The 60,948-nt window shown below is 44.1% G+C and overlaps 1 long non-coding RNA gene across 1 annotated transcript; it reads right to left on the reverse strand.

Moving 5' to 3' along the window:
* Positions 1 to 21,159: 21,159 nt before the first annotated feature.
* LOC140487747 (uncharacterized) lies at positions 21,160 to 60,690 on the reverse strand. Its single transcript, XR_011962924.1, has 5 exons — positions 60,347 to 60,690; positions 46,721 to 46,855; positions 32,210 to 32,391; positions 25,161 to 25,269; positions 21,160 to 22,907 (listed from the first exon to the last, which is right to left on the reverse strand). It is a non-coding gene; the product is annotated as an uncharacterized lncRNA (long non-coding RNA).
* Between the last annotated feature and the right edge of the window lie 258 nt (positions 60,691 to 60,948).

Below are 60,948 nucleotides of genomic sequence, written 5' to 3' on the forward strand. Positions count from 1 at the left end.
ATTGGTTGATGACTGGTAACTGAATTGCTGAGGACCACTGGAGGGGGCTGAAATGGATCACCCACTCAGCATTTCTGACTGAAGATTGTTGCGAATGCATCAGCCTTATCTTATACACTTAAGTGCTGGGCTCTTCCATCATGGAGGAAGGGGTTATTTGTGGAATCTCTTCCTCCAGTGAATTGTTTAATTGTCCCCAACGTTTCTCGACTAGATGTGGGAGGACTGCAGAACTTAGATCTGATCCTTTGCTTGTGGGATCACTTAGCTCTGTCTATCACTTACTGCTTCTGCTGTTTGGCGCACAACTAGTCCTATTTGGTGGCTTCAACAGGCTGACACCTCATTTGCAGTTTTGCCTGGTGTTACTCCACCCTCCTGCACACTCCATTGAACCAATGATGATCCTCTGGATTGATGGTAATTGTTGTGAGGGGGATATGCCAGGCCATGAGCTTGTGTGGGTGTACAAGTCTGCTCCTATAGATGAACCACAGCACCTTAAGGACACACAGACTTGAGCTGCTAGATCTGTTCGAAGTCTGTCCTATTTAGCACCATGATACTACCACCCAAATTGGTGGAGGATATTCTCAATGTGAAGGTGTGACTTTGTCTCCACAATGACTATGTAGTGGCCACTCTTACCGATACTGTCATGAACAGATACTTCTGCAACTGGCAGATTAGTAAGTCTGTGGTCAATATGTATTTTCCTCTTGTTGGTTCCTTCACCATCTGCCGCAGTACCAGTCTAGCAGTTATATCCTTTAGGACCGGGCCAGCTCGATCAGTATTGCTATAGCTGAGATACTCTTGAAGGTGGACATTGAAATCCTCTACCCAGAGTAAATCTTGCGTCCGTGCTACCCTCAGTGCTTCCTCCAAGTGTTGATCAGCATGGAGGATTTTCCATATTCGGTATCTATACCCTCGAGTTCGACACTTTGCACAAGAATGGAAACATCAACCTTCTCCAACCTCTTCTGTGTCTTGTATGTTTGAGCAGTATCACTCCTCATTCATTTAAACCCCAATGAATAATCGCCTCACCATTTTAGAGATTCTCAATAACACAACCCTTCCTTCTCAGGAAACTGCCAAATGTACCATCTAAGTTACTTGCTGCATCATCATGCTGACTTTATGTTTCATACACAGGAAGACTCCAATGCCTTTACTGTTCCTTTTCTCGAAGTCCTCTCCATTAAATAACAGCCTGCCTTTTGATTCTCAGTGTCATCCATAAACTTGGATGTATATTGCACTCAGTTCCCTCCTTCAGGCTGTCAGCATAAATTGCAAATAACTGATGCCATCCGACTGATATTTGTGGTACTCCAGCAGATAAATCTTGACCATAAAGATCCATTAATCCTGACTCTCCGATTTCTGTGTTAAACAATCATCATCCCATGTTTATACTGTATCCAACATCATTCGCTTCTGTTCTGTGCAAGAACTTTTAATGTGTAATACCTTGTGGAAAATCTCTGGAAAGCCTGGTATCCACCAGATCCCCTTTATCAAGTCCGTTTGTAACATTTTCAGACATCTCCAGAAATACTTTGTATGATTTTACAGGCAAAATATCATTTCCCTTTCATAGACCCACATTGACTCTGCGTGAAGCTTTTCTAAATGTCCATGCTGAGCAAGATTTCCAAATTAAGCTCGTCCCATTTGATTTCATTTGGCCCAAAGGCCTCTAAATGTTTCCTATTCATATGTTTGTACAAATGAGTTTTAAATGTTGTAGCTCTCCTTGCATCTCCCACTCTTCCTCTGGAAGCCCATTCCATACCCACGCCACCCTCTGTGTAAGAACGCTGACCCTTCATCCCTTTTAAATCTACCCTCTTTCATCTTAAACCTATTCCCTCTCTGTTTGGATTCCCCTATCCTGTGGAAAAGACCTTGGCTATTCACCCTATCCATACCTCTCAAGATTTTATAAGTTTCTATAATGTCACTCCTCAGCATCCTACACTCCATCTAATACTAACTTAAAGAACAAGTGTTTAAAGATAAGCACTGCAAAATTGAAACAATTTTAAAAATGACAGGTAACCAACACTCAGTCCAAACGTCATACTGTGATTTGTTTTTCTCCATGTTACAATACTAAGGCAGCATGAAACGCTTACTAGTGTCAATAAGAAGGCAAGCACCTGAATTCCTTTATCTAAAGGGTGTGATGATTACGGCAGTGAAAATGTATCTGTGGCCAGATTTATATCATAAATCTTGTGCTACTGAGACTTTATAAAGCTCTGGTTAGGCCCCATTTAGAGTACTGTGCCCAGTTTTGAGCCCCCCACCTCAGGAGGGACATACTGGCAGTCCAGCGGAGCGTGTCCAGCGGAGATTCACACGGATTATCCCTGGAATGGTAGGTCTAACATATGAGGAATGGCTGAGGATCCTGGGATTATATTCATTAGAGTTTAGAAGGTTACTGGGAGATCTAATATAAACTTACAAGGTAATACATGGCTTGGAAAGGGTGAACGCTAGGAAATTGTTTCCGTTAGGTGAGGAGACTAGGACCCTTGGGCACAAACTTAGAATTAGAGGGGGTCAATTCATAACAGAAATGCAGAAACATTTCTTCAGCCAGAGAGTGGTGGGCCTGTGGAATTCATTGCCACAGAGTGCAGTGGAGGCCGGGAGGCTAAATATCTTCAAGGCAGGGATTGATAAATGCTTGATGTCACAAGGAATTAAGGGCTACGGGGAGAATGCGGGTAAGTGGAGTTGAAATGCCCATCAGCCATGATTAAATGGCGGATTGGACTCGATGGGGCGAATGGCCTTACTTCCACTCCTATGTCTTATGGTCTTTATGGTCTTATACCATATGGTCAAGATTCTCCCTCCTGGCCTCCGTATGACTTTGTATGGTTGTGTCTTCTTTATCTTGCATTCAATAGAGACAACCCCTTTCCTCCATTCACACCTTAAATTCGACCCGTTTTACAGAATCTTCTCATTCACCACTGCTAAAAAGCCGTTTTTCTTTTGCCACACCCTCTTTTCCCTGCCACCCATCCTTCACTTCTGGCAAGGGATTAAAAGAGCATTTTGCAATTGTATTCAGTTTCGATGAATTGTCACACTGGACTGGAACCGCTAACTCTGTTTCTCTGTCTCTGCAGATGTTGACAGAACTGCTGAGTTTCTCCAGAAATGAATAGGCACAGAAAAAATCTTCAATTAAACAAATAACTATGGATACTGGAAATAAAAATGCAAAAACCTTTGTGGAAGGTTCACTGGACCTGAAAATTTAACTCTGAATTCACTCCAGAAAATTCTGCAACACATTTCGCAATTTCTTCAGCAATTTCTATTTGTTGAACAATTTCCAACGACATATTGTCAAAGATGACCAAACAGCCTGTCGAACATGGAGTGCCATACACTGGGAACTGAACGATAACACATGGTGACGAGTTCCTTGACTCTGAAACTGCATAAGGCTGACATCACTGACACTGCAGAGCTCTGATTCATGGTCAGGGAGAAAAACAGAAGGAAACATATTCACTTCAAATACAGAAGATGGCATTACTGCAAGGAAAAGATTGAGATTAGTACCTTAAATGGATATAGTTTATGTAACAAATTGGAGGCGTGACACCAAGTAAAGACTTTCAGCAGAATGAGAACATGAAAGTGGAAGTATTTCCGCATCAGAAACCAGAGTAGGTCACTGAGTACAGGGCTGATGGGTGAATGGGTCTCGGTATGAACTGGGGCCAGTCAGTAGAATTGAATTGTAGATATTGCAGCTAAAACTGGGTTATCATCTGATGCTGTAGATTTCAATGACAATCTGTAACTTTTCCCCCAGTATAGTCCATCCATCTACCATTACCATCAAGCCGATCCATGGGTCAGTGACAAGTGTGGGTGAACATGGTCGGGTCGGAATCACGTGCACCTAAACCTGATTACAATCCATTAAAGCTACCGCACTTGACTGGTTACACTACAAACAGCAGGACTAACATCTGATACAGAAAGAGATGATCCCAAGACTAACAAATCAGATCTGAGCTCTGTCGTCCTGTCAATTCCATACATAAAAGTCAATGGACCATTAAACTACTTACTGGAAGAGAGGACTCCACAAATATCCTCACCGTAAATAATGGAACAGCCCTGTACGACAGTGTAAAAGATGCAGTATCTGCACCATCTTTAGCCAGAAGTGTTGAGTCGATTGTCCACCTCACCCTCAATATGATGCCCACAGAATCACAGATGGCAGACTTCAACCAATTCAATTCACTGCATGTGACATGAAAAAAAAACAGCCGGACACTGTTGATATGACTAATGCAGTGGGCCCTGACACCACGTGCTACACAACAAGCCGTGCCCCTGGGGAAGCTGTTTCATTCCAGCTCCAACTCTGACATCTCCCTGTCCGTGTGGAAAGTTGCTCAACTATATCCCATCCGCTAAGAGGAGGATTACTGCAAGCTGACTCTTTACTAGTCCTTCAGTCCCATCACGACAGTTAAATTGGTGGGAGCTCAAATTTGACAGAGCTGTCAAGCAGCACAGAAATAATCTGCTCAGTGTGGTTTCCGATAGGTCCACATGTGGAGATGGTGGCGTTGTCGAAATGCCACTGGATTACTAACCCAGAACAGGCTAATGCTCTGGCAGCTGGTGCAAATTAAAAACCATTAATAAGAAATTAATAAGATCTAAAATCTGGTGTCGGTAATAGTGATTTTGTGTTCAATATCAGTTGTAAACTTCGATTTCTTTCCCCAATGTATTTCAGGAAGGGAATCTCCCGTGCTTTCCTGGTCTGGCCTAAAAGTGACTCCAGACACACAGACATGTGATAAACTCTTCAATGATCTCTGAATGGGCCAAGCAAGACACTCAATTATATCAAACTGCACTGAAATCTTAAATGATAAACCCGTACCGAACACCAGGCCCCAGCCTCGTTCGTAGAAAAGGGAATGGGAAACACAATCCTGTCGACCCTGCAGAGACCTCTTTCCTAACAGTCGAGAGCTTGTGACAATATTTGCAGAGCTTTCCCAAACACTGCACAGAAACATTGTGAGAGGAGTAGGTCATACAACATATTGAGCTTTCCCTGTGTAGTTAATGGCCAAACATCTCCTCAGTGCAGTTTTCCCCATACAATAATCATATCCCTAAATATATTGAAACATTGTGAAATATAAAATGAGAACTGCTGTAGTCCCTTCAGCCCATCGGTTTTGCTCCTCCATTCAATATACAGGCAGGTCTCCGATAACACGTGTTGATTAAATACAATTTGGCTACAATGTGATTCGTGAATCTTTTTTCTATAAAGTGAATTCCCGTTCACTGTGACGCGATTCCTTGCCGGGAACCAGCTGGACAGCAAAACCCTGCCTCTGTATCCTCTCTCTGCAAAATGTACAAACAATGTGGTCAGCTAAAACAGGAATGCAATGCGCTCAGGAAGCCTTGAAACTGAGGCTGAAACTGGAAATTGTAGACTACATTTAGAAAGAACTTTATTTCAAATTGTGGAGAGAATCTTGAGGAGACCCGGAATTCCCCATCGGCATCGCGTGGTTATTCAGCCCCCACGTGCTTTCTGGTGAAAGGTACAATGCTCCAGTGAGTGACTGTAGTGTGAAAGTGTTACAGTTATGGCACTGTTCCATCACAACATGTGATTTAAAGATTTATTTAGACTGAACTAGTGTGTGTGTTAGACTAAACTTAATTTTTGGGTTTACTGATATTTTTTGGGGATTCGCCCCTTACCCTCTTTTTTTCCATAGACCCCATAATTAATATTGCACGATTTTCGACAACGCAGTGTTGCTCAGAAACACAGTTACCGTGTTATTGGAGAACAACCTGGACTGATAGCTGATCTTCGATCTTCACACCGTACTCCTGCAATCTCCCCATCCCTTTAATTTCCAGAAATCCTTATTTATATTCAGCGCCATGATTTCCACAGCCTGATCTGGGAGAGAGTACCCCTGGTTCGCCAGTCTCAGAGTGCAGACATTTATTCTCACCTCAATGCAAAGCGGCCTGTCTGTACCTGATATTGTGGCCCCTTGCTTTAGACATCCGAGCTTGGGGAATTACCAACCCTGCTTCCAATCTGTCTCACTCAATCAGAGTGTTATATATTTCACTGAAATCTCCACTCATTTTCCTAAACCGCATGGAACATAAGTCCAGTCCCTCCAAACTCAGATCCCATAACAAGTCTGTCATCCCAGAGACCGGTCTGGTCATCCTTTACTGCTATCTCTCAATGTCAGGTATGTCCTCTATTAGGAACAGAGACAAAACTGCACACAATGCTGCACAATGTTCGAGATGGTGTCTCACCAAGGCCCTGTACAGCTGAAGTAAGATACTCTTACTCCTGTACTCAAATCCCCCTGAATTGAAGTTGAATACAGCATTTATGTTCCTCCCTACTTGCTGCTCCTGAAATATTGCTCTCAGTGACTGGTGTACAGGGATTCCAGTTTCCTTTCAATGTTACAGCTCCCCACTCGCTGGGTCTATATACACTGGTCAGCGTGCCAATGCCATTACCAATATTGACTCATGGATACAGAACTCACTGCCTGACATGGACTCTGAGGGCTGCACAGAAATAAATAAAAATGCTGCTAAAGTTCCTTTATACAGCAACATTTTTCAACCACTCCCTTTTCAAATGATAGGCAGCCATTCTATTGTTCCCACCAAAGTACACAACATCTCATCTCTCCCATTGCTCTCCATCCGCCACGTATTTGCCCAGTCATTTCACTTGTTTCAGTCACTTTGGAGCTTTTTTACATCCTCCTCACCCACTCACAAGCTGACATTGTTTAGTGCTGTCAGCAAACTTGGGAATATTGCATTTGAGACACTCAACCAAATATATGATGTGTATTGGCAATAGCTGGCGCCCAAGCCACGATCCTTGCTGTATGCTCCTAGCCTTCCATAAAAAAAAGGTTGTTTTATTCCTACTCACTGTTTCCTGCCAGCTCTGTCCTTCGAGAACCATGTCCATGTATTAGCCCCAGTCCTACAGGATTCAAATTTGCACAGTAGGCTTGGGGCTTTATCAAAAATCTTTCTGAAATTCCACTCGTATTGCATTGATAGCTTCTACATAATTTTGCTAAAAGCCACTTTCTCAAATATGATTCCTATTTCTGTTGAGTTTGTCTATGCCCATTAATTTCAGTCTGATACTTTCTCGAAACCGTTTAGTTGATAATTTAATTCTATTCCCTTTTTCTCACCAGACTAAAGTTCCCTCGTATTGCTAGGAAGTTTTCTTTTGTGTTTTGCTTTCTTCTGTGAAGGCATAACTGAAGTATTTGCTCCATAGTTCTGCTATTTTCCTGTCCTCAATTATCTGGTATTAAACTGTAGGAAAGCTGCACATTTTTTCCCCTAATTTTGCCATTGACATATTTTCAGAAAATATTACAAGTTTTGCGTAAAAGTTTGTTAAGATATTCTGCAGAATCCTCCCAATTCCTATTTTAAGGTACTCAGTGATTGGCCTTCCACAGCCATACAATCATAGAAGCAAAGACTCTGTACTATCAGAAATACAGCACGGTCTGCATTAGTCCCACATTCCGACACAATACCCGTTGCCGTGAATCTTAAGGCATTTCAAGTGCACTACCATGTATTTTCTAATGGTTTTGAGGTTACCATGACAACTCGCCTCTCAAGAAAAGCATTTCAGACCCCAACACACTCTGGGTGAAAAGCAATCCTCAAATCCTCACTAAACCCCAAACCCTTCACTTTAAAAGTGTGGCCCTTTGACTAAAAGGAACAGCAGCTGTCCATCCACACTGTCCATGCTCCTCAGAACCTATCCTTCAGAATCACGTTCCCCTCAGCCTGCTCTCCTCCAAACTAAACAACCCAAGCTTATCCAGCCTCACTCCAAAGCTGATGTGCTCCATCCCAGGGAATATCCTGGGGAATCTCCTTTGCACCCCCTCCAGTGCAGTCACATCCTTCCTGTATTGTGATTCCCAGAACTACACACAGTATTCCACCTTGGCATCACCAAAGTTCTGCATAGCTCTTATAATTTGTGCCTCAATGAATCAAGGTTATGTTTACAGTCCCTTATGCTTTCCCAAACTGTGTACTAACCTGTACATCACATTCAGGGATGTGTGGACAAGCACCCTCTGACCCTCCTAGTGTGCTACCATTCATTGAGTCCTCCCCCGTCTGGTTCCTTCTTCCAAAGTCTATCACCTCATATTTATCAGGTTTACATTTCATCTGCCATTGATCTTCCCAGCTGACCATACCATCAATATCTTCCCGTATCTTAAGGCCTTCCTCCTCACTGCCAACCAACCGGGAAAACTGCGTATCAAACACAAACTTACTTATCACACTCCCCACCCCTCGTCCATATTCACAGCAACATCTTTTATGATTACCACAAATATTCAAGTTGAACATCACACAACATCAGGTTACAGTCCAACAGGTTTATTCGGAGGCACTGGTTTTCGAAGCGCTCCTTCTTCATCAGGTGATTGTGCGCTTTGATGAAGAAGCAGAACTTTGAAAGGTAGTGCCGCCGAATAAACCTGGTGGACTATAATCTGGTGTTATGCGATTTTTAGCATTGTCCACCCAGTCCAACACCAGCACCTCCGAATCACAAATAATAAGGGGCACAGCACTGATCCCTGTAGTATACCATTGGACACTGGCCTCCAGTCACACAAGGAGTCAACCACCACCTTGTGTCTCCTACCACTAAACTTCATTTGGATGCAATTTGGAAAGTTACTAATGAGTCCTACCTGTTCCCTGGTCATTCTGTTCCGCTGGACACATTTGTAGAATATCTGGGAATTCTCCCTAATCTTGCCCTGGCAGCAGGTTTCCATGAGGTAAAAACAATGGCTGTAGATGCTGGAAACCAGATTCTGGATTAGTGGTGCTGGAAGAGCACAGCAGTTCAGGCAGCATCCAAGTAGCTTCGAAATCGACGTTTCGGGCAAACGCCCTTCATCAGGAATAAAGGCAGTGAGCCTGAAGCGTGGAGAGATAAGCTAGAGGAGGGTGGGCTGGGGAGAAAGTAGCATAGAGTACAATGGGTGACTGGGGGAGGGGATGATGGTGATGAGGAGGTAAGTGTGGATTGGATAGGTGGTCTATCTTCTTTTCCACCTATCCACTCCACCCTCTCCTCAGTATATTCTTTCTCAGATTTGGTGACCAAAACTGAACTCAATATTACAGGTACAGTACTCACCAACACGCTGTTAAACTGCTTCAACATGTCTTTCCATCTATAATCTGACTCCCTTAAAGGAAGGCAATCCAAACTTTAACTTACCATTTGCATATATTCCTCCAAATACCCTTCACATTCATTGCATTTACGAACTCATTGTGTGCGTTCTTATAGAAAGCCTTCTGATAATCTAAAATATGCCAATTATAATGGTTCCCCATTATCTATGCTGTAAGAATCAACTTCAAACTATTCCGAAGCTTGTCAAGTATGATTGCCCTTTCAGAAATGCATACTGATTCTCTCCAATGTTGCTGTTAATTTCTAAATAACGAATATCACATCCTATATGATAGACTGCAACAGTTTGCCCACAAATGTCAAGTTAATTGGTCTGCAGTTCTCCACACTATCTCTTCTTCCCTTTGTAGATGCTTTGATCACTACTGTTTATCTCTAGTGCTTGGATCCAGACTATGCAGAATGCACTTCGTAATAAACACAGTCATCGACAGTGCAATGAATACTTCTATTAGTGGTTTATTTCTGAAGATTGTGGTATGAGGTACATCTGGTTTGTCAATGTTAGCAATGCTCAATCCAGCTGTATGTTAAGTAGAGCCTTGTTACTGATATAAATTGAGTTTATGCCTTTCGATCCACAAGTCCTATATGATGACGTCGTATTTCTGGGTGATTTTCTGGATCTTCCTCCATGAAGACAAATGCAAAGTAACTGTTTATTTACTTGGCCATTTCCCTGTTATCCATAATAAGCTCGTCTCTCCTGATTGCAGATTTCCACATTTGACTATGCTTTTCTCTTTTTTTCGAAATATAGAACATAGATTTATGCAGTCTTTGAGAAGGATACAGGGAAATGGCAGGGAAATGAGGTTAGTGTGAATGGACATTTTGTTCGAAATGGACTAGTTTGGGCCGAATGGCCTGTCTCCGTGCTGTAAGAGTATATGGTTCTAATAACCATTGTTCTCCAACAGAATGTTTCATTGTATTTTCCCAATTCACTGGAGCGAACTTGACATTCTAACCTCTGGGCTTTCATGGTGTTTGACCAGAATGTTCAAACATTCCACATTGAATGCAGATGCCGTGTAAAATACAACATATTAATGTCACTATTCCTCCAAAGCTGCTTCAGAGCAAGGTTAGTAATTAGTGCTTCCGACCACACAATAGAAAATAGACAATAGACAATAGACAGTAGACAATAGTGCAGGAGTAGGCCATCCTGCCCTTCGAGCCTGCACCACCATTCAATATGATCATGGCTGATCATCCTCAATCAGTATCACACAACACCAAATCCGAAATGATCTGCTCTCTAGTTTGATTCACAACATACTCTCCAACCTACCTGATATACACTTATGGAATTTATTTTTCACAACATTAGCAGTCACTTAGTTAACTCAGTCTCGATGCAACTTGACACCATCCATTATTACTGCAGAACCCACGAGTATTTGTTACTCATTCACAGGATGGGGACTTAGCTGGATAACCAGCATTTCCTGGCCATGCCAGACGGCATTTAAGAGTCAACAGCGTTGCCTTGGATCTGGAGTGACATGCAGGCCAGACCAGATAAGAACAGCCGTTTCCTTCCCTAAAGGACATCAGTGAACCAGATGAGTTTTTCCAACAATCAGGAATGGATTCCTGATCATTATAAACCCTTGATTCTAGATAATTATTGAATTCAAATTCCACAATCTGCCATGGAAGGATTTGAAACCATGTCCCCAGAACATTACCTGGGTCTCTTTGTTAAGAGCCCAGCGATAATATCACTATGTCATAGCTTCCCTTTATATATAGTTGCATAGATAATTTCCAGAGCATATGTTGCAAAATATTTGCGCGACAGTTTTAGTTCAGATATATACACAAGTTTGTTTCTGCTTGCTATTTGTAAGACCCACCCAAACTCATTCTGTGGAATCTGAGGGACAGAGCCTGTGTCGTTATTAGTGATAGACTTGGATAAGACATTCAGGGAGGTTCACCTCGATGCTGAGATGATCTGAAGACATGTCCAGCAACACAGGACAAGCATCAATATCCATTCCACTCTGTCAGGATAAGTGTCACTGTATATTCTCACAGCTCCCTCACACTCACTGTATGTCTCTTTTTGCACCGACCCTCGTCCAAGACTCACACTCTATCTCCAAATAAGGCTCAAGCACGACCACACTCACTGTTGAATTCAGCACCTTCCCTCCCCCACATTTTCTGCCCCTGATGCAATAGCCCCGCACACTAATAGCACGACATGGATACAATACTATGGACAGACTCCCTCCGGCCACCTCTCCATATCACACCTCACCGAGTCCAGCACGAACAGCAGGACCATCCACTCCCACCCACACTCATTCCCTCCCTTTCTCCCATTCCAGGGGAAACAGCCTGGAATAGGACAGAAAGGGCCACGCCGGGTGGTGGAGTGCCGGATATCCGTTCCCTCATCCCCCTACCCTGATATGTGGGGAGGAACCTGGAGAGAGCCGGAGAGGACCAGGAGGCCTTGTGTTGAATATCTGAAACATCCACGTCCCACCAACTAAATAAGGAGTAGTGTTCAATAAAGAGCAATTCTCAATTCAAACCTACTGTCAGTTCCAACCGCATCTATCTCACTCGTAGAAGAACAGATACCCCATTGCACAGAGATGCAGGCATTGAAATACACAGATGTATTGGTAAATACCCCAATATACTAACATACACAATGGATACAATGAGATAAGCATGCACACACGGAGAAGCACACAAAGACATAAACAATCACACACAAATAGACACAAACACAGATAGAAACACACAGGCTGATACAAAGACAGACACACATAGTCACAGAAATAAAAAAGTAACAAGCACATGGACACACACACTTAAATACACATTAAGACACAGACACGAGTGCCATTAAGACACAAATAAATACGTTTTTGATTAATAAGGAGATCAAGGATTCTAGGGAGAAGGTAGGAGAATGATGTAGAGGAACATATGCGAAATGACTGAATGGTATATCAGACTCGATAGGCCAAATGGTCTAATTCTGCTCCTTTATTAAATGCTCATGTGGTGTTATGCTATCAGGTATTCTCTTCCTGAGACAGCAGCAACATATTTGATTGGAAACAGTCAGTGGTAATATGGGAAAAGATTGGAGTGCAGAATGTTTAATGTCTATTCCTTGTTATTATACCACTATATCCGAAAAGGGGCAGTGATTTGATATGAGGTTAACACAGTTTTTTAAAAAATGCGTCCCACAATGAAAGAAGGAGTCCCTTTCCCTTTACTGTTGTGCTATCTGTGGTGTCCTCATCCTCAGGGAGCAGTGAAGACTCTGTTAATTTAGGTATTTTAGTTTGAGCTTGACTGATCTTTGCCGGACAGGAGAGTCAATGTTTATTGGGAACAGACAGGAGACGGATGGTCAGACACACTCGGATCAGCCATGAGCATTCTGAATGGTGCCACCAAATGGCCAACTGCTGCCCCTTTCCAATGTGTTGTTCCCTCAATCCACCCTCCCGGCCGTTACAGAGATATACTGCTCTCCCTACCCCGTGCGTTGTTCCCTCAATCCACCCCTCGATGCGATTAAAGTGTAGACGACCATCCCATTCAACCAGACTGGATCGTTACAATGAGACAGAAGGAGACCATTCTGCCCCTCCAAAGAATTACACAGGAATATAGGATGAAGTATTTCAGCTCGTTGAGTACATTACACGCCCAGGACGAGGCCATTCAACCCGCCTGAACTGCTTCACAGGAACAGGGATGTTGTCACGAACAGGAAATAGTAGAAATATATGATTTTTTAAACAAAACACTTACCAGTTTTGACTCAGAGATCACTGTAGGGTCATCAATGATCAATAATCTATGTAAAATATCTGAATGAAGGGACTGAATGGATCAAAGCTGAACTACCTTTTACACCAAAATGATCATTCAATAGATCTTCAAATGGAGGCAGCGAATCTGCATTATGATGTAGACAGGGAAGGTTAGTGAGCATATCCTCAGCAGAAATAATATAATGTGAGTTGTCTATTGCAGTCGGGAACAATTTAAATGGAGAGAGATTGCAGATGTTTTTCATGTTCTTGGTACATGAATCATATGAATTCTGTCTGCAGATGCAGCAAGTGATTCGGAATGTAAGTGGAATGATGCTGTTTGTGGCAGCGGGTATTGGGTTTAATTAGGAATATTTCACTGTATCTGTACAGGGCATTGCTGAGACCACATCAGATACACTGGGTGCAGTTTTGATCCTCTAAACTAAAAATACAACCGGATACAATTCCTTTCAAAGATGTTCAAAGATGCTTCCCTTGACTCACTCTTGAAATGAAGGCCTTTTGCAATCGGGATTATCTGTTTAGATCTAAGATGAGAAATCTTATTAAACCACGATTTTCAGAGAAGTCTTTTAGCTAGATACATATTTTCTCTTGTTAAGAAGACTAAAGCTAGATAATAACTTTTTGAATGAGATGCATTGGTATTAACACAAATATTATGAAGATATCAACCCATTTTTAAAAATTACGCAGATGTATATAAACATCTCATCAAATCATAAAACGGGCACATTATTTTCATTTGCTAATGAAAGGCACTGTGCACAACAACAGCAATGATGCTGTATACAGCATACAGTCTAATATCATCCATTCCAGAGAATGTACATGGAGAGTGCACATGGTCCAGTTTGGTTTTCAGTTGACATTCTTGATTTTTTTTCCGCACAGAGACGGAGAAAAATATTCCTTGCTTCAGAAGCAGCTGCCAATTGGTCTCTCTCTCTTACTTTATTCTGCCTGAAAACAAGACGTGAGAGCACAAAAATCCTGAGTCATCTTTACAACTCGTGGAGGATTCCTGATGAGGATTCATAGGAATCTCTGTACAGCTCGAAGCAAAGGGAATTCAGCCAAATTCAACTGCTCCGGGAAGAAATCCGCATTCCCAGACATTTGCGTGAGCAGAATAAGTTCAAAGTCAGAAAAACATTTGGGACACTCTATCATTTTACCATTTGTTCACAGTTCAAATTTCTGTGTCTCAGATTTTTCTGGAAAATTACCCAGTCCGATACCTATATCATTGGACACAGCACTCAACTGGTTACATTTAAAATTTGCTTTCACGAATAGAGGAGTGGGAAAAGACATGAGTGACCCTCCAACATTGGTCAGAACATGAACAAGAGATTCTCATAGGTTTGTGAAGGTGTGAATTCCCTTCCCCAGAAGATTGCGATGCCTGGATATTTCCATTTGTTCAAAATTGTCTATGTCAGACATTTGATAGACAAATGAATGTAGTAAAATGGTACACTGACAGAAAAGTGCTGCTGAGACCTTAATTAGATCATAGTGCATGGTAGAGCCTCACTCAGACATGACTCAAAAATGCTTTGCTCTCTCTGATTACAACGTTCAATAACAGAACATTCAGGAAAATTATAGCTGTTTACTTTGAAATTACAGAAAATGAAAACATAAGGAACAGGAATATGTAGTTCGGATGGTCAAGCCATTGTATGCGATCATGGCTGATCTACTGTTAGCATTAACTCCTCCTTAATGCCCAGTTATTCACACTCCTCAGCTCACTGACAGGTCAAAGATTCATGTGCCACCTCTTTAAATACTTTCAGTGATGTAGCTCCCCTAACTCTCTAGTCCAGATAATTCCTGACATTGATTACCCTCTGTGAGAGGAAAACACTCCCTACACATACACCGTCACCTATTGATATGAACAAGAGGTGAACACAGGGGCTCAGGAAAGAGTGAATGGCCTTGAGATCAAGGCAGTAGTTGACTGAGGATGTCATCGGGACCACCTAGTTTTTTCAGCTTACTGAGAATCAGGTCTAACCTCCTCACTGGTTGGTGTCTTTCAGAGCACAAAGGAAGATGTTTGTGGTCGGTGGCCAACAATCCTCTCAGTCCCGGGACATCTCTTCAGGAGATCCTCAGATTAACTTCCGCAGCACAAACATCTTCAGCTCCTTCGTCAACGTCTATGTGCCCCCATTCCCGTCGCCCTTCATCTATCCCAAGATCAGAAGTGGAGTGATCACTGAAGATCACACAATATTCAGAACATTTTGTCCCCACTCAGCTCCTGAACCGGTCTGTGTCTATATTCAAGAAGACCCAAACAACATTCACGTTTGTGCTGTTAAAGTGTCGGTAACATTCATGTAACACAACAGCCAGGCACTGCACATTTCCACAATTAAAAGAGAAGCTCATTCAGCACCTCAAGCTGGTTACACCCGGATAGTGGAAACTGTTCAGCCCATCGAAATGACTGATCAAGAAGAGGGACAGCCCATTCAATCCTCCTGCCTGTTCGACAGGAAGAGGAGGCGTCTGGTCAGTACATTGAACTGTTAAACAGGAACAGGCAGAGTCCAGTAAGACCCCTAAACCTGTTCTATGGAACAAAAAGGAGACCATTCACACCTCGAGACACTTACACAGGAATAGGAGGGTGTCATTGATGCTCCAACCTGGAAAACGAATGGAGCAGAGACTGCACTCATAGACTGCTCACAATGTTCCTCGAGGCTCCATTGCCTGTGGAACAAATGATTCTTTAACGTGTTTTGCCGGCAGTGAGGAAGGAAGCCAAATGTTTTGTGCCAAGCCTCAAGGAGGCATCTTCCATCTCCAGGAAGACAGACCCATGTTCTCTGTGGGGATCAGAAGCTGGTGGGAATGGCTATCTGTTTTAGAATGAAGGTATTGTGGCTCCTGTCGCGATGGTGGATAACGTGAAGTATGATCACACACCAAATGCACTGGATAAATGTTGGAAGAGTTTAGTTAAAGACTGGTTCTCTCTCTCTCAATCGAAATGGGGAGTGGCGTGGAGTGAGAGGAACGTTCTCAGAGTCTATTAAGTCTTCCACCATGTGGACCCACCAGTGCTTCAGGGTGGAAGAAATGCTGAAGGCCTTCCTGCACTTGGGACAGCTGAAAGGCCTCTCCCCCAAGTGTGGGAAGGCCTTCAGCAATTCCTCCCTTCTGAAGCACTGGCGGGTCCACACTGGGAAGAGGCCCTTCAGCTACCCGAGTGCTGGAAGGCCTTCAACAATTCCTCCAACCTGCTGACCCACTGATGGGTCAATCATGTAAACCAAGTTAAAAAAAACATGGACTTTATCACCATATTAGTTCTGTTTATTGAACACAAATTACGGGGACAAAATGATTTTCCGTCCATTCTAAACTATGGGAAGTACGAAGAAATAAGATACACTCGTGATATTGAGCTACATAAATTGAAATGTGCATGAGAAAACCACGGAAGTGGTGTGCAATCTTTCTCAATCATTATTTGATCCACAGCTGAGATGCTGATTTCCCCTCTGTCAGTGATCCACCTCATTGAGATTCTCTGGCGCATTATCTCAGTAGTGAGGGGGTTCTCAGTTCCTACTGCTGTTCACCCAGTCTATTTAAATTAAACCACCTTCTCACTGTAGAGAAATAAAAAATCACTTGGCCTTTTGGACTCTGTTTAACTGTCAGCAACTGAGCTCTGTGATATTATTGGCGATAAATGCTCTGGGACCACAGCCAGTATCCTCACAGTGCTCAAACGGTATGGCAATAGATAAAGGCCTTGCAGTCCTTGAGAATTTCTAAATAAAACTTCCATTTTCTGTCCGTTCCTTTCTATCTCCCCTCATGCTGTCTTCTGATCTATCCAACTCACCCTCGTTTAACATCCCTGTTTCCAAATTGTGCTGTTGTACAGCTTGATGTTTTGGCCATTTTGGAGAAATGGATAGAGCAGGGACAGGACTGATCGTTGTAGGGTTTAGATGCTTCATTGAAAAAAAAGAAAGTACTAACAGTGGTGGTTGGGGTGGTGGAGGTTAGCGTGGCATTGAAAATCAAAGACAGCATTACGTTGATACAAAGGAAGCTTGATGAGGACTCGTCTAATGAGGTAGCATGGTAAGAGGTTAGAAACAAAAACGGAGAGGTCACCCTGTTGAAAGTTCTCTATTGCCGTCTGAAATGTTCCAGAGAGGTAGTGGAAAGGATTACAAAGATGATACTGAATTGGAGCGAAAATAACAGAGCAGTTGTTATGTAAGAATTTAACTTTCCAAATATTGATTCGAAATGGTACAGTAGAAATATTTTATATGGGTCAGTTTTTGTCCAATATGTGCAGAATGGTTTCCTGACACATTACGTAGATAGGCCAAAGAGGGCCGAGGCCAAATTGGATTTGGTACTGAGTAATGCACCAGACCAGGTGTTAGATTTGGAGGTAGGTGAACACTTTGCTGATAGTGACTACAATTCAGTTATGTTTACCTTAGCGATGGAAAGGGACAGGTGTATACTGCAGGACAAGTGTTATAGCTGGGGGAAAGGCAATTATGATGCGATTAGGAAAGGTTTTAGGATGCATAGGATGGGGAAGGAAACTGCAGAGGATGGGTACAATTTAAGTGTGGAGTTTTTTTCAAATAACAGCTACTGTGTGTCCTTGATAATTTTATACCTGCCAGGAAAGGAGGAAATGGTCGAGTGAGGCTGCTGTGGTTTACTGAAGCAGTTGAATCTCTTGTCAAGAGGAAGAAGGAGGCTTATGTAAAGATGAAACATGAAGGCTCAGTTCGGATGCTTGATAGTTACAAGTTAGCCTGGAAGGACTTTTTAAAAAAGCTAAGAATAGCCAGGATAGAGCATGACAAGTCTTTGGCAAGTAGGATCGCGGAAAACCCTCAAGCATTCTATCAGCATGTCACGAATAAAAGAATCACCAAATGAAGATTAATGGCAATCAAACACAGTAGTGTTAAGTTGTGTGTGGAGTCTAAGGAGATAGGACAGGCTGTAAATTAATATTTGAATCAGGATTCACAATGGAAAAAGAAAATGCTGTCAAGGTCAATACTGAGAAACAGGCTATTAGTCTAGACGGGATTGAAGTTCGTAACGTCGAGATGTTAGCAGTTCTGGAGAGTGTGAAAATAGATAAGTCCCCTGGGCCAGATGGGATTTATCCTAGGATTCTCTGAGAAGTTAGGGAGGAGTTTACGCAACCAACTGTTCGGATTTTTACATCGCCATTGTCGACAGGAATAGTGCCAGAAGATTGGAGGACAGCAAATGTTGTCCCTTTGTTCAAGAAATGGAGAAGAGATAACCCTGGTAATTATATACCTGTCTTATTTTAGTTGTGGGTAAAGTGTTGGGAAGGATTGTAAGAGATAGGATTTACTATCATCTGGAAAGGAAACATTTGATTCGGAATAGTCAACAAGGTTTTGTGAAGGGTATGTCATGCCTCACAAATCTTACCGAGTTCATTGAGAAGGTGACCAAACAGGTGGATAAGAGTAAAGTGAGGTATGTGGATTTCAGTGAAGCGTTTGATAAGGTCCCCCATGGTAGGCTATTGAAGAAAATATGGAGAGTGTGGTGTTGGAAAAGCAGAACAGATGAGGCAGCGTCCAAGATGCATGCAAGTTGATGTTTCTCTTGTAAGACCTTTATCAGTAATCAGTTTTAAGGTCTGCAGCATCTGCAGTCTTCATTTTCTCCTCGCTCCTCAGATGCTGTCTGACCTGCTGTGCGTTTCCAGCGCCACACTCTCGACTCTGATCTCAAACATCTGCAGTCCTTACTTTCTCCCAGAAAATATGGAGACGTGGAATTGTGGGTGATTTAGCGTTTGGATCACAAATCGGCTGGTTGAAAGCAGACAGAAGGTGATAGTTGATGGGGAATGTTCATCCTGGAGTTTGGTTGCTAGTGGTATACTGCAAGGATCTGCTTTGGAGTGACTGTTGTTTGTCCTTTTGAAAATGACCTTAATGAGGGTATAGAAGGATGAGTTAGTAAATTTACGGTTGTCAGTAATGTCGGTGGATCCGTCGGCAGTGCTGAAGGATGTTGTAGGTACTGAGCTGTAATGTTCTATGTGCATGGACCGACAATGGGCTCAATAGCTTCCTTCTGTTATGTAACGATTCTGAGGCACTCTGGTCCACAATAAAAGCTTTACGTACCTGGAGAGTCAAGCTTGTCCAGTAAAGGACACACACTGCCATCCAACATCTCATCCTGTTCTCTGATATACAGCGGCATCAAAATATCAGTCCAAACAAAATAGATTGATTCAAATTCAAGCAGTCAGGAGAACATTCACCGGAGGGGATTGCCGTCAGGGGATTCAATGAATAATAAGATTTCAGAATAACAATAAAAAGCAATATCACAGCAGATAATAATTGGCAGCAGAGTAAAACTTACAGTTCCAAATATGTCCACGTTCAGCATTGTGTTCAGTTTTGGTCACCTTGCTGTAGGAAGGATGGTATAAAACTGGAACTTTACAAGGATGTTGCCAGGACTCAAGGGTCTGAGTCATAGGGAGAGGTTGGATAAGCTGGGACATTCCTCTTTAGAGCGCTGGAGACTGAGGGGAGTGAAATGCGTCGAGAGTCTAGTCATGGCCCACCTCAGTTCCAGTCTCCCAGCCTGCCTCGATCCCCTACAATTTTCCTACCAGTAGAATGGGTACATAGTGGGTGCCATATCCCTGGAACACCTGGACAACAAGGACACCCACGTCAGATGCCTGCTCATTGACTATAGGTTCACCTTCAACACCATTATTCCCTTCAGACTGATCACAAAACTCCCTGACCTTAGTCTTGGCTCTGCCCTCTGAAATTGGATCCTCAGCTTTCTGACCCACAGTACACAATCAGTGAAAATAGGTAAGTGTGTCTCTTCCATGATAACATTCAACACTGAAATTCCAAAGGATGTGTCCTCAGCCCCCTACTATACTCCCTGTGCACCCACGACTGTGTTGCCAAATTTTGAACGAATGCCATCTACATGTTCACTGATGACACCATCATAGTAAGACAGGTATTTAATGATAACAAGTCAAAATACAGAACGGAAATAGTTTACTTAGTGATATGCTGCACTGAGACCATCCTCTCTTTCAACGTCGGCAGAACTAACCAACTGATCAATGACTTCAGAAAGAAATGAGGAGAACGTGCCCGCATCTGCATCAATGGAACTGAAGTTGAAAGAGTGGAAAGCATTAAGTTGCTTGGAGTGATGATAACCGACCTCCCATGTAAACGTGATAGCCAAGATGGTGAAACAACGCCTCTTTTTTCCTCTGGCAGCTCAGGACATTTGACATGTCCACAAGGACCCTCACCAATGTCTACAAATGCACCACTGACAGCAAACTATCTGTGTGCATAAAGACCTGGTGTGGCCACAGCCCTGCCCAGGACAGTAAGAGAAATGACAGAAGGTTGTGTGCACAGCCCATGCCATCACGGAAATCAACGTCCTATCCATTGTCTCCATTTACACAGCTCACTGCCACGGAAAGGCTGACAACATTATCAAAGACCCATCGCACCCTGGATCTCCTACAATCTCTTCCATCATGCAGACAATACAGAATCGTGAACACACAAACCAGCGGATCATCAACAGCATCTCCCCAGCCATTATTAAACTGAGGAATGGACTCACTAACTTCAAATAATGCTGATCTTGCTCACATTGATGTTGCCTATAGCATACACTTTCTGGTGTAGCCTGTATGCCTCAGTCTAAGTTTTTCCTTTACCCTATGACCTGTATGTCCTTGCTTATTGTAGGAGCGAGATTCCCCAGCTCGGGACAAAGATTCTGGAGGCAGACAGGACACAGGCACGGAATGGACTTTAATTCAAGCAAAACCTGGCTAATGCTGGGAGAATCCCAAAGGATCTTCCTCGAATCTGGCTTTGACATGAGAAGACAATCCTTTCCTTAAGCTTTAGCTCAGATCAGAAGGCAAATCAATGACACACTTCGATTTTGCAGTAAAAAGACAGTATTTTTATACGTTCTGTGTTGCAGTGATCATACACAACTTTGTCAGTGTACCCTCCACTCCCCTTCTGCAGAACCAATCTTGTAAAACAACTGATCAATGATGGACACTCCCAGGGACAGCCCGAGGTTCTGATTTGTTTCGGAAGTTTAACGATTGTTGTTATCTCTAGTCCTTGGGATCTTTCTATAATGCATTCCAAAGTTCGGGGCTCTGCTCTTTTCAGTCATATCCCTCATTTTTTATCTTGAAGGATTGCATAAATTCTATTCTCCAATGGGCAGGCTATCTCTTATCAAATTCCGTGATCACATTTTACAGGAAAAAGCTGATTCTGATACAAAATACGTAATATTATTATTTCTACGGTTAACCTTTCTCTTCGCGAATTCGACAAGACAAGCCAGGCATCTCGTTAAGGTTTTATTATTATGTTGAAATCTGTGTCCATGATTATTTACCAAATATTTAACTAGAACTTATTACTATTGTAAACAGTTTCAAAGGCACAGCTAGCTTCTGAAAGATAACTTGAGATGCTATTTTTGTGGATGAAAATAATCCTTACTGAGATCAGAATAAGTTACTTTGTGTAGTGATTCTTCAAAGTTTTTGTGCTACAAATTCATTTTTTCATCTGTGTTCTGTAACAAATCATCTTTTTTTTTAAAAAAAACCTTCTTTACCACTATATAGGCATGTTTCAGAATCTTGCGAATCAGATTATACTTTCTTTTGCTTTGGAATACTTCCCTGTTCAAAGGCCTTTTTTTCACTGATGCTGAAGCAATCTATTTTAATTTCTGTCTATTTTGTGGCTCTTCAGAAACAGACAGCTGAAGTAGACTTTTAATTTTCGGCCACTCCATGTCTCTAAAAAAAGGCAGCTCCAACTCTCACTATGATCTGCCAGAACTGTGTATAAACAAAGAGTTTCACTCTACTTAGATACATGCGACAACGAATCCTATCAAATCAAATAAAACCAAATCATATGATCGAGAGAGAGAAATTGTCACAAGGTCAATACACCCAGATGAAACCTCTGCAGACTGCCACATCCGGCAAAAAATCGTGATAGTCGATTAAACAACTAACTGTTAGAGAGGGCTTCACAATTATCCCCATTCTATCAATGGATCAGCTCTGCACATCAGTGTAAAAAACAAGGAAATAGTATCTGTACCATCCTCAGCCAGGGGTGTTGAGTCGATAATTCAATTCACCGTCATCATGATGCCCACAGGATCACAGATCAGTCTTCAACCAATTCAATTCGCTGCACGTGCCATGAAGAAAAAGCTGAACACAGTAGAGAGGCAAATGCAATGAGTCCTGACCCCATTCCTGCAATAGGACTGAAGACTTGTGCTGTACAACAAGCCGTGCCCCTGGGGAAGCGGTTTCCTTCCAGCTACAACTCTGACATCTCCCTGGCAATGTGGAAAATTACTCAGTGTCGGGGAATAATTACAATCTGGACAATTACAACCCTCTCAGTCTCATCATGATAGTCAAATTGGGAGTTCGTTTTGATAGAGCTGTCAAGCAGCACAGACATAAACTTGCTCAGTGTGGTTTCCGATCGGTCCCCATGTGGAGATGGTGCTGTTTTGGAAAAGTCACTGGATGAATAATCCAGACCAGGCTAATGCTCTGGCAGCTGGTGGAAGTTAAAAACAATTAATAAAATTTCGAGATCTCAAATCTGGTGTCAGTAACAATGGCCTTGAAGTCAATGTCGATTGTAAACACCAATTTCCTTCCCCAATGTACTTTCAGGAAGTGAATCTCCCGTGCTCTCCTGGTCTGGCCTAAAAGTGACTCCAAACACACAGACATGTGATGCACTCTTCAATGGTCTCTGAAAAGGCCAAGCAAGACACTCTATCGTATCAAACTGCTCTGAAGTCTAAAAGGATAAAACCTGATAGAACACCCAGCCCCCAACCTCGGTATGGAAAAGGGAACGGGAAACACAGTCCTGTTGAGCCAGCAGAGACGTCCTTCCTAACATCTGTGAACTTGTGACAACATTTACAGAGCTTTCCCACAAACCGCACAGAAACATCGGGAATGTAATAGGCCATACAGCACACTGAGCCTGCCCCATTCTAGTTAATGTCTGAACATCTCCTCAATCCACATTCCCCACACACTTTACACACCCCTTAATGTGATTAACCTTGTGAAGCTATAAAATAGGAACTGTGGTCGTCCCCTTGGTCTGTCGAGTTTGCTATCCAATTCAATATAATGATTGCTGACCCTTTATTTCTACACCATACTCCTGCCCTCTCCCCCATCCTTTGGTGTCTAGACATCCTTATTAGTCTTTAGTGCCTTGTCTTCCACAGCCTTATGTGAGAGAGAATTCCCAGGTTCACCAGTCTGTGAGTGCAGACATTTATTCGTATCTAAATGCAATGTGACCCATCTGTATTTAATACTGTGGCCTCTTGTTTTAGACTTCCCAGCCAGGGGAATTATCATCACTGCTTCCAATCTAACTCACCCTGTCAGTGTTTTATATATCTCACTGAGATCTCCACTCATCTTCCTAAACCCCATGCGATACAGGCTCAGTTGCCCCAAACTCTGCTCCACAAAAAGTCTGTCATCCCAGAGATCAGTCTGGTCATCCTTCGCTGCACTCCCTCAATGTCAGGTTTGTTCTTTATTAGGTACGGAGACCAAAACTGCACACAACACTGCACAATGTTCGAGTTGAGGTCGCACCAAGGGCCTGTACAGCTGCACTGAGACACCCTTACCCCTGGACTCCAGTCCTTCTGAAATGATGGTCAACAATAATTTATCTTCCTGACTGCTTTCTGCTCCTGCAATATTGCTTTCAGTGACTGGTGTACAGGGAGATCCCAGATCCTTTTCAATGTTACAGCTCCCCACTTGGTGGGTCTGTGTAAACTGGTCAGTGTGCCAATGTATTCCCTGTATTGGCTTCTTTCTGCAGAACTCACTGCCCTGCATGGAACACAGATGTCTGTCTAAACAATAACAGAAGAAAAGTGCAGTTCCCTTCATAGATCGACATTTCTCAACCACTTCCTTTTCCAATGGTTGGCTGGAACTTTAGTGTTTCACAACAAAGTAGACAACATCATATCTATCCACACTGCTCTTCATCTGCCACATGTTTACTCATTCACTCCATTTGTTTCATTCTCCTTTAAGTTTTTTTCACATTCTCCTCACTTTCAAAATCCTAGTTCCGTCAGCAGACTTGGAAACTTTGCATTGGAATCCCTCAACGAGATGTTTGAGATGTATTGTGAATATCTGGCGCCCCAGCATCAATCATTGTGATGACTCATGAGCCTTCCAAACTGAAACCCATCCATTTATTCCTCCTCATTGTTTCCTGTCAACACTCCCATTTTAACACCATGTTCATATATTACCCCCTTTCCCATGTGCTTTTACTTTGCTTACAAGGGTTGGGACTCTATTAAAATCCTTGCTGAAAATCCTAGTTCAGTGCCTCTATTGTATTTTCTTTAATTAATCTACCAGTGAGTTTCTCAAATGTTTCCCAGTTCATCAATCTGTGTTGTTTTTTTTTCTATGCCCATTATTTTCAGTTCCAATAATTTCTCCAAATTAGTTTATTTACTAGTTTCATTCCACATCATTTTCTCATCAGACTCAGGTTTTTTCCTATTGCTGGGAAGGCTTTGTTTATGCATTTTTCTGTGAAGGCAGAAGTGAAGTAGCTGTGTCATGTTTCTCTGTTCTCCATTCTCCATTCCCTGGTTTCACTCTGTAAAGAATCTGAAACTTTGACTAAAAAGAACAGCTGTTGTCTATTCACCCTGTCCATGCCCCTTGTAATCTTAAATCTGAATTACATTCCAACTCAACTTCCTCTGCTTCAAAATAAATAACTCGAGCTTACCCAGCCTCTCTCCACAGCTCGTATGGTCCATCCCAGGAAGCATTCTGGTGAATCTCTTCTGCACCTCATCCAGTACAATCACATCCTTCCTGTAACGCGGCTCCTAGAACTGCACACAATATTTCATTTGGCCTTACCGAAGTGCTATATAAAACTCGGATAATCTTTGTGTCAATGAATAAAGGCTTTATCTACAGTCATGCTGAACTCATCAATTATCATATCCAGTCACATTCAGGGATGTGTGGAGAAGCACGCTCTGAGCTTCCTAGTGTGATGCCGTTCTTTGAGTCCTCCCCTGTCTGTTTCCTTCTTCCAAAGTGCATCACCTCATATTTATCAGAGTTACATTCCATTTGCCATTGATCTGACCATCTGACCATTCTATCTGTATCTTCCTGTAATATAAGACCTCCCTCCTCACTGCCAACCACACAGCCAATCTTTGTGTCAAACACAAACTTACTTATCACACTCCCCCTACCCACTTCACATTCACATCACTTATGAATACCACAAATAATACGGAACACAGCACTGATCTCTACCGGGTACACCGGGGAAATTGGGCTCCAGTCACACAAACAGCCTTCTCCCATGAAGTTGAGTTTGGATACAACTTGCCAAGTCACTAATAGACCCTACATGTTCCCTGGTTGTTCTGTTCCACTTGATATACGTGAAGAATATCTGGGGATTCTCCTTAATCTTGCCCTGCTAACAGGCTTCCATGCCCCTGTGTTAGTCAGTCCCCTCCGAGGGAAGAATTTCCTCCTTATTACGGTCTTAAATGGCATATCCCTTATCCTGTCATTATTTGCCTTAAATATAGAGTAGACAGCTAGAGAAACATCCTGTTTATTTCCACCTCATCACATGAATCATAGATTTTTGAAATTTCACTGCGATCACCTCTCATGCTTTGAAACTGGAGAGGTCGCAGGACAAATCTCCCCATCAGAAAATCTTGTCATCTCAGGAATTAATCTGGAGAATGTCCATTGCACGTCCTCTGTGATCAGTGTCATCTTTCTTAGATTAGGTCACCGACACTACACTCAATACCTCAGGTACACTCTCACCAACACTCTATGCAACTGATTCATGATGCCTTTACCTCTATATTTCAATCCCTTTAAACAAACTCCAACCTAACTTTAACTTTCCAATTACATGTATTGCTCCAAATACCATTCACACTAACTGCATTTACAAACTCACTCTGTGAGTTATCGAGGCATAGAGATGTACAGCATGGAAACAGACCTTTCAGTCCAACCCGTCCATGTCGAGCAGATATCCAACCCAATCTATTCCCACCTGCCCGCATCCGACCCATATCCCTCCAAACCCTTCCTATTCATATAACCATTCAAATGTCTTTTAAATGCTGCAATTGTACCAGCCTCCACCACATCCTCTGGCAGCTCATTCCATACACGTACCACCGTATGTGTGAAAAAGTTGCCCCTTAGGTCTCTTTCACGTTTTCATTTTTTTAAGTGTGGAAACAAGTCCACAGCGACCCACCAAAGCACAAACCACTCCGATCCATCCCCCTAACCTAACAGTACAGGCAATTTAGCATAGCCAATTCACCTAGCCTGCACAAGTTTGGATTGTGGGAGGAAACCCACGCAGACATAGGGAGAATGTGCAAAGTCCACACAGCCTGAGGCGGGAATTGAACCTGAGTCTCATGGCATTGGGAGGGAGCATTGCTAACCACTGTGCCACCCAACATCCTTCACTTCTCAGCCTAAACCTATGCCCTTTAGTTCTGGACTCCCCGACGCCAGGGAAAAGACTTTCTCTATTTATCCTCTCCATGCCCTTCACAATTTTGTACATCTCTAGAAGGTCACCCCTCAGCCTCCAACGCTCAAGGGAAAACAGCCCCAGCCTGTACAGCCTCTCCTTATACCTCAAATTCTCCAACTCTGTCAACATCCTTGTAAATCTTTCCTGAACCCTTTCAATTTTCACAACATATTTCCGATAGGAACGAGACGAGAATTCCACACAATATTCCAACAGTGGCCTAACCAGTGTCCCGTACAACCGCAACATGACCTCCCAACTCCAAAACTCAATACTCTGACCAATAAAGGAAAGCAAACCAAACACCACCTTAACAATCCTACCTCCCGGCGACTCCACTTTCAAGGACCAATGAACGTGTACTCCAAGGTCTCTTTGTTCAGCAACACACCCATTGCCATTAAATGTCGAAGTCCTGCTAAACTTTGCTTTCCCAAAATGCAGCACCTCGCATTTATTTCAAATAAACTCCACCTGCCACTTCTCAGCCCATTGGCCCATCTGATCAAGATCCTGTTGTACTCTGAGGTAAACCTCTTCGCTGTCCACTACACCTCCAATTTTGTTGTCATCTGCAAACTTACTAACAATACCTCTTACGCTCGCATCCAAATCATTTACGTAAATGATAAAAAATTGAGGAACCAGCACTGATCCTTGTGGTACTCCACTGGTCACAGGCCTCCAGTCTAAAAAATAACCCTCCACCTCCACCCTCTGTCTTCAACCTTTGAGCCAGTTCTGTATGCAAGTGGCTAGTTGTCCCTGTGTTCCGTGAGATGTAAACTTGCTAACCAGTCTTCCATGGAGAATCTTGTCGAACGCGTTACTGAAGTCCATATAGAACACATCTACTGTTCTGCCCTCTTCGTAACTTCTTCAAAAAACTCAATCAAGATCGTGAGATATGATTTCCCACGGTTAAAGCCATGTTGACTATCCCTAATCAGTCCTTGTCTTTCCAACTCCATGTACATCCTGTCCTTCAGGATTCCCTTCGACAACTTGCTCACTACCGACGACAGGCTCACTGACCTATAGTTCCATGGTTTGTCCGTACCACCCTTCTTAAACAGTGGCACCACGTTTGCCAAACTCCAGTTTTCTGGCACCTCTCCTGTGACTATCAACGGTACAAATGTCTCAGCAAGAAGCCCAGCAATCACTCCTCTGGCTTCCCACAGAGTTCTATGGTACACCTGTTCGGTCCTGGGGATTTATCCACTTTGAAACGTTTCAAGACATCCAGCACTTCCTACTCTGTAATATGGACATTTTTCAACGTATAACCATCTATTTCCTGACATTCTATATCTTCCATATCAGTTTCCACAGTAAATACTGATGCAAAATACTCGTTTAGTATCTCCCCCATTTCCTGCATCTCCACACAAGGGCTGCCTTGCTGATCTTTGAGGGGTTCTATTCTCTCCCTAGTTATGATTTTGTCCTTAATGTATTTGTAAAAACCCTTTGCAGTCTCCATAATTCTACTTGCTAAAGCTATCTCATGTCCCCTTTTTGCCCTCCTGATTTCCCTCTTAAGTATACTTCTACTGCCTTTATACTCTTCGAAGGATTCACTCGATCTATCCTGTCTATCCCTGACATATGCTTCCTTCTTTTTATGAATCAAACCTTTTAGTTAGTCAGCAATCCCTATACTACCAGCCTTTCTTTTCATCCCAACAGGAATATACTTGCTTTGGATTCTTGTTATCTCATTTCTGAAGGCTTCCCATTTTCCAGCCGTCCATTTACCTGTGAACATCTGCCCCCAATCAGGTTTTGAAAGTTCTTGCCAAATACTGTCAAAATTGGCCTTTCTCGAATTTATAACTTCAACTTTAAGATCTGGTCTATCCATTTCCATAATTATTTAAGATCTAATGGTATTATGGTAGCTGGCCCCAAAGTGCACCTCCACTGACATCTCAGTCACCTGCCCTGCCTTATTTCCCCAGAGTAGGTCAAGTTTTGCACCTTCTCTAGTAGGTTAATCCACATACTGAATCAGAACATTTTCTTGTACACACTGAATAACTTCCTCTCCATCTAGACTCTTAACGCTACGGCAGTCCCAGTCTATGTTTGGAAAGTTAAAATCTCCTACCATAATCACCCTACTTTCTTACAGATAGTTGAGATCTTCTCACAAGTTTGTTTCTCAATTTCCCTCTGACTATTAGGGAGTCTATAATACAATCCCAATAAGGCGATCATCCCGTTCTTATTTCTCGGTTCTACCCAAATAACTTCCCTTGATGTATTTCCACGAATATCCTCCCTCAGTACCCCTGTAATGCTATCCCTAATCAAAAACTCCATTCCCCCTCCTGTCCTCCCTTCCTTTCTATCTTTCCTGTAGAATTTGTAACCTGGAACATTATCTGCCAGTCCTGCCGATCCCTGAGCCATGTTTCTGTAACTGCTATGATATCCCAGTCCCATATTCCTAACCATGCCCTGAGTTCATCTGCCTTCCCTATTTGGCCCCTTTGCATTGAAATAAATGCAGTTTACTTTATTAGTCCTACCTTGTCCCTGCCCGTCCTGACTGTTTGACTCGTTTCTGTTCTCAGTTTACCAATCTCAGATTGATCTATTTCCTCACTATCTCCCTGCCCCCAGCTCCCCCCCCCCCCCACACCCCCCACCACCCAAACTAGTTTAAAACCTCTCGAGCAGCTGTGGCAAATCTTCCTGCCAGTATATTCGCCCCCTTCCAATTTAGGTGCAATCCGTCCTTCTGGTACAGGTTCCTTCTACCTCAAAAGAGATTCCAGTGATCCAAAAATGTGAATACTTCTCCCATACACCAGCTCCAAAGCCATGTATTCATCTGCTCTATCCCTCTATTCCTGTCCTCACTAGCTCATAGCGCCGGGAGTAACACAGATATTATTACTGTCAAGATCCTCTTTTTTAAATTTCTGCCTATCACCCTGCAATCTCCGTCCATAATCTCAAACGTTTTCCCTTTTTATGTCGTTGGTTCCAATTTGGTCAATGACCTCTTGCTGGACCCTCTCCCCTGTCAGAACATTCTGCATCCTTTCTGAGATATCCTTGATCCTGGCACCAGGGAAGCAACACACTAATCTGCTTATTTCTCTGCTGTCCACAGAACCATCTGTCTGTACCTCAGACTAGCGAGTCCCCTAACACAATTGACTTCGTGGAATCCGACGTATCCCTTGTTGCATTAGTGCCAGTCTCCATACCACAAACTTGTCTGTTTGTGCAACGTTCCCCTGTGAATCCATCACCCGCTACATTTTCCAAAACAGCATATTTGTTTAAAATAGGGAGAGCCACAGAAGACTCCTGCACTAGCTACTAAACTCTCTTGCCTTTTTTGGAGTTAACCCATCTATGTAACTCTATCTGAGACTGTCCCTCTTCCTATAACTGCCATCCATCACATACTGTTGTGTTACCAATTCTGTATTGTCTTAAACTGTCTCTCCAACCAATCTATTCGATCTGATAGGACTCACAAGCAGAAGCATTTATTGCAGATATAATCTGCAGTAACCTTTAAATCTGATAAATGCACTCCGGTATCCAGCGATACATGAATTCAAACAGCAAAGGCAGTAACTCTGCAGGTACGCTGTCCTGTCAGTTTCTTCCCCTCACCATGTGCTTCCTTTGTCCGTTCTTTTCCCTGTTAAAACTTGCATAAAGGCTTCTGATAATTCAAATACACCATATCTCCTATACCACTACACCCCTCCTACACCCTTACAATTCTGCCATTTATATTCACACCAACAAATTCAATCCAACAGGCTCGTTGCTGGATCAGTCGGCATGGAGACCATTGTCACACACCGTTACTGTACTGCCCTTGCCATAAGTACATTCAGTGTCCTGCCTGTAACCATACTGACATTCCCATCACTGTTTGGTGCCTACAAAAGAATTCCTGCTAACGGTTGCTGCTGCTTGCTTATTCTCAACTCTACTTTTCAAATTCAGATCCACATGATTGTCTCATTAATGCATTAACCTCATCCTTCCTTCATACCTTGTTAGCTTTTTGCCTAGTCTGCATATTGGGACTAGATTGGGTTGGGATATCTGCACAGCGTGGGTGGGTTGGACCGAAGGGTCGGTTTCCATGCTGTACATCTCTATGACTCTATGACTCTATGCAAACAACCCTTCAGTATTCACTTCCCAGCGATGGTCATTCTGCAGCTACACCTCCGTAATGACAGTTCCATCAGATCTGTTCACTGTCATTCCATCTCCCTTATGGCGAATACAGGGAGTCGCACCTCAGTAGTGGGGGGTTGGACAGATGGGTAGAGGTTACAGAGATAGGGAGGCTAAGAATTAAACACAGTTACATCTGGTCAAGAATGTCAGAGGGACAAAGGTGTTTGGGGATTGGAGGAATTTACAGAGAGAGAGGGAGCTGGATTAGATTCTGGAGAGAGGGATAGGGATGGAGTTAGGAAGAGGCAGGCAGACTGAGAGACACAGACAGGGGGCTGTTTCATCTAGGAGATTATTGTGTATACTAACAGAGATATGGAAGGTTGTTGTGATTGAAGACATTTACAGATATAAGAAGGCTTCTAGGCTCTGGAGGCTACATAGATAGGAAGGCAATGGAGAATTCCAGGTTACTGGGTTGAAGACAGTTACACAAATGGGGAGGGTTGCACAAACTGAAAGAGGTTCCTGTGGTCGGGAGGGGTATGGTGTCGGGAATGAAGGTGAAATTTAACAAGATAAAGATCAAAGAATTGGAGAAGGATAAGGAGATTACAAATTTTTCACAGCTAAGGAAGGGTTGTAGGAGCTGGAGAAGATTACATAGATAGGGGCGGATGGAGAGGTTAAAGACAAATACATTGACATGGAGGGTGGTATTGGTGGGAGGAGCTTACAGGGATAGACAGGGCTGTCAGGGTTTACAGGGATGAAGGAATTTAGTACCTACTGGAGAAGGTTAGGGATTAGGGTGTTAGGGACTGGAGAACCTGACAGAGACAGAGACAGAGACACAGAGAATGATGTGGACTAGAGGAGATTTCAAACAGAGGAAGGATTATCGGGACTGGAGGATATTACAGAGATCACGAACACAGCATGGGCCAGGATTGATGCCTGCGATCCCCTGTGCTGTCGCATTGAGGACTAGTACAGAAGAGGTGAAAGCAGGACCCTCACAAGATGGTGAGAATGAAGTCTAGAATGTTGCTGTTCCTTACCCAGCTCTATATCTCTGTCCTGTCTTCCTGGTCTACCTCCACCCTGTGCTGTTTACTGTGAGTGATCTTACCAGCTGCAGGAATTACTGAAGGCTCCAGATCTCCCTCTCCATTTCTCTTGGCTGACCAACCAGTTTCAATGAGGTGATGGATGAGACAGGAGTTAGGAACATCCTGATGACCTGCATGAGACAGAAATAGACAGAATGGGAAATTAGACTGATGCAATGAGGATAACACATGCAGAGTGGCACTGAGTCCAGCAGAGATCTCGATAATCCCAGTCTCCATCCCTTGCCTGTGCTGCTGCATCTCTCTGGAATGGACAATTCTGTTGACTCAGGATCTCAGACCATCTGTAAGAGAGAGAAATGCTGACAGAGGCAGTAAATAGACTGACACAGTGAGGGATACCACATGGAGAGATACTGAGTGATATGACATTATTAAACACTGCATCAACAGGGAATTGTTTCAATTTGTAACAAAGACACTGGGATAATTGTGAGGGGATTCAACGTTCCTATCTCATCATCTCTTTGGCAGTGGCTCACAGATGAGGCTGACTCTCTCCCACTCTCAGTGGGGGTGGGGGAGTCTGGAGTTGGCTGTACAGACCGATGTGGCCTTCCACAGACTCTGTTACACTTGAGGCAGAAGGTGAACGTGGAAAGGGGGTGGGTGGGGTGTTGACATGACAGCGCGCTCCTTGTGCTGTTTTCTCCTGGATTCCCGTTTTCCCCACAGAAAGTCTCGAGGTGCTTGACACCTTCCCAATGCTCCTTCCCACTTCAGACGGTCTTGGCCGATTTGATTAAGAGATGAAAAAGAACCGATCAATTCTGAAGTAACCAACATTTAGAAATGTGGAGGAGTGCAGTAGGAAGAGGAAATATTGTCAGTGTTTAATCAGAGTAGCGGTACAGGGGGAATTGAAGGTGCTGGAGGTGGTGAGAGTGTTACAGAGAGGGGCAAAGGCCTGAACAACGTTACAAAGCCAGTACGGATTGCTGCAGCAGAGCTGTTTGCCAAGGTAGGGATAGACATATGTGTATTTCATTGATTCATTCAAGGCCTAAGGATATCACCGGATGGACCAGCATCCATTGCCCTCCTGCTAATTGCCCAGAGGCAACTCAGAGCCAGCCATATTGCTGTGGGACTGGAGTCACATGTGAGCCAGACCAGGTAAAAATATCATATATCCCTCCCTAAAGGACATACGTGAACAAGTTAATTTTTTCCAGATAATCAACAATGCTTATACAGTGGCCTCACTAATGTCCTCTACAGATAAACCATGACATCCCAACTCCTACTCTCAATGCTCTGCCCAATGAAGGGTGACCATCCCAAACGCCTGCTTCACCAGCCTGTCTACCCGTGACGCTACTTTCAAAAAATTGTGTACCTGCATCCCTGGGTCAATGAAATGATTCACAACAATATCCAAGGCCCAAACATTAATTGTACAAGTCCAGCCTGGTCTGCTTTACCACAATACAACATCTTGCATTTCTCCACCTGTTATTCCTAACCTCAGTGGTCCAGCAGTACTGTTGATTCCATTGTACTCTTCGATATCCCTCTTCACTGTCCACATTATCACCAATTTCAGTCTCACTCACAAACTTGCTAATCATGGATCCTGTATTATCATCCAATCTGTTTATATAAATGATGCACAACAGTGACCCAGCACCGAACCCCATGGCACACCGTTGGTCACAGGCCTGCAGTTTGGGCAGAAACCCTCTATGAATATGTTCTGTCTCCTATAGTCAATCCTGTTTTGTATCCAGTTGGTGAGCGCTCCCTGGTTATGTCTGATCTAAACTTACTAACCAGTCTGCCATGTAGAACCTTGTCAAAGGCCTTGCTAAAGTTCATGTGGACATCGTGTACTGCTCTGCTTTGACCTCTCACTTGTCTACCTCCACACTCACATTTGAGGCATGATTTCCCATGCACAAAGCCATGCTGACGATCGTTAATCTGTCCTTACCTTTCCAAATGCACGATGATCGTTTCTCTCAGAATCTCATCCAACAACTTACCACCCCTGCCATCAGTCTCACTGGTCCGTAGTAGCTGTCAATGATACAAATATCTCTGAGAGGGGCCCTGCAATTTCCTCCCTCGCTTCTCACAAGGCGCTGGGGTATATCTGATCATGTCCAAAGGTTTTATCTAACTTTTGCATTTTAAGACATCCAGCACCTCCTGTTCTCCAATGTGAACTCTTTTCAAGACATCCCTATGTATTTTCCCAAGTTCCCGAGCTTCCATGTCTTTCACCACAGTAAAGCCTAACACACAATACTTGTTCAGTATCTCCCCCATCAGCAGTGATTCCACACAGACAGCCTCATTCACCTTTCAGGGGCCCTATTCTCTCACGAGCTAATTTTTAGCCCTTGTTGAAACTTGTCAAAATGCTTCTGAAATTTCAAATATCCCTCTACTGCAACTAGCCTTCCCCACCCTTATCTATTCTGCCATTTATGGTCACACCAAAATATAGGATGCAACAGATTTAAAAATATTCCCCTTTTATAAAATCATACATCTCACATTGTTTCTAAGTATCTAGTTCTCATTTATTGTCATATTCTTTATAGCACATTCCAGCACGTTCCCGACTTACTGTCAGGCTAACACCGTTTGGTTTCAGACTGACTGCACAAAGGATTTTGGGAATCCTTGTGATTCAATCTGAAACAGGTAGCTTACAGGACCAGCAAGTAATCGAGAAGGCAAAGGGAATGGAGTCTAAATATAGGGAGGTCTTGCTAAAACGATGCAAGGTACAAGTCAGACCACACCTAGATTATAATGAATAGTATGTGTGCCCTAAGGAAAGACATTCTTGTGTTGGAGGCAGGCCAGGGAAGGTTCGCTCGGCTGATCCTGGAGATGGCGGGATTTTCCAATGAGAAGAGGTGGAGGAGATTGCCCTTGAACCTATTGGAGTTTTGAAGAATGGGAGAGAAATTGAATGAAACATCCAGGATTCGGAGGGGCTTTGACAGGTTAGATGTCGTTAAGTTAGAAAATCGAGCAGTACAGCAGAGTAATAGGCCCTTCGGCCCACCATGGCTGTGCTGACCATGATGCTATTCTCAACTAATCCCATCTGTCTGCACATGGGCGATATCCCTCTATTCTCTGTTTGTTCATGTTTCTGTCTAAATGCCCTTCAAATGTTTGCTCTTGTTGCCACCTCTCCCACCTCCTGTTTGTTTTTTTGCTGATCCTGCCTAAATCCCTACAACCCCTCAATAATCACATTGCTCGGTAAAGACAATTGGCCTCATTCATCTCACTTAAAACTTCTCACTCTCACCTTAAACCGATGCGCCCTAGTATTTGATATTTCGACATTGGAAGGAGGATTCCAACTATCCACACTATTCACGCCTCTCCTCATGCTCTTTACCTGTACCAGGTCACCCCTCAGACTCGGATATTCTCGCAAAACAATCCAACTGCGTCCAACCTCCTTAAACACAGTCATCCAGGCAATATTCTGCCAACCCTCTGTTGGAACCTCCCCAAAACCTCCACATCCTTCCTGTGGTGTGTCGATGAGAATGACACGCAACTTTCCAAACATGGTCGAATGAAGTTTCATTCAGTCACAACATGACATGCAAAAGTCTGTACTCAATACTGTGCCCAATAAAGGTTAGCATGCCATACTCCCCCTCGACCACCACATCCTGTTGTGTTGTTATTTTTAGGGAGCTATGGATTTGCTTCCAATGTCTATCTGTTTATCAATGTTTCCAACTAGTCAATTAGTGTACTTCTCTCTTCCATATGACTTCATAAATATATCACTTCACACCTGTCCCGATGAAATTCAATTTGCCACATCTCTGCCCAACATTACAGCTGATGTATGTACTGCTGCAACCATGAACACTCTTCCTCACTATCCACAATTCCCCTATCTATCCCTAATCATTACATGCCTTTCCAAATGTCGACTGCAAAATTACCACTCAAACTGCTGACCTTTTCATCTGAATCCCAGATATAAATTACACACAGACATCACAGCACTGATCCTTGTGAAACAGACGTCCAATCAGAAATTGACCACTGCACATGCCTCTGTCTACTATCACCAAGAAAATATTGCATCCGTCTTAACAACATGCATGGATTGTGATTTGATCTCCCAGATCTCCCTTGCTATTTGGAAGCTGTCGATTCAAAATGACTCTATATTTTGATTCCCAGGTTAAATTGGCTGTCTCATTAATGCACTGACTGCGTCCTTTCTTCACAACAAAACGGGACCTTGATTGGTTTTTTGCTGATCCTGCCTAAATCCCTACAACCCCTCAATAAACACATCCCAGCGATGGTCATGCTGCAGCCACACCTCCACAATAACAGTTCGATCATATCTGTTCCCTTCAGTTAATGCTGTCATTCCATCTGCCTTGTTGCAAATGCATGGCGCGTGTCACCGAGAGAGGGCCTTTGAGGGATGGTTAGAGGTCACAGAGTGGGAGAGATGTTTGGGGGTGTGACAATGTTGCAGGGTTAAACATAGTTACAGTTGCTACAGATTGTTCGCAGGAGAAAACATTTTATTGTTTGGAGGAAGATAGAGAGATAAAGCGTATTTGATTAGATTCCAGAGATAGGGATGTGTGTAGGGTTGTGGATCGTTACATGGACAACGTTGATCAGGGCATAGAAACATTCACAGGATTCCAGGATGTCGTACATTTAACAACAGTTGTGGGATCTGGAGAATATCACAGTGATAGGGTGGATGGTATGGACTGGGGAATATTACAGGTAAAGGGAGGGTAGTATGGACTGTAGAATATTACAGGAAAAGGGAGGGTCGTATGGACTGGAGAATATTACAGGGAAAGGGAGGGTCGTATGGACTGCAGAATGTTGCAAACACATGGAAGATGATATAAGCTGGAGAATGCTGCAGCAATAGAGAGGAGTATATGGACTGGAGGATGTTGCACGGACAGGGATGAAGTTGTAGACTGGATACAGTTAGAAGGAGAGATGAATTTATGCACTGGAAGGTATGTCAGAGAGAGTGCGTGGTGTGCATGCTGCAAGATACGACAGGGATAGGGAAGCTTGTAGAGACTGGAGGAGAGAGTGATAGAGAGTCTTATGAGAGACCAGATTCACTTATGGGCATAGGATATGCTACAGTGAGCAGAGCCTTTTGCAGATATAAATGAGGATACAATGGCCACAAAGCAGTCACACCTCTTCATAGGTATATAGGAACTGAAGGAATTGAACAGATTACACAAGCTTGGAGTGTTGTATGCAGTGGAGGAGATTAACCTGAAAGGGATGGTTTTAGAGACTCAACAATGTTAGGAAATAACGGGAGTTGCAATTGTGAGAGCAGGTTTCAACAATTCGGAGGATATAGACCTGAAAGAGCTTTGACAGATAGCGATGGTACGGTAAAGGGAATTGTAGTGGCTTCCCTTTCATAAGCAATCCATAAGCACTTAAAATAGCCTGTTTGACTTGTGCATTATCACTCGACCATTCGAGAGACAGCGCTGCAAATATTTCACTGGCTCTGCTTACCAGCTTAGACTGAACTAGCATTACCCAGAAGACCTCGGGCCACTCTACCTGTCTATGAAATCTTTCAAATGAAATACAGAGTTCCTTGACAGTAGAGTCACAGGTAGTTAGGATAACAAAGAAGGTGATTGGTATGCATTCCTTTATTGGTCAGAGTATTGAGTACAGGAGTTGGGAGGTCATGTTGTGGCTGTACAAGGCAGTGGTTAGGCCACTTTTGGAATGCTGCATGCAACTCTGTTCTACTTCCGATCGGAAGGATGTTGTGAAACCTGAAAGGGTCCAGAAAAGATTTACAACAAGGTTGCCAGGGATGAGCTATAGGGAGAGTTTGAACAGGTGGTGGTTGTTTTTCCTGGAGAGTTGGAGGCTGAGGGTGACCTCATCGAGGTTTATAAAATCAAGAGGGACATGGATAGGGTAAATCGACAAAGGCTTTCTCCTGGGGTGTGCGAATCCAGAATTATAGGGCGAGGTTTAGGGTGAGAGTAGAAAGATATAAAAGATAAAAAGGGGCAACATTTTCACGCAGAGGATAGTAAGTATATGGAATGAGCTGCCAGAGGAAGTGGTGGAGGCTAGTACAACTGCAACAGTTAAAAGGCATCTGGATGGGTATATGAATAGGAAGGGTTTAGATGGAGATGAGCTGGGTGCTAGCAGGTGGGACTACATTGGGTTGGGATATCTGATCTGCAGGATGGGACCATGAATGGGTTGGGGAACCTGGAGGATGTTATGATTTGAACCACAGGTAATGTTTGATTGGATCTTTCAGCCAGTCTTACAGATGGTACAATTGCAACATTTAAGAAGCATTTGGATGTATATATGAATAGAAAGGGTTTGGAGGGAGATAGGCCAGGTACTGGCAGGTGGGACTAGATTGGGTTGGAATATCCTGTGGGCATGGCTGGGTTGGAATGAAGGGTCTGTTTCCATGCTGTACATCTCTATGACTATAAGATCGGCTGAATGTTCCAATCAAAAATTACCTGTGGTTCAAATCATAATATCCTCCAGGTTCCACAAGCCATCCCTTGTCCTATCCTGCAGGTTCAATGAATCCCGGAACACCTAACCTTCTTCAAGTCCCACGTCCCTTCCGACATTTGTACCATCCTCCAAGTTCTGCAGCCCTTCATACCTTGTAACATGGCCCAGACTCTCCAACTCCTCCTTCCTCTGCAATGTTCCCCAGAAGAGCACTGCAGGATGGTGGGGGTAACAGAGATATGGAGTGACATCAGGACAGGAGGATATTGCAGGCATTAGGAATATATGGACTTGAGAAGGTTTCACAGTTTATGAGTGTTGTAGGGACTGGAGGAACTTACAAAGATAGGGATAGTTTTCGATTGGAGGATTCTGCAGAAAACCTTTACGTGGTTAAAGGTAGGATTCTTAGCAGCGTGCAGGAACAAAGGGATCCTGTGTCCCTCAGGTTCCCACCCAAGTTGACAGGCTGTTAAGAAGGTGGATGGTGTGTTGGCTTTCATTAGCAGGGGGATTGAATTTAAGAGATGTGAGATTTTGCTGCAGCTCTACAGATCCCCAGTTGGACCACACTTCGAATATTGTGAACAGTTCTGTTCGCTTCATTGTAGGAAGGACGTGGAACCTTTAAAGACAGTGCAGAGGAGATTTAGCAGGATGCTGCCTGGACTGGAGGGCATGCCCATAGAAGGTAGATTGTGGAAGTTAGGGCTTTTCTGATCACAGCGAAGGAGGAAGAATGGTGACTTGATAGAGGTGTACAAGGGAATGAGAGGGATAGATAGAGTGGATAACCAGAGACTACTTCCCATGGTGAAATGGTAATCACAAGGGGACATAAGTTTCAGGTAATTGGCGGAAGGTTTAGCTTAGATATCAGAAGGATATGGGCCAAGTGCTGGCAGGTAGGCCTAGATTGGTTGGGATATCCTGTCGGCATGGACGGGACTGGTACGTTATTTACACAGAGTGTGGTGGGTGCGTGGAATGGACTGCCAGCCATGGTAGTAGATTCAGACACATTACAGACATCTAAGCAACTCTTGGATAGGCACATCAATGATAGTAAAATGTAAGATATGTAGGTTCGTTTCATCTTCAGAGTAGGATAAAAGGTCAGCACAATATTGAGGGCGGAAGGGCTTGTACTGGAATGTGCTATTCCATTTTCTAAATAGCAAGGGTTATGATGGCAGCAAGAGGGTTCGGGAAGCGGGAGAGGATGCGATCTGAATGAAGAGACACAAATATGAGGCGTTGCTAAGGTTGCATGAGGTAACAGAGACAGCAATGGCCTGATCTGGAGCGGATGACCCAGACTGGGAGGGGTGTGGGAACTGGAGGTGGTTTCACAGGGAGGGAGGACCTTTGAGCCACAGGAGGTTACAGAAATGTGGAGAGCTGTCGGGCCTACAGGGGTTCATGGAGATGGGGAGTTTGGGAGGAATGGAGCAGTTTACAGGGATAAGGATGTTGGTAGGATGGGGTGTTTTACATAGACAGGAATGTTTCAGGTGAATGGAGCAGATTACAGAGAAAACGTGGGTTGTACAGATTGGAAAAACAAATATTCATATGGAGGGCAATACAAGCATGGTGAACACTCAGTGAAACGTTAATATTCGCAAAGTCTGGGACAATCACACTGACAACAGTGACAATGGAAGAGGAGTTCAGAGAATTTTTTTCAGTGTTTCTTAGAATAACAGATTGTGTAACTGACGAGGGACGTAACTGTCTCAGAGCGACTGTTGTGTGATAAAACTTAGTGAATGAGTAACGTCACCTGGAGAGATCCTCTGGGAAATTGTGATAATGTGCAGTTTAAAGAACTATAAAGTTTTAAAGTGAAACACAGAAAGGACAAGCTACAACTAGAAACAAAAATAGCCAATTACCTGAGTTGGAGAGGAGAACTGACCAAGATAAACAGGCTAAACAGACTGAAATATGCGCCTGTAAATGAACAGTGGAAAACATTTGAAGGAACAGTGAAAAATACTCAACAAAAGGATATTCCACTGAAACAGACAAAAACCCAGCAAAAAATCCCCACCGGTACCTCACTCAGGACAAAATGGATCATATTAGATTATGAGGCTGAGAAGATCACCACAAAGTACTAAAAATCCTGAAGTGAGAGAGAGTTTTAGAGTAAGTTTTAAAGGGATTGCAATGGGTCTGCTAGCAGGAGGGGGGGCAATGAGAAGGGGAATCGTTGCCAAGTTTTATTGACACGATACGAACATGGAGAAGTGAAGGTGCTGGAGGTGGTGAGAGAGTGACAGAGAGAGGTCAGGGCCTGAACGGTGTTACAAAGCCAGTACGGATTGCTGCAGCTGGAGGGGTTTGCAGAGGTAGGGAGGGACATATGTATTTTTATTTATTCATTCATGGGATGTGGGTGTCACTGCCTGGACCAGCATTCTTTGACCCCATGCTAATTACCCAGAAATTGCTGGATAAATATAATACTTTGCTGGCCACAGGTGAAGTGCTGAATGACTGGAGGATCGCTAATATGGTTCCTTTGTTCAAGAAGGGCAGCAGGGATAGGCCAGGTAATTACAGAGCAGATAGTCTGACAGGAGGAGGAGGGAAATTATTGGAAACAATTGTGAGGATGAATCAACACTTGCAAAGGTAAGGATCAACTTGGTTTAGTCATCATGGATTTGGCAGAGGAAGATACTGTCCGAGGAATTCAATTCAGCTTTTTTTTTAAAATGATGCTTAAGTATATTGATGAAGGCGCTGCAGATGATGTGGTTTACATGGACTTGACTAAGTCCTTAAACAAGATCCAACATGGAAGGCTGGTTCAAAAGGACTGGGTTCCAAGGCAAGTTGGCAAATTGGATGCAAAATTGGTGGATAGCATACTTTCACCACCGGGTGTACCACAGGAAACTGTGCAGGAATCATTGAACATTCATAACTCAGATGTGAAAGCAGAAGGTATCATTAGTCGGTTTGCAGATGACATGAAAGGTGAGGGTGTTGTTCACAGTGAGGAGGATGGTCTCTGTCTGCTGTCCGATGTCGATCGGATGATAATCGAAGCAGAGTTTAGTTCTGATCGAAATGAGGTAATACACTGTGGGAGGTACGATAAGCGAAGTACAGACATAATAAACGGTAGGTCCTTGCGGAGTACTGAGGAATACAGCGACCTTGGTGGACAAGTCCATAGATCCCTGAAGGTGTCAGCACAGGGTGACAGGGTGGGAATGGCACCTGAACTGGGAGCGGGAGAGGGACAAATATCCTGGTGGGGTGAATTGCTAGAGCTGCTTGAGAGGATATAACCCAGTCTGGCAGGGTGTTGGACCTTAAATAAACGTAAGGCCAGAAAGATGATTGAGGCTGGTACACGAGTTAAAGACAGCAATTTCAGCAGACAAGGCAGGCAAGAACATAGCAGGGAATGGGGGAAAACTGATGATTAAACTGCATTAATTTCAATGTAAGGGGCCAGACAGCTAAGGAAGATGAACTCAGGGCATGGATTGGAACATGGGACTGGGATATTATAGTTTTACAGAAACACAGCTGAGGGAGAGGCAGGACTGACAGTTCATTGTTTCAAGGTGGAGATGCTGCAGGAAGGGGAGGCAAGAGAGGACGTGTGGTGGTGGGTTTTGATTGCATGAATCATCACAGCAGTACTTAGAGAGAATATTCCTGTGGATTGCCCAGTGAAGCTATGTTCGTGGAACTGAGAAATAAGAATGGGTCATCACTTTGATACGATGCGACTGCTGACCCCGAATAATCTGTGGCAGACTGAGGAACAAATATGTCAGGACACCTTAAATATCAACCATAATAATAGGGCTGTTATAGTAGCGTTTATGAACTTTCCAAACCTAGACTGGGACTGCCAGTGTTCAGTGTTTGCAAGGGAGGAATTTGGTAATTGTGTTCCAGAAAACTCCCAATCAATATGTAAATGGCCTGAAAAGAGAAAGGGGCAAAACCTGACCTCCACTTGGGAATTAAGGTAGGGAGAGGGACTGAGATTTGGGAAAGCGTTTTGCCAAAGTGATCACAGTTCTAGTAGTTTGAAAATAGCTTTGGAAAAGGACAGGCCTGGTCCACAAGTGCAAGTTATAAAATGGAGCCTGACCAATCTTGACCGTATTAGTCAGGAACTTTGAAAATGTGATTGGGGAAGGGAATTATTTACAGGGAAAGGGAAGTTTGGCAAGTGAGAATATTTTAAAAGTAAGATAAACTGATCGATCAGCGCCAGCATGTTCCTGTTTGTGTGCAGGTCAATGCTGACAGCATTCGGAAACACTGGCTGTCTATTGAGGGTCTGGTCAAGGAAAAGGGGGCACATGTCAGGTATAGCCAGCTGGATCAAGGGAATTCCTGAGGATATACAGGGGCTGTAGGAATACACTTTGAGTAGAAAACAGGAATGGAGAAAGGCTAAATGAAATAGCCTCAGCAGAGAAGGAAAGGGGAATCCAAAAGTGATTGTATCAGTATATTAAGAGTACATAAGTAACTCAGGACAAAATAGTGTCCTTTAGTGATCAATGAGGCCATCGATGTGTGGAACTGCAGGATATTTGCTAAGATCCTAAACAATTTTTTTCACTCCAGAACTTACTGTGGAGAAAGACTGGGGAATTCAGGGAACAAGAGTAATATGTTAGGCCACAATTGGAGTTCTCTGCAATTCCAGTCTCTCTGCTACAAGAAGAATGTTGTGAAACTTGAAAGGACTCAGAAAAGATTAACAAGATATTGCCCGGGTTGGTGCTGAATATGCTGGGGTTACTGTCACTGGAGAATCGGAGACTGAGGGATGACCTCACAGAGGTTTATATGAACATGAGGGGCATGGATAGGGTAAGCATTCAAGGCCTTTTCCCAGAAGTTGGGGAGTCCAAAAATAGAGGGAATAGATTTAAGTTTAGAGGTGAATGGTTTACAGAGGGACTGAAGGGACAGCTTCTTCACACACATAGTGATGTGTGTATGGAATGAGCTGAAAGAGAAAGTAATGGAGACTGATACAATTACAACATTTCAAATTGGCATCTGAATAGTAAGGGTGGGGGGCATGGTGGCACAGTGGATAGCACTGCTGCCTCACAGCGCCAGAGACCCGGGTTCAATTCCCGACTCAGGCGACTGACTGTGTGGAATTTGCACATTCTCCCCGTGTCTGCGTGGGTTTCCTCCGGGTGCTCCGGTTTCCTCCCACAGTCCAAAGATGCGCATGCAATGTGAATTGGCCATACTAAATTGCCCGTAGTGTTAGTTGAAGGGTTAAATGTACGGGAATGGGTGGGTTACGCTTCTGCATGCCGGTGTGGACTTGTTGGGCCAAAAGGCCTGTTTCCACACTGTAAGTAATCTAATCTAATCTGTAAGTAATCTAATCTAAAAGGGTATAGACGTATATGGGCCAAATGCTGGAAAAGGGAATGGATTTATTTAGACCGGGTAAGCCAGTACGAGTTGGGGACCGAAGGGTCTGTTTCTATGCTGTAAATCTCTATGACTTGAAAAGAGTGCATGTTATAAAAGAGCTGGCGCTGGAGGTTTTAAAACTCAAAGCTATGGCAAGTCCCAGAACCTGATTAAGTGTATCTCAGGACACTGTGGGATGCTAGGGAAAAAATTGTGGAGGCCCGAGTAAAGGTATGTGTACTACAGACAGCCATGTGTGATGGGCTGGCAGGCTGGAGGGTGGCATCATGGACAGTGAAGGAGGTTTTGTGAGATGACAAAGGGATCTTGATGAGGTGAATGAATGGGCTGAAAAAGTAGAAATGGAATTCAATCTGAATAAATACGAGGTAATGCATTTTGTAAAACAAACACGGGTAGAGCTTATACAATTAATGCTCAGGCCTTGATAAGTCTTTTAGAGCAGAGGGACCTCCGGGTTCAGGTACATAATCCTTGAAGGCTGCATCACAGGACGAATAAGACAGTGCTTTGCATGCCTGACTATTGCTCAGCCCATTGAGTGTAGGATTTGGGACGTCATGTTGAGTTTGCATAGACATTTGTGAGGCCTGTTCTGCAAGACTCTGTCCAGTTCTGGTCGCGCAGTTAACAGGGAGGATATTATTAAGCTGCAGGACATTCAGAAGTGATTTACCAGGATATTGCTGGGTATGAAAGGCTTGAGATCTGAAAAATGGCTGGATAGGCTGAGTCTTTTTTCACTGGTGCCTGGGGGTTGAGACATGATGCTATAAAGGTTTATGAAAAAAATGAGATATATGGATCAATTTAATGGTAGTTGCCTTTTCCTCAGGATGGGGGAGTCTCAAGATCAGGGGCCATATTTTTAAGGTTAGAGGGGAGAGGTGTTCAAAAAAAAGATATGGGGCAATTTGCTACACAGAAGGTGGTTTGAGTGTGGAATGAACTTCCTGAGAAAGGGGTTGATGTGCGTACAATTACAACATTTAAAAGATATGTGGATAAACAGGTGAATAGGGCAGGGTTGGAGTGATATGGGCCAGCAACAGGCAGCTGGGAAGAGTTTAGTTTTAGATTATGGTGGGTATCAACTGAAGGGTCAGTTTCCATGCTGTATGGCTCTATGACAAGAATATGGTTTGATTCCATTATTGAAGAAAGGATCAGGGCTGGGCCCACTGATGTGCATCATCGACATAAACGATTTAGTTGAAAATATAGGAGTGATTGTGTGAAAGTTTGTTGATGATCAAATGAATGGTGTAGTGGGCAGTGAATACGGTTATCAAAGGGGATCTTGACCAACTGGGCCAGTGGACCAAGGAATGAAAGATGGAGTTTAATTCAGGGGTTGGATTTTGTTAAGACAAACCAGGGAGGACTAATACAGTTAATGGACGGGCTCTGGCCAGGGTTGTCGGAGAGAGAGAGAGAGAGAGACCAGAGGGTGCAAGTTACATTGTTCCTCGGAAGTGGCATACCAGGTGGACAGGGTAGGGAAAGCGATATTTGGCACATTTGCCGACATTGGCCAGCACTTTGTTACATATGTTGGAGATATTTGTAACTTTGTCCTAAATATTTCCCTTGGGCAGAGGAGGCCACGAGGTGACCCTAAGAATGGTGAATAACCAAGGGTCGGTGAGTCCAAAACTAGAGGGTATAACAGGAGGTGAGAGAGCAAGGATTTAAAGAGGGAGCTGAGGGGAACATTATCCACAGAGGATGGTGCATAAACGGAACAGACTGCCTCAGGCACATGGGAGAAACAAAAACAATTACAGCATGGAAAAGACATTTGGGCAGGTACATGGAGAGGAGAAGGTTTGAAGAGATAAGGGCCAAATGCAGGCAAATGAGACTCATTGAGTATAAGAAACATGGGCAGCCTTGAGGGGTTTGACCACAGGTTCTGTTTCCGTGCTGTATCACTCTGTATCCAGCTAAAGAGGATTAGTGTACCAAAATAAGGCATGTTGTAGACACTGAAGCAAGTTACAGCGATAGTGATGGTAGTCTAGAATGCAGTATGTCTCAAATATGTGGAGGGAGTATCGGGAAGGGAGGAGGTTACAGGGACAGGGACTATTGTAGGAGTTAAAAATGACTGAAGACACTGCTGCACAAGCCATGCCACAGATGGTGTTGCAGAGTAGTGAGTCTTAGTAGAGTGTTGGAGGGAGAACACAGAACAGAAAGATCCCAGGCAGCATTCACAACCTCTTGTCGGAGGCCTACTCTCCCCTCTGTTGTACTGATGCTCGCTAAGACAGCACAGGACTGGATTGATAACTATGAACTCCCGATGCTGTCTCACTGCAACATAAGTTAAAGTAGACGTGGTGATTGAGCACGGGGTGTGTCTATACTGTGCTCCCCATCCAGCACTGTATCTGCGTCCTGTCTTGTTAGCGATGTTTGGAGCCCTCTCATTGTTCTCTGCTCTGTCACTATGAGTGATCTTACCACACTGCAGGATTTATTGAAGGCTCCCGGTCTCCCTGCCCTTTGTCTCTCTGGCTGACCAACCATCTTCAATGAGGTGATGGATGAGACACACAGCAGTTGGGAAGTCTATTGAGTCAGCAACTTCCTGAGTACCTACAGGAGACAGAGAAATAGACAGAATGGGAAATTAGACTGATGCAGTGAGGGTTACACAAGGAGAATGGAAATGAACCCCACAGAGATCTGGAAAATCCCAAACTCCATCCCTGGCCTGTGCTGTTGAGTCTCTCTGGAGTGGAGAATTCTGTTAGCTCAGGATCTGGAGGAGCTGCAAGAGTGAGAGACGCTGACAGAGGCAGCAATTCGACCCACACAGTGAGGGATACCACATGGAGAGAGACTGAGTGATATCACCAGAGTGCAGGAAGACTTCAGGATCACACAATCATGTTGGAAGAATGGGTTTAGCTTCATGTGTCAGTGCTCAGGGATGAGTAACCAGTGAGCAGGTGAAGTGACGGCCTAGTAACATTATTGTTCGGGCATTTATCCAAAACCTCAGCTAATGTTCAGGGGAGGCAGGTTTGAATCCCATCATAAGATATGGTGGAATTTAAAATCAATAATTTTAAAAATAGCAATTCACAATCCATAAACAAATATGAAACCATTGCTGATGTACAAAAATCACAATCCCTTAGATTAAATTCCCTACAGTGTGGAAACAGGCCTTTCGACCCAACCAGTCCATGCCATCCCTCCAAAGAGTAGCCCACTCAGACCCATCTCCCTCGACCTCATACACCTAACATCATGGGCAATTTAGGATGGCCAATTCGCCTGACCTACGTGCGTTTGGACTGTGGGAGGAAACCGGAGCATCTGGAGGCAATTCACGCAGACACGGGGAAAATGTGCAAACTCCACACAGTCGCCCGCGGCTGGAATCGAACCTGGGACCCTGGTGCTGTGAGGCAGGAAGGCTAATCACTGAGCCAGCGTACCGCGCACTTTCCTTTTGACAACGAGATCTGATCATCCTCACGTGGTCTGCACGACATACCCACAGCAAAGTGTTTGCCTCTCAGTTGCCCTCTGAAATGGCCAAGCAAGCTACTCAGCTCACGGGCAGCTAGGGCTGGGCAATAAAGGCTGGTCAGCCAGAGACACCCACATCCCCTACCTGATTTATAAAAAAATCCAATAGGATGGTCCCACTGGAACCGTGATGGGACCAGTGTCCTGGCCAATCATGACAGTAGGTTTATGGACAGGGCTTTAAACTGACAGAGAGGATGCAGGGACAGGGTTCAGGTGAAAGGAGCTTTCCAAATCCAAAGAAAAAAGGTGAAGCATCGGAACAGTATGGGGATGTGGCTGAAGGCAATCAGAAAGGTACAGGATGGGACAGCGATTAACTAAAACTGTACATCAGTGAATAGGTTTGTGACAGGAAATTGTGGGAAAGAGTAAATTATGTTTTTTTTCAATGGACGAAGTCTTATCAATAAGGTAGATGGATTTGTGACACTGAGATAAAAGAGGTTTAGACAACAGAGAGACATGGTTATAGGGTGAACAAAAGGTGGACATAAATATTCAATGGATCACAACCTTGCGGAAACTCAGGCAAAATGGGTAACACTAACAATAATGGATAACAAAGGCATCACAGAGAAAGCATTTGGTCTCAGATCATGAAGTAGAATCAGTCTGAATGTAAATTCTGGCTACTACTTGCCAAGGACACAAGCAGCAGAACAGTTTTAGCCACTGAACAGCATTCCGCTGCTCATTACTGCATCACACAGGAACTCATTGGAATTTTTTTAACAAACACATTGCGATAATTTTGGGAAACATCAATATTCACAAAATGTAGTACAGTCACACTGGCAAGAGTGATATTGGAAGAGGAGTTCACAAAATTAGTTTTCAGTGTTTCTTTGAATAACAAATTGTGCAACTGGCTAGGGACATAACTACCTCAGAGCGACCATTGTGTGATGAAACTTAGTGAACGAGTAATGTCACCGGGAGAGATCCTCTGCAATATTGTGATAAAATGCAATTTAAGGAAATATAAAGTTTTAAAGTGAATCACAGAAAGGACAAGCTACAACTAGAAACAAAAATAAACAATAACATGAGTTTGAGAGGGGAACTGACCAAGGTAAACAGGCTAAATAGACTGAAATATGTGCCTGTCAATGAACAGTGGAAAACATTTGAAGGAACAGTGTAAAACACTCAACAAAAGGACATTCCATTGAAACAGACAAATCCTCAGCAAGAAATCCCCATCGGTCCCTCATTCAAGTAAAAATGATCATATTAGATTATCGGGCTTAGAGGATCACCAAAAAGTACTTAAAATCCTGAAGTGAGAGAATGTTTTCGGAGTAAGTTTTAAAGGGATTGCAAAGGGTCTGCTCCCAGGAGGAGGTCAGATGGAAGAGGGAATAATTGTCAAGGTTTTATGTCACAAAAGGAACCGGGAGAGCTGAAGGTGCTGGAAGTGGTGAGAGTGTTACAGAGAGGGGTCAGGGCCTGAACGGTATTACAAAGCCAGTACAGATTGTTGCAACTGGAGGTGTTTGCAGAGGTCGGGAGGGATATATATATTTTTATTTATTCATTCATAGGATGAGGATGTCGCTGATTGGACCAACATTCTTTGCCCCACTGCTAATTACCCAGAGTATAGCACAGAGTCAGCCATATTGCTGTGGGTCTGCTGTCACGTGCAGGCCAGACCATGTTAGAATGTCAGATGTTCTTCTCTAAAGGATGTAAATGAACCAGATGAGTTCTTCCTTCTGGTCAACAATGCTTTTATGGTGGCCTCACCAATGTCCTCTACAGCCACAACATGACATCCCAACTTCTACTCTCAATCGCAAACGCCTGCTTCACCAACCTGTCTACCTGTGACACCACTTACAAAGAACTGTCTACCTGCATCCCTGGGTCACAGACTGACAACACTACCCAGGGCCCAAACATAAACTGTACAGGTCCCACCCTGGTTTGTTTCACCAAAATGGAACACCTCACGTTTATCTAATTAAACTCCATCTGCTATTCTTCAGCTCACGATCCCAGTGTACTATTCGTCCTGTTGTATCATAGATAACCTTCTTCACTGACCACTTTACCAACAATTTCAGTGCCACTCAAAAAAACTTACTTACCAGGAAACCAATATTCCCATCCAAACCATTTATCCAAATGACAAACAACAGTGGACCCACTTCACCGCTGGTCACATGTCTCCAGTCAGAAAAACAACATGTCTCCCATCACCCTCTGTCTCCTACCATCAAGCCCAATTTTGTATCCAGTTCACTAGCTCCTCCTGAATGCCATATCCTTTTACATTGATCTGAGCTTATTATCCAGTTTACCATACAGAACACAGAACACAGAACAGTACAGCACAAGACCCTTCGGCCATGATGCCATGCCCATCTTTTATCCGACTGTGAGATCAAACTCACTGACATACCCTTCATTTTGCTGTCATCCATGTGCCTATCCAAGAGTCTGTTAAAATGTCCCATTACACCCACCCACCACTCTCTGTGTAAAGAACCTACATTTGAAATCTCCCCTTACCCATCCACCAATCACCTTACAATCATGCCCCCATGTACCATGTATGCCATGGGATAAAGAGGTCTCTCACTGTTCACTCTATCTTTGCCTCACACCTTCTTGTTCACCTCTAACAAATCACACCACACTCTTCTTCACTCCAATGAGAAAAGCCTTAGCTCCCTCAACCTTTCTTCATAAGACATGCTCTCCAGTCCAGGTAGCATCCTGGTAAATCTCCTCTTTACCCTCTCTAAAACTTCCACATCCTTCCTTTAATGAAGGGACCAAAACTGAACACAATATTCTAATTGGGATCTAAACAGGACTGTATAGAGCTGCAGCATAACCTCATGGCTTTAAAACTCAATCCCCCAGCTAATGAAAGCCAATACAACAGATTCTTTCTTAATAATACCATCAGCTTGGTGGCAAATTTGAGGGATCTCTGCTCATGGAATCCAAGATCCATCTGTTCCTCCACACTATTCAGTATTCTGCCTTTACCTGCACATCTTTGGCCTGTGGGTGGAAACCGGAGCCCCTGTCGGAAACCCACGCAGACACGGAGAGAAAGTGCTCACTCCACACAGACAGTCGCCTGGGGCTGGAATTGAAATCACGTCCCTAGTGCTGTGAGGTAGCAGTGCTAACCACTGAGCCACCGTGCTGCCCCATGTAACTCTCTAGAGCCCTGCTTCTGATCCTTGGTTCCTCAAACTTAAATTAGCTTCCTTCTTCCTCTTGACTAGATGTTCTACATCCCTTGGAACCTTGACAAATGCTTTGCTGAAGTTCATGTAGACAACACTGACTGCTCTGCCTTCATCGATCTCTTGGTCAACTCCTCGAAGAGTCAATCCGGTTTGTGAAACATGGCTTCCCACTCACAAAGCCATGCTAACTATCTCTAATCAGCCCTTGCCTTTCCAAATATATGTAGCTCCTTTCTCTCAGAATCTCCTCCAACAACTTACCCAGCACTGGCTCACTGGGCTGTGATTTCCTAGCTGCTCCCTGCAGACATTAAGTGATGGAACAGCATTAGCCACCCTCCAGTCTTCCGGTAACACATTGTGTGTATTGATAAAATAAATATATGTTAGGGACACTATCTCTTCCCCAGATTCCCACAATATTCGACCTAATATGCGACATTAAGATTTGATCTACCTTTATTTGTTTTCAGATACCAGCACTTTTTTTCCTCTGTTGAGGATTCTTTCCAAGACATCACTATTTATTTCCCCAACTTCCTGAGCTTCCATGTCTTTCTCCACAGTAAATTCTGACAACACTATTTTGTCTAATATCTCACCCACCTCCTGACAATTAAGGTGCCCTATTCTCTACCAAATTACTCTTTAGCCCTTATTGAAACTTGTGTAAAGTTTTCTGAAAATTCAAATAAACCGTATCCTCAGTCCAACCACTCCTACACCCGTATCTATTCTGCCATTTATATTCACACCAATAAAAATAAAATCCAACAGGCTCAAAAACACATCCTCTTTTCATTAAAAGTGTTTCTAAGGTTCCAGTTATTCTTCATTGACATATCCTTTCAAACATATTTCAGCTCCTGACCTACTGTCAGGCTAACACTGCTTGGTTTCAGACTGGCAGCAGAAAGGGTTATGGGTGTTCGTGTTTATCAATCTGAAAAAAGGTAGCTTACAGTTTCAACACGTAATAGATGTTTTGGAAATAAGGAGGGTCGTGGGGACTGAAGGACATTATGGAGATAGGGAGTGATGTGGGGCCTGAAAGGGGCCAAAGAGATCTGCAGGGCTGTTGGGTCTGAAGGAGGTTTCACAGATCAGGAGGATCATGGGGATTGAAGGAGGTTACTCTGAACGGGAGGGTCGTTGGGTCAGGATGAGATTATGGAGATAGGGAGGGTCGTGGGGCCTTTTGGAGGTTATGGAGTTAGGGAGGTTGGTGGGGAATGGTTCAGGTTACATGGATAGGAAGAGTCGTGGGGACTGAAGGAGTTTATGGAGATAGGGAGGGCTGTGGGGACTGAAGTAGGTTATATAGATAGTAAGTTTATAGAGAAGCACAGGAAAGAAGAGCAGGTATTGGCCATTTGACCACAGAGTCGGTCCCACCATTCAATATGATCACGACTGATCATTTAACCCAGTACAGTATTCCTGCTTTCACACCTTACTCTGATATTATAGTGACTACTGGCATTTAGTGATACAGCGGGCTGTCGTAACTGGGACAGGGGGTGGGGTGGGGGGGGGTGTCTTACAGAGATAGGGAGGGTTGTGGAAGCTGGGACAGGTGACAGATACAGGGTGGGTTTTAGGAATGGGAGGACTTCACAGAGATTTGGAGGAATGCAGGGATGGGACGTGATAACAATCACAGGGAGGGTTTTGGGAGCTCGATCTGAGACGGGTATAGCTGAGAACAGAAGGGAGTCAAACAGGGACAAGGTAGGACTAATAAATTAAGCTGCATTTATTTCAATGCAAGGGGCCTAACAGGGAAGGCAGATTAACTCAGGGCATGGTTAGGAACATGGGACTGGGATCTCATAGCAATTACAGAAACATGGCTCAGGGATGGGCAGGACTGGCAGCTTAATGTTCCAGGATACAAATGCAACAGGAAGGATAGAAAGGGAGGCAAGAGAGGAGGGAGAGTGGCATTTTTGATAAAGGATAGCATTACAGCTGTGCTAAGGGAGGATATTCCCAGAAATACATCAGGGAAGTTATTTGGTGGAACTGAGAAATAAGAAAGGGATGATCACCTTATTAGGATTGTATTATAGACTCCACAGTAGTCAAAGGGAAATTGCCAAACAAACTTGTAAGGAGATCTCAGTTATCTGTAAGAATAATAGGGTAGATATAGTAGGGGTTTTTACCTTTCCAAACATCGACTGGGACTGCCATAGTGTAAAGGTTTAGATGGAGAGGAATTTGTTAAGTGTGTACAACACAATTTTCTGATTCAGTATGTGGGTGTACCAACTAGAGAAGGTGCAAAACTTAACCTAAGCTAAGGAAATAAGGCAGGGCAGGTGACTGAGGTGTCAGTGGGGGAGCACTTTGGGACCAGCGACCATAATTCTATTCATTTTAAAATAGTGATGGAAAAGGATAGACCAAATCTAAAAGTTGAAGTTCTAAATTGGATAAAGGCCCATTTTGACGTATTAGGCAAGAACTTTTGAAAGCTGATTGCAGGCAGATGTTCGCAGGTAAAGGGACGATGGAAAATGGGATGCCTTCAGAAGTGAGATAACAAGAATCCAGAGAAAGTATATTCCTGTCAGGGTGTAGGGGAAGGCTGGTAGGTATAGTGAATTCTGGATGACTAAAGAAATTGAAGGTTTAGTTCAGAAAAAGAAGAAAGCACATGTCGGGGATAGACAGGATAGATCGAGTGAGTCCTTAGAGTATAAAGGAAGTTGGAGTATACTAAAGAGGGAAATCAGGAGGGAAAAAAAGGGACATGAGATAGCTTTGACAAATAGAATTAAGGAGAATCCAAAGGGTTTTTACAAATATATTAAGGACAAAGGGTAACTATGGAGAGAATAGGGCCCCTGAAAGGTCAGCAAGGCGGCCTTTGTGTGGAGCCACAGAAAATGGGAGAGATACTAAATTAATATTTTGCATCAGTATTTACTGTGGAAAAGGATATGGAAGATATAGACTGTAGGGAAATCGATGGTGACATCTTGCAAAATGTTCAGATACAGAGGAAGAAGTGCTGGATAACTCCCCAGGGCCTGATCAGGTGTGCCCGAGAACTCTGTGGGAAGCTAGAGAAGTGATTGCTGGGCCTCGTGCTGAGATATTTGTATCATCAATATTCACATGTGAGATGCCAGAAGACTGGAGGTTGGCAAAAGTGGTGCAACTGTTTAAGAAGGGTGGTAAAGACAAGCCAGGGAAGTATAGACCGATGAGCCTGAACTCAGTGGTGGGCAGGTTGTTGGAGGGAATCCTGATAGACAGGATGTACATGAATTTGGAAAGGCAAGGACTGATTATGGATAGTCAACATGCCTTTGTGCGTGGGAAATCATATCCCACACACTCGAGTGAGTTTTTTGAAGAAGTCGCAAAGAAGATTGATGAGGGCAGAGTGATAGATGTGATCTATATGGACTTCAGTAAGGCATTCGACAAGGTTCCCCATGGGAGACTGATTAACAAGGTTAGATCTCATTGAATACAGTGAAAACTAGCCATTTGGATACAGAACTGGCTCAAAAGTAAAAGACAGAGAGTGGTGGTGGAGGGTTGTTTTTCAGACTGAAGGCCTGTGACCAGTGGAGTGTCACAAGGATCAGTGCTGGGCCCTCTACTTTTTATCATTTACATAAATGATTTGGATGAGAGCACAAGAGGTACAGTTTGCAGATGACACCAAAATTGGAGGTGTAGTGGACAGCGAAGAGGGTTACAACAGGATCTGGACCAGATGGGACAATGGGCTAACTGGCAGATGGAGTTTAATTCAGATAAATGCGAGGTGCTGCATTTTCGAAAAGCAAATCATAGCAGGACTTATACTCGTAATGGTAAGGTCCTAGGGAGTGTTGTTGAACAAAGAGACCTTGGAGTGCATATTCATAGCTCTTTGAAAGTGGAATCGCAGATAGATAAGAGAGTGAAGGCGGCGTTTGGTATGCATTCCTTTATTGGTCAGAGTATTGAGTCCAGGAGTCGGGAGGTCATCTTGCGGCTGTACAGCACATTGGTTAGGCCACTGTTGGAATATTTTGTGCAATTCTGGTCTCCTTCCTATCAGAAAAATTTTGTGAAACTTGAAAGGGTTCAGAAAAGATTTACAAGAATGTTTCCAGGGTTGGAGGATTTGAGCTACAGAGAGAGGCTGAACAGGCTGGGGCTGTGGCGTCGGAGGTTGAGGGGTGACCTTATAGAGGTTTACAAAATTATGAGGGGCATGGATAGGATAAATAGACAAAGACTTTTCCCTGGGGTCGGTGAGTCCAGAACTAGAAGGGATAGGTTTAGGGTGAGAGTGGAAAGATATAAAAGAGACCTAAGGTGCAACTTTTTCAAGCAGAGGGTGTTACGTGTATGGAACGAGCTGCCAGAGGATGTGGTGGAGGCTGGTACAACTGCAACATTTAAGAGGCATTTGGATGGGTATAGGAATGGGAAGGGTTTGGAGGGAGATGGGCCGGGTGCTGGCAGGTGGGACTAGATTGGGTTGGGATATCTGGTCAGCATAGACGGGTTGGACCAAAGGGTCTGTTTCCGTGCTGTACATCTCTATGACTCCAACACTCATGGAGGTTATAGAAATAAACTGTGTGACTGCATGTGGAGGTGGTTGAAGGCATAAAGGTTTGTAGTTATCGTAGGAAATTACATCATTTGGGACCAGCAGAGTTTTCAGAGACTAACTGCATTTCAGAAACAGGAAGAGTTCATAATCATCATTAGAAATGCAGAAACTAATTTATGAGAGAAGCAGGGTCACTCTGCACTGTGCCCAGAGACAAGGAGGAGTCTTACAGCTGGAGGAGGTTACTAAGGTACAGAGCTTTTTTGTTGTTGTGACAGGAAATTTACAGAGATCATGAAGGTAGTAGGAGTTCAAAAAAGTCACAAAGACAGGGAGGTTTTTCAGGTCTAGAAAGGACAACACTGACCAGGATGGCTGAAGGAACTGAAGAGTTGTTTTTCTTCAGTTAAGGAGAGATGTGACAGAACCCGGGATTAAAGGCAAACGCAGAAACTTGGAGAGTTGTAGTGGTAGGAGGAGCTTACAGGGATAGGCAGGATTGTAGGGGCTGATAGAGATAGGGGAAGTGGTATCAATGAAACAGACAATGGAGAAACTGACAGACATAGGGAAGGTTCTGTGGAACAGATGAATTTACAGATAAGATGGTGATAATGAAGCCTGAGAATTTTCTCATGTTCCTTGCCCAGCATTGTTCCTACATCATGCCCTCAGGGTCTGAATTAAAATCCACTTACTCCTCCCCGTGCTGTTTACTGTGAGTGATCTGACCGGCTGCAGGATTTACTGAAGGCTCCAGATCTCCCTCTCCATCTCTCTCTGGCTGACCAACTGTCTTCAATGTGGTGATGGACGAGACAGGAATTGGGAATTCTGCTGAGTCAGGGACATCAGGAATACCGACAGGAGACAGAGAAATAGACAGAATGGGAAATTACACTGATGCAATGAATCTTACACATGGAGAATGGCATTGAATCCCACAGAGATCTGGAAATTCCTAATGTCCATTTCTGGCCTGTTCTGCTGCGTCCCTCTGGAGTGGAGAATTCTGTTAGCTCAGGATCTGGAGTAGCTGCAAAGAGTGAGAGACACTGACAGAGGCAGCAATTAGACCCAGAAGTAAGGGATATCACATGCAGAAAGACAGTGATATCAGCAGAGTGGAGGAATGTATCAGGATCACACAATGGTATCAACAGAAGTGGTTCTGACCAGTGAGCACTGCTACCAGTACACAGGGAAGACTGAGCTATTTTATTGGGATAGGCTCCCCAGGTATCAGGAATATGCAGTGTGCTATAAATGGACACAGATGAGGAGGGGGAAAGGTCTGAGGGGAATGGAAATTCCCAAGTCCAAAGAGGAAGGTTGAAATATTGGAACACCATGGAGATGTGGATGAAGACCAACAGAAAGAAACAGTAAGGGACTGAGTTTAATTAAAATACTACATTGTCAAATAGATTTGTGACAGGAAATTATTGGTTAACATTAAGTAAATGCCATTTCTGCCCCTCACAATTCCTCACACACCAAAATGACATCACTTCCGCCCCTCACATCATCGCTGATGTCACACACTCAGTGACTTCCATGCCCCCCCCTCGACTGCCGTGTTTGTCACCACTTCCGCCCCCACCAATGCCGCGCACTTGCATTCTGCTGACAAACCCCAGGTCCCACCATCACAATCCCTACCCCAGAATCCGGAGGGGAACACCACCCCTGCTCATGACTCCACCCCCATTCCCCCTAACACCACACCCACTCCTGTTACAGGCTCCGTCGCCTCGCCCAGCTCCACACCTACGCCAGGTCCCAGCTCCCAGTCCTGCCGAGTTTTCACCATTCCTCCTGACCTCCCCCTCACTGAGGATGAATGATCAATCCTCAGCAAAGACTTCACCTTTATCCCCCTCCGTCCACACATCAATTAATTTAATACACGCTGAGATATTGAACACTTCTTCTGACGCCTCCGAGCATACTTTTACAATCAAGACTCCCACCCACCTTACAAGGACCCTTTTGCCCACCTCCAACATACTCCATCCACCAGGACACCCCGCGCTGGCCTATTACCTGTCTTCGATTTCTACATTTCCAACTTCCACCGAGACATCAACCGCCTCAACCTATCTACCCCCTCCCCCACTCCATCCTCTCACCCTCACAACGTGCAGCCCTCCACTTCCTCTGCCGACCTCACCATCAAACCAGCAGATAAAGGGGGTGCAGTGGTAGTCTGGTGCACTGACCTCTACACTGCTGAAGCCATGATGCCAACTCGAAGACACTTCCTCCTATCACCCCCTCTACCATGACCCACCTCCCATCACCAAACCGTCATCTCCCAGAGCATACAGAACCTCATCACCTCAGGAGGAGAACTCCCACCCACAGCTTCCAACCTCATTGTCCGGGATCCCCCACTGCCCGATTCTACCTCCTTCCCAAGATCCCCATAGTGTTAGGTAAGGGGTAAATGTAGATGTAGGGGTATGGGTGGGTTACGCTTCGGCGGGGCGGTGTGGACTTGTTGGGCCGAAGGGCCTGTTTCCACACTGTAAGTAATCTAATCTAATCTCATCCACAAGCCTGACCATCCTGACCGACCCATTCTCTCAGCATGCTCCTACCCCACCGAACTCATTTCTGCCTACCTCGACATTGCCCTCTCCCGCAGTCCAGGAATTACCCACATTCATTCGAGACACCATCCATACCCTCCACCTCCTCCAAGACTTCTGTTTTCCAGGCCCCCAACGCCGCATCTTCACCATGGATATCCAATCCCTCTACACCGCCATTCACCATGACCAGGACCTCCAAGCCCTCCGTTTCTTCATCTCCTGACGGCCACAACAGAACCCTTCCACCGACACTCTCATTCGTTTGTCTGAACTTGTCCTCACACTTAACAATTTTTCCTTCAAATCCTCCCACTTCCTCCAGACCAAAGGGGTAGCCATGGGCACCCGTATGGGCCCGAGCTATGCCTGTCTCTTTGTTGGTTATGTAGAACAGTCCATTTTCCGTAGTTACACTGGCACCACTCCCCACGTCTTCCTCCGCTACATTGATGACTGATTTGGCGCCACATCGTGCTTCCTTGAGGAGTTTGAGCAATTCATCAACTTCACCAACACATTCCACCCTGACCTTAAATTTACCTGGACCATCTCTGATACCTCCCTCCCCTTCCTGGACCTCTCCATCCCCATTAATGACAACCGACTTGACACCGACATTTTTTATGAACCTACCGACTCCCAAAGCTACCTAGATTACACCTCTTCCCAGACTACCGCCTGCAAATTTGCCAACCCGTATTCCCAATTCCTCCGCCTCCGCCATACTTGTTCCCAGGAGGGCCAGTTCCACCACAGAACACACCAGATGGACTCCTTCTTAAGAGATCGCAATTTCCCTTCCCACGTGGTTAAAGATGCCCTCCAACGCATCTCGTCCACATTCCACACCTCCGCACTCAGACCCCACCCCTCCAACCGTAACAAGGACATAACGCCCCTGGTGCTCACATTCCACCCTACCAACCTTCGCATAAACCAAATCATCCGCCGACATTTCCGCCACCTCCAAACAGACCCTACCACCAGGGATAGATTTCCCTCCCCACCCCTTTCTGCCTTCCGCAAAGACCGTTCCCTGAGTGACTACCTGGTCAGGTCCACGCCTCCCAAAATCCCACCCTCCCTTCCTGGCACCTTCCCCTGCCACTGCAGAAATTGCAAAACCTTCGCCCACACCTCTCCCCTCACCACCATCCAAGGCCACAAAGGAGCCTTCCACATCCAAAGTTTTACCTGCACATCCACCAATATCATTTATTGTATCCGTTGCTCCCTATGCGCTCTCCTCTACATTGGTGAAACTGGACACGTCCGAGCAGAGCACTTTAGGGAACATCTCTGGTACACCCGCACCAATCAACCCCACTGCCCTGTGGCCCAACATTTCAACGCCCCCTCCCACTCTGCCGAGGACATGCAGGTCCTGGGCTTCCTCCACCGCTGCTTCGTCACCACCTGACACCTGGAAGAAGAACGTCTCACCTTCCGCCTCGGAACACATCAACCCCAGGGCAACAATGTGGACTTCACCAGTTTCCTCATTTCCCCTTCCCATACCTCACACGCCACCTCCAGCCTTCCAGCTCAGCCCCCCATGACTTGTCCTAACAGCCTAACACCCTTCCCACCTATCCACTCCACCCTCCTCCCTGACCTATCACCCCCATTCCCACCCCCATTCACCCAGTGAACTCTTTGCTCCCTTCGCCCATCCTCCACTCTGACCTATCACCTTCTTCCCCACCCCATTCACCTATTATACTCTATGCTACTTTCTCCCTATCCCCACCCCCCTCTCATTTACCTCCCAACTCTGCAGGCTCCCGGCCTCTATTCCTGATGAAGGGCTTTTGCCCGAAACGTCGATTTTCCTGCTCCTCGGATGCTGCCTGACCTGCCATGCTTTTCCAGCACCACTCTAATCTAGAATCTGGTTTCCAGCATCTGCAGTCCTTGTGTTTACATTATTGGAGAAGAAGGCAACCGAGATAAGGCATGTTGTTAACACTGAACCAAGTTACAGGGATAAGGAAGGTAGTCTGGAATGCAGCACAATTCAAATATGTGGAGGGACTATCGAAAGGAGGAGGTTACAGCGATAGGATCTGTTATAGGAATTAAAAATTATTGAAGACACTGGACCACAAGACATGCCATAGATACACTGTTGTAGAGTAGTGAGTTTTAATATAACATAACTTACATTGGTGTGGTGATTGAGCCTGGGGTGTGTGTGTGCACTGTGCTCCCCTCCAGCATTGTACTATGTCATGTTGTGTTAACAGATGCTTGGATCCCTCTCATTGTTCTTTGCTCTGTGCACTGTGGGTGACCTTAATTCACGACAGGATTTATTGAAGGCTCCAGATCTCCTTTCCCTTTGTCTCTCTCTGGCAGACCAACTGCATTCAATGAGGTGATGGACGATCCACCCAGCAGCTGGGAAGGCTATTGAGTCAGGCCTTTCCTGAGTACCTACAGGAGACAGAGAAATAGACAGAATGTGAAGTTAAACAGATGCAGTGAGGGTTACACATGGAGAATGGCACTGAGTTCCACAGAGATCTGGAAAATGGAGCGATATTAAGTAATAGTCCCACATTGCTGGAAGATGTCAGGATCACACAATTGTGTCAGAAGAATGGGTTTAGCTTCATGATGCCCTGGTATTAGTGCTCAGGGATGAGCACCCAGTGAGTAGGTGAAGTAATGGCCTAGTGGTATTATAGCGACAGAATGTATCCAAAACCTCAGCTAATGTTCAGTGGAGGCAGGATTGAATCCCACCATCTGAAAAGGGGACAT

The sequence above is a fragment of the Chiloscyllium punctatum genome, chromosome 17 (genome assembly GCF_047496795.1).
Source record: "Chiloscyllium punctatum isolate Juve2018m chromosome 17, sChiPun1.3, whole genome shotgun sequence".
NCBI lineage: Eukaryota > Metazoa > Chordata > Chondrichthyes > Orectolobiformes > Hemiscylliidae > Chiloscyllium > Chiloscyllium punctatum.